We start from the raw sequence: 72,089 nt of genomic DNA, 5'->3' as shown, positions 1-72,089 counted from the left end.
GCCAGCTGCCAGTCCCAAGTGATCATTCCTATCCCATGACTCGCCATTGACCTCAGTGAGATACCATCAGATGCAGGCCTAATACTGACTTACTTCTGGCTTTGGGATGTGCAGTGGATACCAAAGGCTTAGTAAGTTGAGAGGGGCCACCCAGGCATTAATTAGACCAGTAGGCAAAATGTAGAATCAAGTAACATACATCCGAATTAAAGCGAGGACTTCAGTAATGTTTGAGGATACAAAATCAATGTACAGAAATCAGTGGCATTTCTACACACCAACAACATTCAAGCTGAGGGACAAATCAGGAATGCAGTCCCAATTATAACAGCCACAAATAATGAAATACTAACGAATATATCTAACCAAGGCAATGGAACATCTCTAAAAACAGAACTACGAAACACTGTTAAATGAAATCATAGATGACACAGACAAATACAAAAACATTCAATGCTCATGGATTGAAAGAATCAATATCTTTAAAACGGCCATACTGCCCAAAGAAATCTATAGATTCAAGACTGTTCCTATCAAATTACCAATGTTGTTTTTCACAGAATTAGAAAAAATGACTCTAAATTTCATATAGAACAAAAAAAAAAAAAAAGAAAAAAGAGCCCAAATAGCTAAAGGAATCCTAAGCAAAAAGAACAAACCTGGAGATACCATGTTACCCTACTTCAAACTATATTATAAGGATATAGTAACCAAAACAGCATGATACTGGTACAAAAACAGACACATAAACCAATGGAACAGAATAGAGAACACAGTAATAAAGCTGCACACCTACAGCCATCTGATCATCAGCATGTCTACAAAAAAAAACAATGGAGAAAGGACTCCCTATTCAACAAATGGTGCTGGGGATACCAGGCTTGTTACATGCACAAGGATGAAACAGGACCCCTACTTTCACCATACATAAAAAATCAACATGGATGAAAGACTTAAATGTGAGACCTCAAATTATAAGAATCCTAGAAGAAAACCTTGGAAACATCATTCTGGACATCTGCCTTGGAAAAGAATTTGTGACTAAGTCCTCAAAAGCAATTGCAACAAAAACAAAAATTGGCAAGTGGGACCTAATTAAACTCAAGAGCTCTGCACAGTAAAAGAAACTATCAACAAAGTAAACAGACAACCTATAGAATTGGAGAAAGTACTTGCAAACTATGCATCTGACAAAGGTCTAATATTCAGAATCTATAAGGAGCTTAAACAACCGAATAAGCAAAAAAGAAATAACCCCATTAAAAATAGGCAAAAGACATGATCATACACTTCTCAAAACAAGACATATACACAGCCAAACATGAAAAAAATGCTCAATATCATGGATCATCAGAGAAACATAAATCAAAGCCACAATGAGGTATCATCTTATAACAGTCAGAGTGACTATTATCAAAAAGTCAAAAAACAACAGATATTGGTGAGGCTGCAGAGAAAAGGGAACACATACACTGTTGGTGGGAATGTAAATTAGTTCAACCACTGTGGTAAGCAGTTTGGAGATTGCTCAAACAACTTAAAACATAACTACCATTTGACTCAGTAATCCTATTACTGGGTATATATCCAAAAGAAAATAAATCTACAAAAATGACATGTCCTCACATGTTCATCACAGCACTATTCACAATAGCAAAGATGGAATCAATCTAGATTCTGATTAGTAGTGGACTGGATAAAGAGAATGTGGTACAGATACACCACGGAATACTATGCAACCATTAAAAAGAATGAAATCATGTCCTTTGTGCAACACAGATACAGCTGGAGGCCATTATCCTGAGAATGCAGGAATATAAAACCAAATATCACATGTTTTCATTTATAAATGGGAACTAAACATTGGGTATTCATGGACATAAAGACGGCAACAATAAAAATTGGGGACTATTTGGAGAGAAGAGGGGAGCCAGGACTGAATAACTAACCATTGGATACTATCCTCAGTACCTGGATGATGGGATTCTCTGTACCCCCAACCTCAACATCATGCAATATACTCAGGTAACAAACCTGCACATGTATGTCCTGAATCTAAAAATAAAGATTGACAAAAAATAATTAAAGCCAAAAGATCCAATGAAAACTAGTCTGGAAACAAACAAACGAAAAAACCACTCTGGTTCTGCAATATTAAATCTGACTCAATTAAAGGAGATTATAACTGATGATCCCCAGTGATGGTGTGAAAGCAGAGCAAACTGTCTCTGATATTCAGCATTCAGCATATTTTCTTCTAAGCATACAATAAATCTCTGGAGGATAAATTGAAGAATGAATGTGAATGTTCAAAGTGCAGTTCAGTGTTACATTCTCTAGTTGCCTCTTTTTTTCAGCATGTTTACTTCCATCTTCTCTCATTCTGGTGTTCTCTGTGTGTCTCTCTCTCTCCTCCCTCACTCTCCTGATATTTTCTCCTCTTTCATCCATGTGACAGAAAACATGGCCACAGCTTGTTGTGACTTCTAAGTTAACAACATCTCCATTCTAAGGACCAATCCAAATGTCAAATGGAGTCAAATTTTATTAATATGAATTCCAAATAATGTATTCATGTATGCCCCACCTTCTCACAAAAGTACTGGGGCCATATTAAAGTAAAAATGCATAGATATGTCAACCCAGGCTAGTTAAAGGGAATTGAAATTGTGGTGAGGAATCATATAATGAAAGTGAGGTTATAACAGGAATAAAATAAAGAAATGACATGAAATTATCATCATACTGACAAATAAATTTAGCTGGGAGTTTCCTGGCAAACAAGATAATTAAAGAAACATTGTAGATTATACAATATCACAAACAGAAGAAATAATCAGTTTTTTAAAGAACCAGGGCTTATTATAATGCTTTGCATATAGTAGGTTCTCAATTTGAACATTTGTCAGATGACTACAAGAAAGTAAACATTTTGGTAGATAAAATGTAACATTGTATGTACACAGAAACACACCCACACACATAGGATATAAGGCTGCATAATATTTTTCATCTAACTAGCACTACAATGAATTGGGCTACTTCAACCCTATCTCTATATAAAATCAGATATCTTTTTGTGAGGATTCAGATAGAAGTTGAAAGATAGCTTGTATAGACAGTCATTCTACTTAGGACTCTATTGGCTGCACGAAACAGAAATGGACTCAAGTGGACCTAAATTAGTACGAGCAAAAAGCTACCATTTATTATTAAGACATAATGACATGGATCCCAAGGGCCTTGGGAATGGATTAGGACAAGTGCTTAGGGGATCTCTCAGCAGAAACCCTACAAGCGAGAAGAGACTGGGGGCCAATATTTAACATTCTTAAAGAAAAGAATTTTCAGCCAAGAATGTCATATTCAGCCAAACTAAAATTCATAAGTGAAGAAGAAATAAAATCTTTTACAGACAAGCAAATGCTGAGAGATTTTGTCACCACCAGGCCTGCCTTACAAGAACTCCTGAAGGGAGCACTAAACATGGAAAGAACAACCAGTACCAGCCACTGCAAAAACATACCAAATTGTAAAGACCATCTAGGCTATGAAGAAACCCATCAATTAATGAGCAAAATAACGAGATAGCATCATAATGGCAGGATCAAATTCACACATAACAATATTAACCTTAAATGTAAATGGGCTAAATGCCCCAATTAAAAGACACAAACAGGCAAATTGGATAAAGAGTCAAGACCCATCAGTGTGCTGTATTCGGGAGACCCATCTCATGTGCAAAGACACACACAGGCTCAAAATAAAGGGATGGAGGAAGATTAACCAAGCAAACGGAAAGAAAAAAAAAAGCAGGGATTGCAATCCAAGTCTCTGATAAAACAGAACTTAAATCAACAAAGATCAAAAGTGACAAAGAGGGCATTACATAATGGTAAAGGGATCAATGCAACAAGAAGAGCTAACTATCCTAAATATTATGCACCCAATGCAGGAGTACCCAGATTCATAAAGCAAGTTCTTAGACCTACAGAGACTTAAACACTCACACAATAGTGGGAGACTTTAACACTCTACTGTCAATATTAGACTGAGTAACGAGATAGAAAATTAACAAGGATATCTAGGACTTGAACTCAGCTCTGGACCAAGTGGACCTTGTAAACATCTACAGAACTCTACACCCCAAATCCACAGAATATACATTCTTCTCAGTACCACATAGCACCTATTCTAAAATTGACCACATTATTGGAAGTAAAACACTCCTCAGCAAATGCAAAAGAATGGAAATCATAACAAACAGTCTCTCAGATCACAGTGCAATCAAAGAGAACTCAGGATTAAGAAACTCACTCAAAACTGCACAGCTACATGGAAATTGAACAACCTGCTCCTGAATGACTACTGGATAAATAATGAAATGTAGGCAGAAATAAAGATGTTCTTTGAAACAAATGAGAAGGAAGACACAATGTACCAGGATCTTTGGGACACATTTAAAGCAGTGTGTAGAGGGAAATTTATAACACTAAATTCCCCCAAGAGAAAGCAGGAAAGATCTAAAATTAACATCCTAACATCACAATTAAAAGAACTAGAGAAGCAAGAGCAAACAAATTCAAAAGCTAACTGAAGAGAAGAAATAACTAAGATCAGAGCAGAACAGAAGGAGACAGAGATACAAAAAATGCTTCGAAAAAATCAATGAATCCAGGAGCTGGCTTTTTGAAAAGATCAACAAAATAGATAGAGTGCTAGCCAGACTAATAAAGAAGAAAAAAGAGAAGAATCAAACAGATGCAATAAAAATGATAAAGGGGATATCACTACAGATCCCACAGAAATACAAACTACCATCAGAGAATACTATAAACACTCTACACAAATAAACCAGAAAATCTAGAAGAAATAGATAAATTCTGGACACTTACACCCTCCCAAGACTAAACCAGGAAGAAGTCGAATCCCTGAATAGACCAATAATAAGTTTTGAAATTGAGGCAGCAATTAATAGCCTACCAACCAAAAAAAGTCCAGGACCAGATGGTTTCACAGCCAAATTATACCAGAGGTACAAAGAGGAGCAAATACCATTTCTAATGAAACTATTCAAACAATAGAAAAAGAGGGACTCCTCCCTAACACATTTTACGAGGCCAACATCCTCCTGATACAACAACCTGGCAGAGACACAACAAAAAAAGAAAACTTCAGGCCAATATCTTTGATGAACATCGATGCAAAAATCCTCAATAAAATACTGGCAAACCAAATCCAGTAGCACATCAAAAAAGCTTATCCACCACGATCAAGTCAGCTTCATCCCTGGGATACAAGTCTGGTTCAACATATGCAAATCAATAAACGTAATCCATCACATTAACAGAACCAAAGACAAAAACTACATGATCATCTCAATAGATGCAGAGGCCTTCAACAAAATTCAACATCCCTTTTTGCTAAAAACTCTCAATAAACTAAGTATCAATGGAACATATCTCAAAATAATAATAGCCCATTTATGACAAACCCACAGCCAACATCATCGTGAATGGGTAAAAACTGGAAGCATTCCCTTTGAAAACTAACACAAGACAAGAGGCCCTCTCTGACCACTCCTGATCAACACAGTACTGGAAGTTCTAGCTAGGGAAATCAGGTAAGAGACTGAAATAAAAAAGGTATTCAATTAGGAAAAGAGGAAATCAAACTGTTTCTATTTGCAGATGACATGACTGTTTATTTAGAAGACCCCATTGCCTCAGCCCCAAATCTCCTTAAGCTGATAAGCAACTTCAGCAAAGTCTCAGGATACAAAATCAATGTGCAAAAATCACAAGCATTCCTATACACCAATAACAGATGAACGGAGAGCCAAATCATGAGCAAACTCCCATTCACAATTCACAATCCACAGGGTGAAGGATGCAGCAAACCACCATGGCACGTGTATATCTATGTAATAAACCTGTACATACTGCACATGTACCCCAGAACTTAAAGTATATAAAAAAGAACAAGCACATAGGACACCATCTACACTGCCTCTATTTTTTTCATCTCTGCATCCATCTATAAGTCTTCATTATTTCCTTCTCTTTCTTTGTATCTAAGTTTCCATATCTCTCTTCTTCTTCTGGGTTTCTCTGCTCTCCAATCCACATGGGGAAAAAACAGGATATCACCACTCATGGATGTATGTGTGTGTGTGTGTGTGTGTGTGTATGTATGTATATGTATATGTATATGTATATATTTTTTTCTCTTTTTAAGTTACTAGTCCTAGTAGAAGTTGGAATTGTAATTCCAATTTCAAATTTTCAAGGAAGTTTTTTTTTGTCCAGTTTGGGCCACAACTTCAAGTCTGGGTGATCAACTTGTGCATGGGAAGCCAAGAACACATCACAGAAAGTGGTTGCCAGGAGGATGCCTCTTACCATTGGGGTGGGAGTGGGGTGATACACCAAAGAAGGATTCTACTGCAGCCAAGATAACATTATCTGAATGCATTGCTTTCAGGAGATCTAAGACTTAACACAAAGCTACTTTAAATGGAAGCCACTGCATTTTGTGGTGTTTGGGTAGTTAGTGATAATAAATAAAGCCAGTGAATTCTGGTTAGACTTCATTCCTACTCAAGTCCCATAAGCCTAGAAGGACACAAGTTGTACCATTATACAGGACAGCTGGAGGTGTAAAGTATCCCAGATCAGACTAAACTGTAGCAGCTACAAGGTAACCAACAATAAATCTCTGTTGGGGAGAGTGGTTAGATTTTTATTATCTGACCACACATGATATCCTAGAATTATTAGTGGATATTCTAGACTGTCTCTTGCAAGTATAATACTTCTCGACCATAATTTTAGTCAAAGCTGCGTCTCAATTCAAAAATAAACTCTCTGATGAATATCTGACATGTATATATTTTGTGGTGAATTAAATGACTCATATGATTTTGCTTCCTGATGACTATGTGGAAAGGTTAAACCTTTTTTTTTGGAAAATAAAGAACCTTGGGAAATTTTAAAGGAAGGTATTAGTATCAACTGCCATGACCATCGCAGTACCATTCTGGCCCTAGGAATCTTCTGGCCACAAGTGTGGGAGAGAAAGAGAAAATATGTGATTACATAAGATTTTCAAATTCTCTCTCCCTGAGAAGCACTCAAGGGGCTAATTAGCTTATTATGACCAAGAGAGGATGTTGGCCTACCATTCCTCCAGAATGCAGAGTCCTGAATATAGGGTGAGTCCCCGATCCCTTGCATTAAAATATTTAAAACTGGTTTGTTCTAAACAAGAGTAACAAGGAGGTCTATATGTAACTCTGTTTCTCCTCCTGCTTCTTTACAGCCAAGACAAACTATGAGGTTGGTACAAAAGTAATTGCAATTTTTCCCATTACTTTAAGTGGCAAAAACCATAATTACTTTTGCACCAACCTAATAGAATGGCTAGAAGAAAAGTCACATTTATGTATTGGGAGGAAAGAACCTAATGTAGTAACTTGCTACATTGTCCAATTCTCACCATACATATGATATTTCCAAGAACATTTTACTCTCTGCTCATAGTAAACTTCCAAATAGCATAAGGCACAATACACATTTCTCTTCCCCAAGCCAGTAGAGTCAGGTTGAGACCTAGCAGACCTTTGGAGGAAGAAATAATTAATAGTATCAGAATGACATCCTTTAGGGACTGATCTGCTGTCTCTGAGATGGCAATAATCTAACTTTACAGAACAAACAGCACTGCTAAGCTGGGACTTGAGCTACCTTACTGCATTCTGAAGAAACAGAGGAACCAAAAGAGCAGCGTTAGCATCATAGTCAGGAAACATGCCAATAAGACAATGGTTGGAGTACACTTGGCAGGCTTTAGGGAAACACCAGCTGAATCCAATATGTTCATTACACAATGCAAGCTAAGTCTGAGTGAGTAGAAAGCTAGCTGAAGCAAATGTAGCTGAAAAGCAGTAATAAAACAATCAGGAAATGGAGTAAATGTGGTTAGAAATCAGCAATAAAATCAGTCTGGAAACTTGAGGATTTCCTTGGGTTTGTGAATCAAATAAAGGAGACTGAAATATACAGAGCTGTCTTACCGTAACTGTAAGGAGCAGCAGCATCAGTCCAGGAACTTGTTAGAAATGCAAATGTTTGGCCTTACCCCACTGTAACTGAATCAGAAACTCTAGGAATGGGGTACAGAACCTTGTGATTTAACAGGTGTGCCAGGTGATTCTGAGAGCCACTGATACTGGCTACTGGATATTAAGAGGCATTTATTATACATTAGGGGAGAGGCATTATGTGTATTAGCCATGTATCCACAGAAGAAACAAAACTGTTTAAATGTACTATAAGCAAATTCCCCAAAGCTGTGTTTTTCAAAATCCAAATCATAACACACTGGGTTATGAAATATATCTGAGCCACTTATCAGCATTAAAAAATTAGATTAGAAAATATATATTATACTTAGGATATCTTCTTATCAAAATCATTTTTAAGTCATCTGCCTGTGTCTGTGTGAGTGTGAGATAGGGAGGTAAAAATTATTTATTACCTTGGATAGAGGCAGAAAAGTTGCAAAAGCCACTTCTTTAAGGCAGTGGTTCTTAAGTTTTAATGTAAATAAGAAGTACATGGGTATGTAAAAGATAAATTTCCAGGCCCCAAGCAGAGAATTTTGTACACTAGAACTGAGGACCTCATTTTCACAATCTGCATTTTAACCACACTCCAGGTGATTCTGATTCAGGTTTTTTTGTAGATCCACATGTTTCTAGGGTTGAGATCATAACTTATATTAATAACAAAAATTTAACAAGTTAAATATTTTTGAGCCCAAATTATATGTCATGCTAAAGGTTGTAGGGTTTATAATGCTGAATTACACATGAATCTTTCCTCAAGGAACATTAAAAATGTAAAGAAGCAGTCTTTATTGTTGAGCCTGCCTGATTTAGAAATTCTGCAAAAAAGATCAAGGATAAAATATCCTTGGGGATTTTATTTGCTGCTTACAATCTATTTAGTAAAATAAAACATATATTGGGGTAATCAGTCTCTGTTAGCACATATGTTGCCTCTTTGAGTGGTAGAAAGAGGTATCTACTTTGGGCAAAAGAATTAAGAAAATACACACATAATGGGTGAGCCATCTAGAAAAAGGTGTCCAATCCTCCACACTTATGTAGCTTCAGGGCAGTGCCATGGTTTTGTGTGGTAGATTGCAATAAGGGCTACATATGTTTGTTTCCTATTCATAGTGTTTAGCACTGCCTTCCCACACTAATTCTGGACTGTCCTTCAGATCGGATTTGGCCAGTAGGACCTTCACAAACATAATGTAAGCAGAGACTTAAAGAACTGTTACACAGTGGGGCTTTCCTTCTTGTTGCTCTCAATAACCCTTGTTACTATGCAAGGTAGACAGACGGATGATGAGAAAGTATAAGGGGAGAGGCCCCAGTCATCCTAAACCAGCCACCTCAGGCCCACTCACCAGCGGCCTATAGATACTAAAGCCAGCCAAGTTCAGCTAAGCCAACCAAGCCCAGAAGAATCACCCATTTGAGCCCAACTCAGATTGCCAATCTATAAAAATCATGAGAAACAATGGTCATTGCTTGAAGACACTACATTTTGAGGTGTTTGGATAGCTAGTGATAATAAGATACAGTCAGTGAATTCTGGTTAGAATTCAGCCCCTACTCAGACTCCCTAAACCCAAAAGGACACAAGCTGCATCATTACACAAAGCAGCTGGAGGCATAAAGTATCCCAAGCCATACTAAACTGTAGCAGCTGCAGGGTAACCAACAATAAATCTCTGCTGGGTAGAGTGGATAGATTTTGATTATCTGACCATACATGAGAGATTGAAATAATTTGTGAAGAGCCTGGTGAGTTAGGAAACTGGATGGTCTAATGATAAGATCAGACCTAGTCAATATATAATGGATTGCACATCATGACAAAAATTCCAGATTGGCTGTTGTTATCAAGGTAGTTGATAACAACACACACAGCCTCTTAGGCCTAAGGATTGCTATGGGCTATTTTTATTAAGAAAAGCATGTACATGAAGACAGGAATACCCTACTGTATCGCTTCAATATCTCATTATCAATCTGGATTCCTGTACAAAACCATGCCGAAAATGTCTTCTTATGTAGTAGAGAAGCAGGAAACAGCCAAGTTCATGTCAGTTTCTCCCCACTCTTTCCACTTCTTACCCTTCCATCCAATACAAAGGGAAAAATCGTTCATATTTTCTTCAATTTGGAAAGATTTTATTTTTCCTTCTAAAATATTAAAGTTCCCTTTCATATAAACAAATCGATCACAGAAAAAGGAAGATCATATCCCTTCATAGTAACCTGTGTACAGAAATGAAGCCTGAGCAGGCTGGCTTATTATTCTAAAGTGGGAGCCATTTCATTTCAAATACTGAATGAAAGATGAGATGGGTGCATAGAAGATGAAAAGACATATGGATGCCCACAGCAGAAAGGCAGCATCTTACACATTTATAGGGGAAAGGAGGAAGCCTGGAGTAACACAGTGAGCAATCAGCAATGCTGGTGTCCTTTATCAGGATTTATGGATGGGCCATAAATAGCATGCAAAACCACCAGAATGAAGTGCAATAGTTCATGTGCATGAATATATGTATTTTACCTGTGGAGAAGCTTTGATTTTTTTTATTGTACTTTAGGTTCTTGGATACATGTGCAGATCATGCAGGATTGTTGCATAGGTACATACATGGCAAGGTGGTTTGCTGCCTCCATCACCCCGTCAGCTATATCTGGCATTTCTCCCCATGTTATCTCTCCCCAACCTCCCCACCCCTCATTGTCCCTCCCCTAGCACCCTACAGCAGATTGCAATGTGTGATGCTCCCCTACCTGTGTCCATGTGTTCTCATTGTTCAACACCCGCCTATGAGTGAAAACATGCGGCGTTTGATTTTCTGTTGTGTCAGTTTGCTGAGAATGATGGTTTCCAGATTCATCAATGTCTCTATGAAGGACACGACTCATCATTTTTTATGGCTATTCCATGGTGTATATGTGCCACATTTGCCTTGTCCAGTCTATCATCGATGGACATTTGGGTTGGTTCCAAGTCTGCTATTGTAAACAGTGCCACAATGAACACACATGTGCATGTGTCTTTATAACAAAATGATTTATAATCCTTTGGGTATATCCCCTGTAATGGGATTGCTGGGTCAAATGGAATTTCTATTTCTAGATCCTTGAGGAATCGCCACACTGTCTTCCACAGTGGTTGAACTAATTTACACTCCCACCAACAGTGTAAAAGTGTTCCTATTTCTCCACATCCTCTCCAGCATCTAGTGTCTCCATATTTTTTAATGATCACCATTCTAACTGGTGTGAGATGGTATCTCAACGTGGTTTTGATTTGCACATCTCTAATGACCAGTGACCATGAGCATTTTTTCATGTTTGTTGGCCTCATATATGTCTTCTGTTGAAAAGTGTTCTTTCATCCACTATTAAATGGGTTTTTTTTCTTGAAAATTTGTTTTAGTTCTTTGTAGATTCTGTATATTATTCGCCTTTTGTCAGATGGGTAGATTGCAAAAATTTTTTCCCATTTTGCTGGTTGCTAGTTCACTCTAATGATTGCTCTACAGAGGCTCTGGAGTTTAATTAGATCCTGTTTGTCTATTTTGGCTTTTGATGCCGTTGCTTTTGGTGTTTTAGTCATGAAGTCCTTCCCTATGCCTATGTCCTGATTGGCTTTGCCTAGGTTTTCTTCTAGGGTTTTTATGGTGTTAGGTCTTATGTTTAAGTCTTTAGTCCATCTGGAGTTAATTTTAGTGTAAGATGTAAGGAAGGGGTCCACTTTCTGCTTTCTGCACGTGGCTAGCCAGTTTTCCCAACGCCACTTATTAAATAAGGAATCCTTTCCCCATTGCTTGTTTTTGTCAGGTTTGTCAGAGATGAGATGGTTGTAGATCTGTGGCATTACCTCCGAGTCCTCTGTTCTGTTCCATTGGTCTATATCTCTGTTTTGGTACCAGTATCATACTCTTGATTACCGTAGACTTGTAGTATAGTTTGAAATCAGGTAGAGTGATGCCTCCAACTTTGTTCTTTTTGCTTAGGATTTTCTTGGCTACGTGGGCTCTCTTATGGTTCCATATGAAGTTTAAGGTGTTTTTTTTTCATTTCTGTGAAGAAAGTCGACAATAGCTTGATGGGGATAGCATTGAATCTCTAAATTACTTTGGGAAATATGGCCATTTTCACAATATTGATTATTCCTAACCATTACCATGGAATGTTCTTCCGTTTGTGTCCTCTCATTTCATTAAGCAGTGGTTTGTACTTCTCCTTGAAGAGGTCCTTTACATCCTTTGTTAGTTGTATTCCTAGGTATTTTATTCTCTTTGTAGCAATTGTGAATGAGAGTTCACTTTTGATTTTCCTCTCGGTTTGTCTGTTACTGGTGTATAGAAATGCTTGTGATTTCTGCACATTGATTTTGTATCCTGAGACTTTGCTGAAGTTGCTTATCAGTTTCAGGAGATTTTGGGCTGAGACAATGGGGTCTTCTAAATATACAATCATGTTGTCTGCAAACAGAGACAATTTGACTTCCTCCGTTCCTAACTGAATACCCTTTATTTCTTTTTCTTGCCTGTTTGCTCTGGCTAGAACTTCTAGTACTATATTGAATAGGAGTGGTGAGAGAGGGCATCCTTGTCTAGTGCCAGATTTCAAAGGAATGCTTCCAGTTTTTGCCCATTCAGTATGATATTGGCTGTGGGTTTGTCATAAATGGCTTTTATTATTTTGAGATATGTTCCTTTGATACCTAGTTCACTGAGGGTTTTTAGCATAAAGGGCTGTTGAATTTTGTCAGAAGCCTTCTCTGTATCAATTGAGATAATCATGTGGTTTTGTCTTTGTTTCTGATTATGTGATGAATTACGTTTATAGACTTGCATATGTTGAACCAGCCTTTCATCCCCTTCATGAAGCCTACTTGATCGTGATGGATAAGCTTTTTGATGTGCTGTTGCAATCAGTTTGCCAGTGTTTCACTGAAGATTTTTGCATGTATGTTCATCATGGATACTGGCCTGAATTTTTCTTTTTTTTTGTTGTGTCTCTGCTGTGTTTTCATATCAGGATGATGTTGGTCTCATAAAATGATTTGGGAAGGATCCCTCTTTTTGTATTGTTTGGAATAGTTTCAGAAGGAGTGGTACCAGCTCCTCTTTGTATGTCTGGTAGAATTTGGCTGTGAACCCATCTGGAGCTGGGCTTTTTTGGTTGGTAGTCTATTCATTGCTGCCTCAACACCAGCCCACTTTCTGGTCTATTCAGGGTTTCAACTTCTTCCTGGTTTAAGCTTGGGAGGGTGCAAGTGTCCAGGAATTTATCCTTTTCTTCCAGGTTTACTGGTTTATGTGCATAGAGTTGTTTGTAGTAACCTCTAATGGTAGTTTTTATTTCTCTGGAATCTGTGGTGATATCCCCTTCATCAATTTTTACTGCATCTATTTGATTTTTCTCTCTTTTCTTCTTTATTACTCTGGCTAGCAGTCTGTCTATTTTGTTGATCTTTTAAAAAAACCAACTCCTGGATTCATTGATTTCTTGAAGGGTTTTTTGTCTCTCTCCTTCAGTTCTGCTCTGATCTTAGTTATTTCTTGTCTTCCACTAGCTTTTCAGTTTTTTTGATCTTGCTCCTCTAGCTCTTTCGATTTTGATGATAGGGTGTCGATTTTAGATGTTTCCTCACTTCTCCTGTGGGCATTTACTGCTATAAATTTCCCTCTAGACACTGCTTTAAATGTGTCCCAGAGATTCTGGTATGTTGTGTCTTCGTTCTTAGTGGTTTTGAAGAACATCTTTATTTCTGCCTTCATTTAATTGTTTATCCAGCCAACATTTAGGAGCCAGTTGTTCAGTTCCATGAAGTTATGTGGTTCTGAGTTAGTTTCTTAATTCTGAGTTCTAATTTGATTGCACTGTGGTCTGAGAGACTGTTTGTTATGATTTTCATTCTTTTTCATTTGCTGAGGAGTGACTTACTTCCAATTATGTGGTCACTTTTAGAGTAGGTGTGATGTGGTGCTGAGAAGAATGCATATTCTGAGGATTTGGGATGGAGATTTCTGTAGACGTCTATTAGGTCTGCTTGGTCCAGATCTGAGTTCAAGTCCTAGATATTCTTATTAATTTTGTCTTGTTGATCTAATATTGACAGTGGAGTGTTAAAGTCTCCCACTATTATTATGTGGGAGTCTAAGTCTCTTTGCAGGTCATTAAGAACTTGCTTTATATATCTTGGTGCTCCTGTATTGGGTGCATATATATTTAGGATCATTAGCTCTTCTTGTTGCATTCATCCTTTTACCATTATGTAATGTCCTTGTCTCTTTTGATTTTTGTTGGTTAAAGTCTACATTATCAGAGACTAGGATTGCAACTCCTTCTTTTTTTCTGTTCTCCATTTACTTGGTAAATTATTCTGAATCCCTATATTTGGAGCCTATGCATGTCCTTGCATGTGAGTTGGGTTTCTTGAATACAGCACACCAATGGGTCTTGACTTTTTATCCAATTTGTCAGTCTGTGTCTTTTGATTAGGGCATTTAGCCCACTTACATTTAAGGCTAATATTGTTATGTGTGAATTTGATCCTGCCATTTTGATGCCAGCTGGTTGTTTTGCACGTTAGTTGATGCAGTTTCTTCATTGTGTCAATGGTCTTTACCATTTGGTACATTTTTGGAGTGGCTGGTACTGGTTGTTGCTTTTCATGTTTAGTGCTTCTTTCAGGAGCTCTTATAAGGCAGGCCTGGTAGTGATGAAATCTCTCAGAAATTGCTTGTCCATAAAGGATTTTATTTCTCCTTTGCTTATGAAGCTTAGTTCGGCTGGATATGAAATTCTAGGTTGAAAGTTCTTTTCTTTAAGGATGGTGAATATTAGCCCCCACTCTTCTGGTGTCTAGGGTTTCTGATGAGAGATCTGCTGAGAGTCTGATGGGCTTCCCTTTGTGAGCAACCTGACCTTTCTCTCTGACTGCTCTTAGCATTTTTTCCTTCATTTCAGCCCTGGTGAATCTGATGATTATGTGTCTTGGGGTTGCTCGTCTTGAGGAATATCTTTGTGATGGTCTCTGTATTTCCTAGACTTGAATATTGGCCTGCTTTCCTCAGTTGGGGAAGTTCTCCTGGATAACACCCTAAAGAGTGTTTTCCAGCTTGAATTCATTCTCTCTGTCACATTCAGGTACACCTATCAAACATACATTAGGTCTTTTCACATAATCCCATATTTCTTAGAGGATTTGTTCATTTCTTTTCACTCTTTTCTCTCTAATTCTGCCTTCTCATTTTATTTCATTGCATTGATCTTCAATCTCTGACATCCTTTCTTCTGCTTGGTCGATTCAGCTATAGAAACTTGTGTATGCTTCACAAAGTTCTTGTGCTGTGTTTTTCAGTTTCACCAGGTCATTTATATTTTATAAGCTGTTTATTCTCATTAGCATTTCATCTAACCTTTTTTTCAAGGTTCTTAGTTTCTTTGCATTGGGTTAGAACATGTTCTTTTAGCTCAGAGAAGTTTGTTATTACTCACCCTCTGAAGTCTGTTTTTGTCAATTTGTCAGACTCATTCTCCATCCAGCTTTGTTCCCTTGCTGGTGAGGAGTTGTGATCCCTTGGAGGAGGAGAAGCATTCTGGTTTTGGTGTTTTCATCCTTTTGCACTGTTTTCTTCCCATGTTCATAGCTTTATCTACCTGTGGTCTTTGTAGTTGGTGACTTTCAGATGGGGTCTCTGAGTGGACATCCTTTTTGTTGATGTTGAAGTTATTTCTTTCTGTTTTTCAGTTTTCCTTCTAACAGGCCCCTCTGCTGCAGGACCACTGGAGGTCCACCCCAGATCCTGCTTGCCTGGGGATCACCTGTGGGGGCTACAGAACAGTAAGGCTTGCTGCGGGTTTCTTCTTCTGTTATCTTCATTCCAGAAAGGTACCCCCCAGATGTCAGTTTGAGCTCTCCTTTATGAGGTGTCTCTTTGGATATACAGGGGTCAGGGAGCTGCTTGAGGAGATAATCTGTCCCTTATAGGAGCTCAAGTGCTGTGCTGGGAGTGCCGTTGTTCTGTACAGAGCTGCTGGGCAGGTACGTTTAAGTCTGCTACAGTGGAACTCATAACTGCCTCTTTCCCCAGGTGCTCTGTCCTGGGAAGGTGGGGTGTTATTTGTAAGTTCCTGTTGTGTTGCTGCCTTTTTTCAGAGATGCACTGCTCAGCAATGAGGTAGTCTAGTCCCGGTCTGCCAGCAGAGGCGTTGCTGAGCTACCACGAATTCTGCCCAGCTGCTGTGTAAACTTTCTTGTGGTTTTGTTTACAGAGGTACAGTTAGAACTGCCTTGGTAATTGCAGTCTGCCTCAATAATGGCGGACTGCCTTGGTAATGGCAGACTGCCTAGGTAATGGCAGACTATTTTGGTAATGGTGGATGCCCTTCCCCCTGCTAAGCTGGACCATCCTGGGTCCAGCTGTGCTTGCTGCAAAACTCTCAATCCAGAGTGTTTCAGATTGCTGGTCTTTCTGAGGGTGGGACCCACTAAGCTAGATAAACTGGCTCCGTTTCAGCCCCCTCTTTTTCAGTTGAATGGGCAGCTCTGTCTCCTAGGTGTTCCAGGCAGCAGTTGAAATGGCCACCCAGATTTGTGTGAGTTTTTGTATGGAAACTTATGGCACCAACTGAAACAGCCATGCTGGAAACTCATGGCACTTTTCTGCTTGGGAATTTCCTGGTCTGTGGGCAGTAAAAACTCATTTGGAAATGTGGTGATCATTCACCCTCTGCATTATTCTCTCTGGGAACTGCACTCCAGAGCTGTTCCTATTTGGCCATCTTGGATCCTCCTTCTGAGTTTGATTGTTTTCATCAGATTCCTAAAAGGATCTTTGCCCTCACCACCTTATCCCAAAGGCTAAGAACCAGTACACTATGGTATCTAAATTTATAAGCATCTCAATTTGTTAGAGGATGACTTTTCTTTTTAACCACATCCTGAGTGTCCTTTACACACAAGTACTTTGCACTACATATGTAATATGAATTTTTTTTCTCTTGATATTAGGAGGTTAAACATGTGTTCCTATAGGAGGAAAAAGTCTTCCAATTGTTAATAAATGAAAGAGCCAAACTAGTAAAGGCAACTTCCCCCCCCCTCTAGTTTTTCTTACAGCCTCCTTTCTTATTTCTTCATGGGTCCTTTAACCTCTTAGAACATTTTTTTGTCTGATTCTAAGACACATATGAAGCTTCTTACCTCTCTCCATTATCCACGGGAATTTCTCTGGGTCATGAGCATCTTTAGGATCTCCCAGTTCACTTCACTTCAGCTGCCGGAACTCGACTCTCTCCCCTCTTGTATATGAGTATTTATCAGAGCTGAGATACTTATATTAGCATTCCCATCAACATTCCCTAACATACACAGAATGCACCTGGTCTAAACGTTCTAAAGTTTGAGATTTGATGGTATGGATCCAATGAATCAGTTCCCTTCTTCATCAGAATCTTTGTGAGTCCAGAGCAATGCCTACTTTTATTTGACCAAACATACCTAGCAACCCTTCATAAAAAAAGATGCCACAGATGATGGAAGCCATTATCCTCAGCAAACTAAGGCAGGAACAGAAAACCAAATACCTCCTGTTTTCACTTATTAGTGGGAGCTGAATGATGAGAACACATGAACACAATAGGAGTAGGGGAACAACACACACTGGGGCCTGAAAGAGGTTGGGGAAGGAGGTGGGAGGAAGGAGAGCATCAGGAAGAATAGCTAAGTGTGGGCTTAATACCTAGGTGATGGGATGATCTGTGCAGCCAACCACCATGGCACACATTTACCTATGTAACAAACCTACACATCCTGCATATGTACCCCTGAACATAAAATAAAAGTTGGGGAAAAAAGGAGATGCCATATGAGATTGTCAAAGGTTTCTCCATTCTGCTATCCCCAATGCTCTTGAAAAAAATCTAGAAGCAGGGAATAATAAAAGTCTTCATGCATGTCTGTTAGCTATAGATTGACCAGCCAGGTATCCCTCACTGAAGAGAGGCAGTGTTCAGCCATCAGTAAACTTGATTACAGAGGCCACAACTGATTTAAAAGCCTAGGCAACCTATTTTAACAGTGAAGTTGATCTGGTTACCTATTCTCGGAAAAACTACATTAGGTAAGGCAGGACCTGTCCACACTTGAGTGGGGTAGATTGAGGAGAGATTTATTAGTTGGTTTATATTCTCACTTTAAAAGCAGAAAGACCACATCACAAAAAAATTGGAACATGAGATAAAGAGGCAAAAAAGAACCCCAACCTCCACTCCCAGCCTACCATTCTAATACAACCAAAATTAAGATGTACCTATGTTTTAATCACGCTGTGAAATCTACTCCAGTTACATCAACCCTTGCTGGTTCTCAGGTTATCCGATTCTGGGGATTTCTATAGTGGTTCATGATTCTCACACAGAATTTTATATTAGCTGAAATGTGAAAAAACGTCTTTCAGTGAATTAAACTACACTATGGGATAAAACTGGACTATCTCACTTATTTGCTGTGCAAATTGGACCATTTATATGTATCAGTTTTTCCTCTCTGAAATGATGATAGTAATGATCACTAGCTACACGCATCGGTGAAGAGTTAAATAAGACAATCTTTTAAAACACATAGCAGAGTACCTGCTCAATAAGTACTGGCTATTAGTAGTAATAGTCTACCACAGCATTTGTTGATTTGTTTCCCACATACTGTTTACATTCTCTAAACTGGGAGCACAGATCCTTTGAGTCAAAGAGATAAAAAGAGGACTATAATCACATCATGATCTGTAGTTGTCACAACTGGTTCTTAAATGAGAATGGAGTTCCTCTATTGTGCTCTCGGCGTTATGTTTGTTTAAGGTATCAGTTGAAGGTGCCCTTGTGAGCCTACTCAGTACTGCTATGGTTTTCTATCACCTTCAATAAGGGAAACACATGTTAATTAAGTGCTTTACTGTTTTGCACATGATTTATTAGGTCTCTTCTCATTAATGTGTTTAATCAAAAAGAAAAGTAATTAAGTGGGGAATAGTGGCAGAAACACATACTTGGCATCAATTATGGAAAATAAAAGTTCTTAGAATGAGAGTCTGATCATTTGTCCTTAAGCCATTTGGGGGTCTCAGCTGATGGCAAAACATCTGAACTATTACTACCTCTAAATCTTATATTTGCTGGGGTTTTTATTTAAAGAACACTAAAGGGAAATATAATTTGATATTTACAATCAAAATACCAGCAGCTGGCAAAGGAAGACTGGAATTGCACACTCTTCTTCTTATCCCTTAATCACAGAAAGTCAATAAAATGCATTTCCAGTCAAAAACCTGTGATTTGTCCTTTAAATATCATAGGACTTTGCAAGGTAGGCTTCTCAGGAAATAATGATTGCAAAATATGAAGGGGGAAAACAACCCATTTTAAAAGAAAAATATTATTTTTTCCTTGAATAAGTTGTTTTTCTAATGGAATAGTTCATAACAATTTGAAAGGCAATGCCAGAGGTCATTTTGTGTATCCCTCATGTTTCTAGGCAGGGTTATAAACAAAACCTCCTAGAATTTGTTCTAGCCTTTTTAATAAAAGCGCCCAACATAAAGACTATTATTCATATATTAGAATTAATTCTGCCATTCTGATTAATCTATAAAATGAAGGTTTTCTTCTCCTCTCTCAGAGATATTAAGATGCTTTGGTTTTCAATCTCTGAAAGCCAATGAGTTTTAGGTCCTGGATTCAAATTAAAGATACATAATCATCATAAATTATGTTTGAACAAGGTAAGGAGCAAATATACAAATAAATTGGATACTACTGTCAGGAAATATTCAAGTATAACAAGAATTCAGCCTTATAATATTATTCTAAGAAATATGTATCTCATCATTACTATGAATCTAATTTTTCTACCTTGCATCTATTACTATTTCATTTTGAAGATGTTTTATCAATATTTCACCTTGTATTAGAAAAAATTTTTATTTGAAAGTTCTTGTAAGAATAAGACAGGCCAAATGTGAAAGTGACATTGCCATATACAAAGTAGGACATGAAACTTGCTAAATGGAAGATAAAAATTTGATTTAAGGGTGAAAATGCAAGTTAATTCAGAAAAAAAACATTAATTTCTGGGAAAAATGTCTATTATGATATTAATGGTTGTGACTCTTAATTATTGTAAATTTTTGTGCTCATCTGTATTCTTCAAATCAAATTCTACATTAAGGTGCATTGACTTTGAAATCACATCAAAAAGTTGCCTTTTAAAACGAATTTCATCAAGTTAAAACAGCAATAAACTAAAAATAATATTATTTTAATTTTTAAAAGTTTATTTATGGAGGTAGGTTTCTATATATTCCTGATTTAATTTTAGTAGTATAACATTATGCTAAAACTGGAAGTAGCCTTAAAAATCATCTACATTTCCCAATATAAGTTCCAGAAAACATTAATCTTGTGAGGTAGTCCTTGTAAACAAGGATTCTACATCAAATAACTGGGAAGCCCTGCTCTCCACATTCAGAGGCTCCATCCAAAGGATCTAAGAATCTTGCCACTAATGAAACCTGTTGAAGTCTATTTAATCCCGTATCTGCCTACCTGATTTGACCATGGACAACATTTTTCCACATAGCTCTAACTAACATCCCGTCACACTGGAAAATGTTAATCTAGAGCAGTCCTGTAAAGAATGAAACTTATAGGTATTGCCCAAGATCCAACAGCTAGATAATAGCAGCTTCGGCATTGAAACTCAAATATTCTAACTCCCTTCCTGGTGCTTGTTATTATGCCCAAATATTCAACATTTTTTACTCAAGGATGAAGAGATGCCAAATTTTCCTTTTAGATTCATCCAAGACTTCTCACCTCAAAGAAACAGAGCAGGGAAGATTTCTCTTGATGCCTCATTCTAATATTCAAGTCAATGCTGATGCACCCTCATGCCTTAGAACATTTGGATAACTATGAGCAGACTTGAATAGTTCATCAACCGACCTACTTAAGAAACAAAATTCTGTCTCACCATTTGCTATTCCCATTTCTGCTAATATGAAATGCTCCTTCCTGCAATAACCTTGAGGTAAAGGATTTTTTTTTTTGGTTCTTACACACTAATGCCTCTTGAAGTCCATTTATGCCACACTTAAGAATTTTTTTTTCTCATTACCTGAGGAACAACGAGAGAGTGAAAAATCACTACTCATCTGGGAACTGAAATGGAATGTATGTTTAGAACCTTTACAGCTATTCACACTAGTTTTATTCTCTTGTATGAAGTTTAGATAATCAAACATGCAGGACTGTAACATCATCCTACCTTCAACTTGAAATGCTTTTCCTGGTGGTAATAAAGTTATTTGTTGTTTACCAACACTTAGATGTTGTCTGAAAATCCAGACATTTACATATTTCCTTTATAGTCTTGTTACTTTCTTTTTCCCATTTATTTTCTCTCCATTTAAAAATATTCTAAGACATTTAAAGAATAGTTAGCATTTTGGTGTGACAATATGGCTCTCCCCCTCATGTTGAGGTCTGTGGACATTACTTTGGGAGTGGTTTAGAAATGCAGAACCTCAGCTCCCATGCAGTACTACTCAGTCAGACTTCAGTATAACACGAACCCCATGGGATTTGTGTGCACTTTCAGGTTAGGAAAACACTGACTTGGGATATGTTACAAAGCAAGGCTTTAATTTGTGAAGCAAAAGTTCGAAAGAATTACATTTATTTGATAATCCCTTCTGAACACAAACTTTTTTTTGTTCTAAAATATACACCAAAGCTAATATATTAGGTGTCTGAGCTTTTAAATTTTGTGAAATAGAAACAAACCTGAAAACTTTCTGAAATGTTTCAAAGGGAACATCAAAATATAGCACATATAACTAAGGTAGTCAATTTGACTCTGATAGCAAATAAGATAACAGGAAGCCTTCTTTCCCTCCAGGAACTGACAACTGATTGGGCAGCACAGTTCAGCCTCAACCAGAGCTATAGAGGGGTGTGGATGGAATAAATGCAACCCTTTCATTTCCCCATGTGGAACCATCCTGGGTGAGGCATAAGCATGCACATCAGAGATATAATCAGTCCACGGCTTTAGTCTGTCCAGGCATTTCTATGTTTTGATTTCCTTGCAGCTATCTTCTTGGGACAAATGGGAAAAAGGGAATCAAGTCTTTAAAGCTCCCTTGATTTAAACAGGAGAAAAAGTGTAATTTTCCTCAGGATACTAAGAGGTGCTATTTGTGACTCTGTACTAATCTTATTTGATAAGGCCATTATTGATTTCTTTTTCCATGCATTTAGAAATGCTGTATCTTAGCAGTAGCATTCTCTAAGGAGCTTTATACAAGCAGCTCATTATACCACAAAAAATCCCCGTGAGGTAAAGGGATCAATATTTATTATGCTCAACCTTAGAGCCAATGGAGACAATATATGAAGAGAGCTAAACATGGTGAGTTAAATTTCTCACTACTACCTCTACTCTAAATACCCTATGTTGTGATATCTCTAAACGCCAATTTATAGAATTAGGAAAAATAAACTTATTAGTTTTATTAGGTTTACTGTTAAGTAGTCCTAACCATCCTCTAGATTTATAATAAGGAGGTAGATGGATGCCAAGAATCCAGGGAGTTGTATCTTAGTCAATACAAATTTCAAGAATAAGGAACAACTAAGTTTCCAAGCTTTTGGAATGCATGCTGACTGTGCTGTTATTACTTGCTAATTAATTGTTCACCTGCTCATTTGTGGTTAGTAGATATCAATGCATACTCAAGTCTGCCCTTACCTGGGGATTCTGCCTTAGTTAACCAAAGGTTACAATCAAGGATGAAACACCACAAATCAAAAGGGAAGCAAATATGAAGGAGCAATTAGGTGTAGGTTGTCTGGCATAGAATAAAATATAGAATATAAAATCTGAAATCAAACAATCAGAACTGATACATTTCTCAAGAACCAGTAAGTCAGTCCATTTTTTTTTAAACCTATGGTTATACATCTAACTGGAAGTGTTCACGGGTTTGTTAGGGCTGAAGAAAATTATAGTAAGTTAAAATGGAGAATGTGACATCTCTCCCATACAGCATATTTGTGCTTTACCCGGGGTTTCCAAAGTCTTAATCTATGAACATAGATGCAAAATTCTTCAAAAATACTGGCAAACCAAAAGAAACAGCACATCAAAAAGCTTATCTATCACGATCAAGTAAACTTCATCCCAGGAATGCAAGTCTGGTTCCACATACGCAAATCTATAAACGTAATCCATCACATAGACAGAACCAAAGACAAAAACCACATGAGTATCTTAATAGATGCAGAAAAGGCCTTTGACAAAATTCAACAGTACTTTATGCTAAAAACTCTCAATAAACTAGGTATCAATGGAACATATCTCAAAATAATAAAAGCCATGTATGACAAATGCACAGCCAATATCATACTGAATGGGCAAAAACTAGAAGTATTCCCTTTAAAAACTGGCACTAGACAAGGGTGCCCTCTCTCACCCTTCCTATTCAACATAATATTGGAAGTTCTAGCCAGAGCCACTAGGTAAGAAAAACAAATAAAGGTTATTCAGTTAGGAAAAGGGGAAGTGAAATTGTCTCTTCACAGACAACATAATTGTATATTTAGAAGTCCCCATTGTCTCAGCCCAAAATCTCCCTAAGATGATAAGCAACTTCAGCAGTCTTAGGATAGAAAAATCAATGTGCAAAAATCACAAGCATTTCTATACACAAATAGCAGACAAACAGAAAGCCAAATCAGGAGCAAACTCCCATTCACAACTGCCACCAGGAGAAAAAAATATTTAGGAATACAACTAACAAAGGATGTGAAGGACCTCTTCAAGGAAAACTACAAAACACTGCTCCAGGAAATCAGGGAATAAACAAACAGATGGAAAGACATTTCATGCACTTGGTTAGAAAGAATCAGTATCGTGAAAATGGCCATACTGCCTAAAGTAATCTATAGATTCAATGCTATCGGCATCAAGCTACCAATGACCTTCTTCACAGAACTGGAAAAAACCACCTTAAACTTCATATGGAACCAAAAAAGAGCCCACATAACCAAGACAATCCTAAGCAAAAAGAACAAAGCTGGATGTATTATACTACCTGACTTCAAACTATACTACAAGGCTACAGTAATCAAAAGAGTATGATACTGGTTCCAAAACAGAGATATAAACCAATGGAACAGAACAGAGGCCTTGGAAGTAATGCCACACATCTACAATCATCTGATCTTTGATAAACCTGACAAAAACAAGCAATGGGGAAAGGATTCCCTGTTTAATAAATGGTGCTGGGAAAACTGGCTAGCCATGTGCAGAAAGCTGAACTGGACCCCCTCCTTACTACACCTTATACAAAAATTAACTCCAGATGGATTCAAGACTTAAACATAAGACCTAAAACCATAAAAACCCTAGAAGAAAACCTAGGCAAAACCATTCAGGCCATAGGCATAGGCAAGGACTTCATAACTAAAACACCAAAAGCAATGGCAACAAAAGCCAAAATAGACAAATGGATCTAATTAAACTCCACAGCTTCTGCACAGCAAAAGAAACAATCATTAGAATGAACAGGCAACCAACAGAATGGGAAAAAATTTTTGCAATCTACCCATCTGACAAAGGGCTAATATCCAGAATCTACAAAGAACTAAAACAAATTTCCAAGAATAAAACAACCCCATCAAAATGTGGTGAAGGATACGAAGAGACACTTTTCAAAAGATGACATTTATGTGGCCAAGAAACACTTGAAAAAGTGCTCATCATCACTGGTCATTAAAGAAATGTAAATCAAAACCAGATTGAGATACCATCTTATGCCAGTTAGAATGGCAATCATTAAAAAATCTGGAGACAACAGATGCTGGAGAGGATGTGGAGAAATAGGAATGCTTTCACACTGTTGGTGGGAGTGTAAATTAGTTCAACCATTGTGGAAGACAGGGTGGTGATTCCTCAAGGATCTAGAAATAGAAATACCATTTGACCCCACAATTCCATTACTGGGTATATACCGAAGGATTATAAATCATTCTATTATAAAGACACATGCACAAGTATGTTCATTGTGGCACTGTTTACAATAGCAAAGATCTGGAACCAACCCAAATGCCCATCAACAATAGACTGGATAAAAAAAATGTGGCACATATACACCATGGAATACTATGCAGCCACAAAAAAGGATGAGTTCATGTCATTTGCAGGGATATGCATGAAGCTGGAAACCATTCTCAGCAAATTGACACAAGAACAGAAAACCATACACCACATGTTTTCACTCATAGGCAGGTGTTGAACAATGAGAACACATGGACATGGGGAGGGGAACATGACACACTGGGGTTTTTTGGGGGTGGGTAGCTAGGGGAGGGATAGTGGGGGTTGGAGAGATTGGGGAGGGATAACATTGGGAGAAATACCTAATGTAGGTGACAGGGGGATGGAGGCAGCAAACCGCCATGGCATGTGTATACGTATGTGACAATCCTGCAAGATCTGTACATGTACGTCAGAACTTAAAGTATAATACAAATATACTTTTAAAAAGAGAAGTGGTAGTATTCCTAATATTGTGATAAAGAGAAGATAAGGAATTTGGGGCAAAAAAGCTTTTGGATTTCTTTGATGCATACTATCCAGGAAACTTCCAATTCTGACTGTGTTTAGAGCAAGAATTTCTAAAAGTAGAGGACACTTAAGAAACTGAGACCCAATTTTTCTCACACCTAGGCCAGAATATTCATCTCCCTAAATCCAGGTATTTTTTTACAATAGCTGATAGAGAAAAGTTAAGGATTTTCAAAGTATTCTTCACCCAAGGCATTAAGAAACATGCAAGAGTGTAATATAATTATGTGCCAATAGTTTCATCATAATACTGGAAGTCCTAACCAGTGGAATTAGAAAAGAGATATAAATAAAGGGCATCCAAATTACAAAGAAGGAAGTCAAATTTTCTCTGCAGGTGATATAATCTTATATGTAAAAAAAAGCCTAAAGACTCTAGTCAAAAACTCTTAGAACTGATAATAAATTCAGTAAAGTTGCAGGATACAAAATCTGCACATGAAAACCAGCAGCATTTCTCTACAAGACCAATAAATTAAATGAGAAAGAAATCGAGGAGCCAATCCCAATTACAATAGCTACAAAAATACTTCTGAAAGGAAAACTACAAAACACTGATAAAAGAAATTGAAGAGGCCAAAAATAGACATTCATGCTCATGGATCAGAACTAACATTGTTAAAATGATCATACTGCCCAAAGCAATCTACACATTCAATGTAATTCCTGTCAGTTCTTCATAATTAATGGCATTCTTCACAGAAACAGAAAAAAAAGTCCTAAAACTTATATGGAACCACAAAAGACCTCAAATAGCCAAAGCAATTCTGGGAAAAAAGAACAAAGCTGGAGGTATAACACTACCATATTTCAAAACATACCACAAATAGCAACCAAAAACAACATGGTGCTGGCATAAAAACTGACACATAGACCCATGAAACAGAATAGAGAACCCTGAAGTTTTTCCATCTATCTACAGCCAACTCATTTTCAGCAAAGGCACCAAGAATATTCACTGGGGAAAGGACAATCTCTTCAATAATCGGTGCTGGGAAAACTGGATATCCATATGCAGAAGAATAAAACTAGACCTCCCTCCCCACCTCTCATCTTATAGAAAAATCTACTCAAAATACATTGAAGACTTAAATGTAAGACCCAAAACTACAAAACTCCTATGAAAACATAGAAGAGATGCTCCAGGATATTGGTCTCAGAAAAGATTTTGTGAATAAGACCTCAAAAGCACAGGCAATAAAATCAAAAATAAATTATATTAAACTAAAAAGCTAAACACATCAAAGGAAACAATCAGAGCGAGAGGAAAAGCTACAGAACTGGAGAAAATACTTGCAAAGCATCCATTCAATGGGGAATTAATATCTAGAATATACAAGGAATTCAAGCATCTCAAAGCAAAACAATCTGATTAAATGTGAGCAGATAATGTGAACAGACATTTTTCAAAAGAAGACACACAAATGGCCAAGAAACATTTAAAAAGAAAAGAAAGCTCAACATCACTAATCATCAGGGAACTGCAAATCAAAACCACTGTGAGGTAGTTTTGAATTTTTTTGATATCATGTCATCCCAGTTAGGTTGGCTAATATCAAAAATACAAAAAAATAGCAAATGTTGGTGAGGATGTGGAGAAAAGGGAACACATTTACACAGTTGGTAGGAATGTTAAACCAGTACAGCCATTACAGGGAACAGTATGGAAGTTCCTCAAACAACTACAAATAAAACTTCCACGATTCAGCAATCTCACTACTGGGTACACATCCATATGAAAGGAAATTAGTATACTGAAGAGACATCTTCCCTCCCATGTTTATTGCAACACTATTCACAATAGCCATGACATAGAATTAATCCATGTGCCCAACAACAGATGAATGGATAAAGAAAATATGGCATATATGCAAGATTTACTATTACACGATGGACTATTATTCAGCCATAAAAAGAATGAAATCTTTTCATTCATGATAACATGGATGGAACTGGAAGACACTGTGTTAAGTGAAATAAGTCAGGAAAAGAAAGTTAAACACCACATGCCCTCACTCACATGCAGAAGCTCAAAACAGTTGATCTCATTTTAATAATAAGTAGACCAGAGGACACCAAAGGCTGGGAAGGTAGGAGGGAGGAATGGGTTCTAGTGTTCTATAGCACTGTAGAGCTACTGTAGCTAACAATAATACATTTTATAGTTTCATATAGCTAGAAGGAGGATATTGGATGTTCCTAACACAAAGAAATGATAAATGTTGGAGATAATGGATATGCTAACTATGCTGATATGATCACCATACATGATATGCATCCAAACATCACTATGTACTCGTTAACATGTATAATTGTTATATTATTAAGGGGTACATAGTGATGTTTGGATGCATATCATGTATGGTGATCATATCAACTAGAAAATAAAATATAAAAAAGAAAAGAAAAATTATTAAACATGACCAAGTAGGGTTAAAAAACTGAAAAGACCATAGAAAAAAATTTAAAAATTCTCAAGATTCTTTCTTCCCCCACAAAAGCTATTATGATCAGATAGTTCTTTGGATTAGGGCTATCATATCTATTAGGGAAAAAATGTGTACTCTATTTAAACCATTCCAAAGGTAAGGAAAAGATAAAAGTCCAGATTTATGTCTGAGAGACTAATCTAACTCTGGTGTGTAAATCAGGTAAGAACAACTCTCTCCCAAAGAAAACTGTTGACCAATTTCATTTATGAATATAACTCAAACATCAGCAAATTGAACATTAAAATGAATTTTAAATGAATGTACACTGTACACAAGGAATAAAAGGATAATTCAACATCAGAAAACAATTTACATAATTAAGAAGTTAAAGCCATATCATCTTAATAGATTCATCTGCTAAAATTAAGCACAAATTCATAAAATTATTCCTAAGTGCTGAATAGGAAAGTATGCCTTTAATTGGAGCAAACACATTTATCAGAAACTAAGAGCAAACTTCTTACCAAAGAGCAAAATATAGACATGTCCCTTAAACCCAGGAACAAGACAATGATTCCTTCCATGAAACTATTTTTCAACATATTTTGGGGCAATAAGAAATGCTTATTTATCTAAATCATTATTTAAAACGAGTATCACATTTAGTCAAATAAGTTGATTTTTCGTCTTAATACAAGTTTTTCCTCAAAAATATGTCAGATAATTTCTTAAGTTACCATATTTTTCACTGAATAAAGAGAAATTCTCTTTCACCTTTTATAGGTACACAATACCATTGTCCTATGTGATTTTCCAGATGTTTTCTCAAATCATGCTGACACTCATTCCATCTTGGCTTGACATGTGTACTATAATTATCTTCTATGTGTCAAATAAATCAAACTGAAGAGAGTTGAAAAACCTAACCTTATCTTCTTCTGTTGCTTTCTACCTTCCATGGTTTCAGAAATAGCATGCTTCATTTTACAAAACAAGTTAAGTTTTGTATCTTTGGTAAACCACTCTCTGAATTCTCATTAGTAGTAGAGGTGTGATAGTGGCTGATTTTGAGGTAAAGCTGCTAGCACCAATGCAACAGGGATGGCAAATCACTGCTCATCCTAAACAGAGGTAATATATTCCTAATTTAGCAAATTAACTGAAGAACAAACACATTAGGCTCAACATTTACATGGGTGATGTTCATCAAGTTCTAATTAGAAACATATTAATTAGAAATGTTGAATAAATAAAACTTGGAATGGCATAGCTGTTTTTAAAAATTCAATTTTGTTTAAATGTCACTCATTTATAGTCTCTGGTGAGGTTAATTTTTGTATCATTCTTCTTTGTTTCTAAGAATCATAGTATATTGGAGACAAGTTACAGTCTAGCAAAGGATGAACTTAACTCAAGTGCTATATTTGTATTGATGGCAACAGAGAAAGTTTACTTAGCCTAGTGAAGCATGTGTAGGTAGGAGGGACAAACAGTGGTATTTGCAAACAAAAATAGTACAGTGGGAGGGGATCACTATAATTTGTATAACTAGTGACATTTGGAAATTATCATTAAGGTTGAACATACTTTGTTTACCTTGATGACTTACACTTTAAGAAGACAAAAATCACAATGAACTTAAGCATAAAAAAGATATAATTTACTGAACAGTTGTGCAACCCAAACACTATTATTTCAAATTATGTGGATCTGAATTCTTTTTTTAACTTTTTAGTTTGAAATAATTGTAGATTCCCATGCAGTTGTAAGAAATAACACAGAAAGAGATCCTGTTTACTTTTACCCAGTTTTACTCCATAATAACATCTTTCAAACTATGACACAGTATCTCTACCAGACCACTGACATAGCTACAATCCACTGAATTTATTCTTTTACTTTTTTTTTTGAGCAGGGTCGGACTCCATCTCCCAGGCTGGAGTGCAGCAGCACGATCTCGGCTCAATAATTCACTGAATTTATTCAGATTTCTCTTGGTTTACTTGTACATGTATGTGTGTGTATATGTGTATGTGTGTGTTTAATTCTATACAAGTTTATCAGAAGTGTAGGCTTTTGTATCTGTCACTACAGTCATGATCCTGAACAGTTCCATCACCAGTGTTGCCCTCTTCAAACCAACCCACCTTTCTACTATCCTCCCTCCCCTCTTAACTGTTGGCAACCACTAATCTGTTCTTTACTATGATTTTATGTCAAGAATGTTATACAAATAGAATTACATAATATATAATTTTTTAAGATTGGCTTTTTTTCACTCAGCATAATTCTCAGGAGATTCATCCAAGTTGTGCATATCAATTGTCTATTATTTTTATCACTGAGTAATATTCTGTGATATGGATATTCCATAATTTACTTAACCATTCACCCATTGAAAGACATCTATGTTGCTTCCAGTTTGGGGTTATTAAGAATAAAGGTGCTTTGAATATTTGCATACAGGCTTTAGAGAAAACATACATTTCCATTTCCCTTAGATAAATAAATACCCAAGAGTATAACTGCTGTGTGATATGGCAGTTGCAGGTTTTGTTGTATAAAAAGCTGCCAAACTGTTTTCCTGAGTGGCTATTATCATTTGATAACACCACCAGCAGTGCATGAGTGATTGGATCCAGTTTCTCCACATCCTTGCCAACATTTGATGGGTCACTATTTTTAATAGCCCATCTATTATAATAGATGTTGAATATACTCTTAATCCAGGATTCTCAACCTCAGCCTATTGACGTTTTGGACTGAATAATTATTTGGTGTTGTGAGGAGGGCTATTCTGTGATTGCAGGATGTTTAGCCATAACCCTGACCTCTACCTGCCAGATGACAGTAGCATGCCCCATCCTCTAGTCTCCACCCCCTCTTGCCTTTATTGCAACCAAATATGTCTTCAGACATTGCTAAATGTCCCCAAGAGACAAAATCTTTCCTGCTTGAGAATCACTATAATCTATCATGACATTCTAAATCTAAAACAAGATCACTAGTGCTCATTTATCTTCTCTGGGCTCTTTCCCTTTTTTAAGAAATATGAAACTTTTCTTTTTATTTAAACAATTTTTATCTAAAATGTTGGTGTTTATAAATTATTTTTTATTTTGCCTTCCAATTTTAATGGATATTATAAATATTTTAAAATAATAATTTTCAAAGTAATTATGATTTTTAAATTTACAATTACTTTAACTTACTTTTTTTTTATTTTTTATTTTTTTTTATTTTTTATTAGGCAAAACCATCCAGGACATAGGAGTAGGCAAGGACGTCATGAACGAAACACCAAAAGCATTGGCAACAAAAGCCAAAATAGACAAATGGGACCTAATGAAACTCCACAGCTTCTGCACGGCAAAAGAAACAGTCACTAGAGTGAATCGGAAACTTTTCTTAACACCCCACTTTCTCTTTTCCAACCAATCCTCTTAACTCATCACCCAGATCCGTAAGATTATAAACCTGCTATGATGACTTATTGGACTAGAACCAAAGTGAAATTGCTTTCATATAATCTTGTTCAGGCTACTAACTCTCAAATTATCTCCATCAGCTAGGAATATGTCTATTCCCATTTGTTTGTAAGGTGCTAGTCTCAGGCAGAAGCAAATTCAGAATATCTGGTAGACAAGAAAGGAGAGGAAAACCTGAAAAATAGGCATTTTAAAAGGGGGCTGGTGCAGATTAGAAAGAATCCAAGTTAAAACAGAATACGCTGCAAGTTGGGAAAAACTAAAATTCCAGCCACTGTACCTGCAGACTCTTACCACTAAGCACAAAACTCTGCACCTAACTTCAGGTATACGTCAAAACACTAATTCCCCCTCTTCTCAGTCTATTAAAATGTGTCTCATCTTTCAAAGCTCAGATCAGGTGCTATCTCTTCTGTGACACCTTCTCCAATTCTTCCAGCTGGAACAAAATTAGCCTTCCCTGGATTCTGCCCACATTTATCTCCACCTTAATCATTACTAGGACTCGTATCATTCTGTCCATGCTTTGATTATGTGTGCATCCGTGTCCATCCTGAGACGGCTAGCTTCTTAAATTTTATTTAGCAATAAAGACCAGAGCAAGAATGCCTGTTCAGGGGTACCATAGGGTACATAGAAAGCAGACTGAAAATGGATAGAGAAGAAACAGGCAGCATAAAGATAATCTAAGAAAGGGTCATTTTAAAGTCAGAACTTTCAGGGAAATTTGGGGCTAAGCCCACCTTGAAATTTGTATCCAAGAAACTTCTACAACTAGGAAAAAAGAAAAAAACCTGTTAACTGTGAAATCAGAGCAAGGGATTGTTTGAGTAAGTGGTTCTTAAATGGAATCACCTGGAAAGTTTCTTTTTAAAAAAATTCAGCTTTCATTTTTAGATTCAAGGGGTACATATGCAGGCTTGTTTCAGGAGTATATTGCGTGATGCTGAGTTTTGGGACATGAATGCTCCCTTCATCCAGGTAGTAACCATAGTACCCAACAGTTTTCCCTCTTTCCATCATGACATTCTAAATCTATGTAAAATGAAATTACTAGTGTTCACTTATCTCCTCTGGGCTCTTCCTCTTTTTTTAGAAAAAAAAATGTTGGGTGCAAATATATTTAGAATAGTTAAATCTTCTTGTTGAATTGAACTCTATCACTATATAATGACCTTCTTTGTTCTTTTTTGTCTCCCAAAGCACTGGGATTACAAATGTGAGCCACAGCATGAACCAGCGTGCCTGGCCCACTCTGTGCCTTTTAGGTGGGATCATCTAGACTATTTACATTGAAGGTTAATATTGATATGTGAAGTTTTGATCCTATCATGTTGTTGTTAGCTGGTTACTTTATAGTCTTGATTGTATAGCTGTTTTATAGGGTCTATGGGCTGTATGCTTTCATGTGTTTTGATGGCAGCAAGTGTTCTTTTGTTGCCATGTTTAGAACTCTCGTAAGGATCTCCTGTAAGGCTGGTAACAAATTCCCTTAGTGACTGCTTGTGCGGAAAACATTTTTTTCCTTAATTTATGAAGCTGAGTTTGGCAGGATATGAAATTTTTGGTTGGAATTTCTTTTTTTAAAGAATGCTAAAATAGGGCTGGGCATGGCGGCGCACACCTGTAATCCTAGCACTTTGGGTGGCCAAGGCAGGTGAATCACTTGAGGTCAGGAATTCAAGACTAGTCTGGACAACATGGCAAAACTTCGTCTCTACTAAAAATACAAAAATTATCTGGGTGTGGTGGTATGTACCTGTAATTCCAGCTACATGGGTGTCAGAGGTGAGGTTGAAGGATCACTTGAATTCAGGAGGTCCATGGAGGTTGCAGTGAGCCAAGACCACACCACTGCATTCCAGTCTGGGTGATGGAGTAAGACTGTCTAGCCTGATGGGGTTCCCTTTTTAAGTAATATGCCCCTTTTCTCTAGTGGCACTTAATAGTAAGGGCCATCTCTTTACATATAAAGCATATGGACTCTTATCCATTCATCTGTTTTATATTTCACTGCATATGGAATGGTGATCTAGGGAGGGCAAGAGATGATTCCCTCACCAAGTCTCTTACTGAGCCTAGGCGGAGCCGCCTACAATTACTGGCACCACACCTGCATTTCCAAGCCCTAAGTGGGGCTTTGGTGGGCTGCACTCCACTCTCCCTTAGGAGCAGTCTGAGCTGAAGGTCAGGTCACCAGGAGGCCTGCAACTCTCCGATAACCCACTAGTCCTCTGAGCTTGGCAGAGTCAGAGCAAGTTGTGGAGTATGTGTGAGGGTGGTCTTGTGATACACTGGGCCAAGAGTGGAGGATCCCCAAGCAGGGCCCTTATGCCATGGCTGTGCAACTTGTATGGTGCCTGTAGCTTTAGGTTTTTAGCCCAGCAAACAGCTGTGGGGCCCACACAGTTCATGCTCCCCCAGCTAGGGCTCTCTCTGGCATCTGCCCCAGGTGTAGTCCCAACAAGCTAGACTTGTCCCAAGCCTTCTGCTCCCTCCAGGGAGCACTGTGGCCTGGAACACCTGGGCTCCCTGAGGCAGAATCTGTTGCTGAACGACAGGCTGCACCCTTCCTGGGACTGGTCTTGAGCAGGGAGGGACACCTAGCTCCTTCACCAGTGCATGAGCCTCTACTACACTCTTCTCAGTGTTCTGAAACTGGGGTCTCCTCCCCTACTTGAGCTCAGGCCACAGATCTCAGCTGGATACCCCTGAACAGTGTGCTCAAATCCTGCAGTATTGTGATGGGGCCCACAGTTTTGTCTTCTGACCCTTTGGAACAAGCACTGGCTGTGCTGATAGGATGAGGGCTGGGATGCTGAACTGCTTCCAGGCTGCAGGCAAAACATTCAGGCAGGGAATTGGAGGTTGTGCTGTGGGCAACCTCCTGTGGGAAACCCAGGCAGTTGGTCTTGGGATAGGATGGCAGGCAAGTGGGCACATTGATCAGATGCACCCTAGTACAGAATTAGGGCATCAGCAGGGCTGGAGTTGCTCAGAGCAAGACGGAGAGCCTTGGGAGATAGGTGCCTAACGCTGCATTTTACTGAAGTTGCATCTGGCACCATGACGCCTTCTGGCGTCCACACAGGTTTAAGCTCTGCCTCCTCTGGGGAGCTCCCCCTGAAAACTCAAATGTCTATGTGAGTCATGGGATCTCCTGATGCTAGGATCTCAGAGGTCCACAGTGGGAGGGTGGTTCCCTGAAGTTCCTTCACTCACCTTTTCCTTAGGACGAGGAGACAGTCCTGGCACTTGGCAACTCTCTGCAAGCTTCCCGGCTTCCTCCCTCTTCAATTTTGGTGTCTGCATCTCCTATCGACTTTCAGTATTTTCTCTCAAAAGATCTGTTCGAAGTATGATAGTTTACTCCATATTCTGGTGTCAGGTTCACGAGTACACCAAATGTCTCACTTGGGGTCAGCTTCCAGCTCATACTGAAGTCTGAAGAGAGTGGGTGGATGAGAAGATAGTTGAAAGAGCACTCGGGGGTGGGGCATAGGCAGGTGAAATGTAGTTTTATTTAGTAGCTCTCTCATCAGCAGCTCACTCACACTTTCTACCTTGTCTCAGCTGCTTGATCCAATCAATGGCTCCCACACACAGCTGCATGGTTAGGGTCAGCAGCTTAACTCTTTCTCTCTCTGGGCATGAGCTAGCTGAGCTGTGTCCTGGCTCCCCTCGTCCATCTGCAAAGACAGACAGCTCTGGTTCTCTGTGTGTGTGTGTGTGTGTGTGTGTGTGTGTGTGTGTGTGTGTGCAAGCACACCTGTACAGTGTTAATGGGGTAATTATATCTTTTACAGACAATAGTGGTGTAGGTCCAAGGGATGACCTTTCCATGTTATGGGTACATGACTACATTAACAAGTGGAGTTGTATGCCTGTGCTACAAACTCGTTGAGTCATGCAGAATATAAACATCCTACCTCAGCCTATTCTTGACCAAAGCACAGCCATGTTCCTTACATTGGTTTCTCTTGGTAAGAGAGGCATTTCTCAGCTGCATCTCATGGGCCACCTTAGTTCAATTTCCACACCTGAAAGGTTTCTTACAACAGATTGCTGGGCTCTACCCCTAGAAATTTTTATTTGGTGAGTCTGGAGTAGAGCCTGAGAATATGCATTTTTAAAGAGTTTCCAGGTGATGCTTCTATTGGTGGTCGAGCACCACACTTTGATAATCACTGGTGTAGTAGAGGGCTAACCCTCAAGGTTCCTCCACCTGTGGAGGTCAGCCCAGCTGCACTGCTATGGAAAGTTATTGGGGAAAGGACTTATGGAGTGGAACCAAATTGGGAAGCACCTCCTCTTTGCTGAGCAACCTAGAATCTTCCCATGAGCTTGGGTTTTGGGCCTCTTTTAATGACTCTAAACAAATATTTAGTGAGAAATTTATGTTCATCTTTATATTTCTGAAATGCATTGCACACAATAGCTGGGGGATACACAATAAAGGCTCATTATGTGAAAACATGGATGGAATGAATCGAATATTCTTGCAGTTCTTGCATGTTCATTACATAGAGAAATTTGCTAATAAAAGTTTGTTGGTCTTGCTGTTGCTCCCATTGGTAATGATGCCATAGCATCCTTCTCAATGTGATGCTAAACATACAGAAGATAAGGACATGTTTAGAGAAATGAATAATAAGTTTTGGGAAGATAAAAGTCTAGAAAGCTAGTCTAGGCTGCAGATATTGCCCATAATCTGGCAGGACTGTGGGGAGATAGATTGCTAGATAGATGAGATAGATAGATATAGATAGATAGATGAGACAGAGATAGACACAGAGAGAGAGAGAGAGAGAGGGACCCACATACCTCATGGATTCTGTGGCAGATAGACTTCTAAGATTACCCCTTGGATCTTCATTCCTGGTATTCATGACCATGTATAACCCACTCATCTTGAGTGTCCTGGCTCGCTATGGTGATTTGTTTTAAAAAATTGAATACAGCAAAAGTGATGGACATTACTTCCTTGATTAGGTTACAAAACATTGTAACTGCTTTTCATTTTATTTGTACTCTCTCTCTTTTGCCTTTCCAGGTGCTCCATGTGACAAAGCCAGCTTTGATGGAGAGGCCACATGGCAATGACCTCAGAGCAGCCTCTGACCAAAAGTCAATGGAGAGCTAAGTCATCAGCTCAACATGGGCCCAACAACCTTATGAGTAAGCTAGGAAGGAAATCCTTCTGTGTTAAGCCTTAAAATCGCACTGGCTTTGTTAGACATCTGGAGACAGGGGGCCTAGTTAACCCACATGTGCATTCCTGATCCACAGAAACTGTGAGATAATGTGTTTTAAGGTGCTAAGTTTTGGGGTTATTTGTTATGCAGTAATAGTGACACAGATTATTTTCTAAAAATGCCAGATAAGGTATTCTGCAGATCATCAAAGTAGTGTGTGTGCATGTACGTGTGTGTGTGTGTGTGTGTGTGTGTGTGAGAGAGAGAGAGAGAGAGAGAGAGAGAGAGAGAGATCAGACAAGGTTCCAAAAAGATTTCTGATCTTATTTTCCGTTGCACAGGACTTGTTGCTAATCTGATCCCCTAAAAAATTAAATACCAAAAGTTCCAGAATTAATTAGGGTTATCACTATTATCATTATTAATAAAACTTTCTAGAACTAATTGTGCCATCCCACTCACATTATTCACAACAATTGACAGAGCTGTGATATTTGTAATCATGATTGGCCTTAGCCTTTCTGACTCACATTTTAACTCTACGCAGATCTTCTTGCAGACTTCAGTGAGACTGAAAGAGAATGTAGCTGTGCTTTGGCCATGGCTAGAGTTTAAAGTACTATAACTGCACATAAACTTCTCTACACATCAAGAATCACAGACAACACGCATTCACTTATCCATCCAATTTTCAACAAATGTTTACTGAATGCCTAAATGGAGCAATGTACCGTGTTAGGAAGAGTAATGGAAAGATGGCCATGATCATAACGTGTTCACATTCCCTTTAAATTTAGAGTAACCATGACACCTCCCTCACCTCTATAGTGTCTTCTTTTTAGCAGTGTCTATATAGCAAGTAAGCACACTGCCATTTGTGAAATGCTGTCAGTGAAAAAGCTCATTCTTAAGAACAGACAAGAAGTCTGCCATTGGCAGGTATTTCAACCAGGCTTTTCAAAGATAAAACACCAACAACGGGCCATTTGCTATGGCTGCCACGACATTTGACTTGAGATTTGAAACTCTTGTCTGGCCATTTCCCAAGGGGCCACAGTGAATGTTCAAGGGGCCTCTCTGTAAAGGTGAATCACAGCAAGGCAGATACCAGTGTGTGTCTGACATGGATTCAGCTCTGCTTGCAGAATCAGCCTGTAGCACAATCACAGCTCATAAAATCACATGTCCCTCAGGGTTCCCAGAGATCATAAGAAGTAAACAAAAGACAGAATAAGCTCATGAGGTACACTGCTTATAACTAAAAAGCTACATAAAAGTATCAAAATAAATCCAGAAAAGGCAATTTGGCAATCCACATGCGAAGATTTGATTTGTATTTTGCGTATCTTTTGATCTAGCAAACCTACTTATAGGAATTTATCCTAAGGTGTGTGGGAGAGTGGGGAGATCATAGGGCTGTGAAAATCTATGGCTACAGGAACATTTGCTAAAATGATGTTTATGAGGAAAGAAATTAGAAACCACCTAAACATGTACCAAGAGAGGACTGGAAAAATTAACTATTATATAATCATACAATGGAATATAATTTAGCCATTAAATAATATTGTGGAAGAATAATTAAGAACTAGGGAAATATTAATGTTCAGTATATATTATTTTTATTTTTTATTCTTTCCATTTTATTTTATTTTTATTGCATTTTAGGTTTTGGGGTACATGTGAAGAACATACAAGATTGTTGCATAGGCACACACATGGCAGTGTGATTTGCTGCCTTTCTCCCCTTCACCTATATCTGGAATTTCTCCCCATGCTATCTCTCCCCAACTCCCTACCCCCGATTGTCCCTCCCCTATTTCCCCCCAACAGACCCCAGTGTGTGATGCTCCCCTCCCTGTGTCCATGTGTTCTCATGTTCAACATCTGCCTATGAGTGAGAACATGCGATGTTTGATTTTCTGTTTTTGTGTCAGTTTGCTGAGAATGATGGTTTCCAGGTTCATCCATGTTCCTACAAAGGACACGAACTCATCGTTTTTGATGGCTGCGTAATATTCCATGGTGTATATGTGCTACATTTTACCTGTCCAGTCTATATATTATTGAATGAAAAGGCAGGTTAAGAAACATGTACAATATTTTAATGTTTTTGTTAAAAATGCATGTGCATGCTATGTGTGTGTGTGTGTGTATGTAGAAAGAGAGAGAGAGAGGGAGAAGTGGGAATGTTAATAGTGGTTTTCTCTCAATATTGAGTTTTTGGATAATTTAAATTCTATTTTTACTTAACTATATGGTTTATATTTTTCATTATGAGCATATATTTTTGAGATTAGGGATACTTTCAGTTTTATTAGTTTTATTTCACTATTGTCTGTATTTTGTATAATGAACACACATTATTTAGAAAACATTAAATTATTATTTATAAAGGGATCAATTAACTAAAAATGTACATTAAATAAATTCTTAAACTAAATATTGAGGTTTTAAGTACATGAAAAGGGAATAATGAACCAAAAGGAACTTTTCTTTGGGCTGGAGTAGAAGGAGGAAATGGTCTTGCTGAGAAAGCACACCCTCATAAAAGGATAACACATATGTGTGGCCACTACTTAAAGAGGTTCTCAGAGGCAGTTCAAATGTGAACACATTTTCTATTCTGGGGCAGTGTAAGTTTTTCATTTTTAATATTAATCTCAATAGGCAACTTCAAGGAAACCAACGTGTAGAAGATATAAGTATTTAGGTATAAAAATATTTAGTCTCTAAAATTAAGCAAAACTTGATATTCTAGAAGGCAACTAATTTTTATTTAAATCAAAACAATGCTTCACATTTAAGTAATTTTTTCCTCTAATTTTTTTCATTTCTTTCATCTAAATAAAAAAGACAAGTTCTCAACCAGAGTTTGAGGCATACATAAAATATCAATAGACCAAAAATATATAATTTAACAAATACTGTGACTCAATTATGTTACTTATTTCTAGGAGACACAAACCACATTCTGAGAAAATGTACATTCACTACATGTGCAGGGGAATCATTCATTTACTCATTTAACATCAATTATCACCCACAAAGTGTTAAGTACCTGGAATAAAGAGGTAAAAATCAATCCTGTCCTTCAGACCCACTGTAAAAAAGAATAGGTGGTGCCCTTGAGACAGAAAATATGTTAAAGTCTTCTTTGTGTGGCAGACAAGTTATATTTTCAACACAATGTATTAAGTGCTTTAATAGATTAAGGCACAGTGTGATTTCTATCGGCACCAGAGGACAGACACTCAAAAAATACTCAGCAGGAAAAGACATTAGGGAGGCTTGCAAGAGGAAGAAAGACTTTTGTTGAATGTTGAAAGGATGGAGTGTTAACCCAGTAGATGAGTGAGGAATACATGTGGGGCACAGAGATGTGTCATTGATGAAATATAGGCTGGATACATCTAAAACAAAGGAATATTTAGGGCAACACAATACCTGCTAATTTCTGTTATTTCATTAAAACAGAATTTGATTATACATTGACAGTTAGCAAGCTCATAGGTTTAAGAACTTGTGAGACTGCTCACCTATGGCATATTAGGTTATCATCAAAAATTATTCACTCGCCCCTCTCTCACTTTGTGCATGGAACATACTTGCTCATCCCTTAATTCTGGGTTTGTCCACTTGCTTGCATTAGACAGTGGAATGTCAGGAGATACAAGGCATGAAAAGCACTTGAGACTGAACTTTCTCACTTTCACCTCTGCGTACCTGCAGAAAGCACTTGTTCTGAGTAGCTCACTGCTCTTGGGAGGAAAATAAGAGAAACAAAGAGCAGAGCCTCTCCCACAGAAGTCCTCCTAGATAGCCATCCCTTAGCTGATATTCAGACGTGTGAGCTTATTGTTCTATGTCTCTGAAATTTTGTGGTTGTTATGCAGTAGTATAGTAGTCATAGTTACTGAAAAACCAATCAAAAATATTTCCTGATACAGTGTGTACAATTCTAAACATAACTAACATTTCTTAAATGAGTAACTCATCACAATTTTGTATTGCATTACTGTGTGATGCATGAGTTTTGATTGGAGAGGTGTGATATGGAGTTTGGTTGAAATGAACATGCCCAGACACCCAAAAGAATTTGATGAAGTTCCTGGACTTCCAGTGGTACGAAAGTGAGAGGAGAAGATAAAAAGAATGCAGAGTGGTACTGAAGCCAATATTCACCTTCTTCACATATTTTTTTCTGAGACATATCTGACACTCAACTAAATGCTTAATTTGGGGGAAAGCAGGATTGATTCCAAATCTTTTTAAACTTTAATCCTGGTCCTCCAGTAGACTATATTCATACGTTCAAATAATCAATATTGTAAAGATCCAATTTTTCTCCTAACTACCCTATAGATTTGATGCAATCTCAATTGTTATGGAAATGCACAAACTACTACTAAAATTTATATGGAAATTCAAAGGCCAGGAAGAGCCATGGAAATCTTGAATAAGGCAAGAGCTAGGGGACATTGTCAGATATCAAGACTTATTATAAAGTTAAAGTAATTAAGTTTACATAATACTGGTGCAAGAATAGACAAATAGATCAATGGAGGAAAATAGAGTCTAGAAACAGACCACTCATATACTGTCACATGATTTCTGACAAAATTGATTATGCAGTGCCATGGGAGAGAAGGTAATCTTTTCAATAAATGGTCTTGGATTATTTAAATATCCAACTGAAAAAAACAGTGACTCTTGACTGCTACCCCCACACCAACCACAAAAATCAGTTTCAGATAGATAGTAGATATAAATGTAAAGGTAGAAAAAAGAAGAAAACATAGGATATAATTTTTATGACTTTTGAGAAAGCAAAACATTCTTAAACAGGTCCATAAAGAAAGTAAATAACAATTAGATGATAAAATTTTAATCTTCCCATTCTGATGTGATGCTACCAGTACCATTTCAGTGTGGGAAGGGAACATTTGACACGGACCAAAAGATAATATTTCATTTACTGAATAAACACTACAGTTTTTCTTTCTACCTTAATACTCATTTTATAAGACCCTCAATTTATGATAGAAAAGATCAAAGCTTTCCTTACTAGTGATATAAATAGTGAATATAGAATGAATGAGTTTCTTTTCTAATATAGACTAATAATTAATATTAGTGAGCAATTCTGAAGAGGTCATTTTTCCAAATAATTTTCTCCAATAGAGGCATCACAGAGCAAAGAGGTAATTTCTTCCTACTCCCCACTCCCCACCCCTTGCAATATTCCATTAAAGACCTTTGCAAATAGCAAGTATCACAATGGCACATTATGATATTCCACAGATTATTAATTATTTGACTGACTGATAGTACCAAATTTCATGTTAAGACCCTTGCTAAATGGAGATCACTTTGGAATGGAAATAAAACATCTCACAATATGATCTGAATCAAAAGGAAAGATTAATTCTATATAAGCAATTTTCAATAGCATCCATCACATGAAATGAGGTTAGCATATTCAGTTCTAGGCATTTCAAGAGTTGAGAAGGTCTGTGGAAAGATCTCAAAATATTAACTCCCAAAGAAGCACGGAAATGAGCCAAGCAAAGGGCAGCCCCAGCAGTAGCCTTGTGTTCTCTTTTTGTTGTGTGATGTTCACCAATACACAGGTGGCAGACGTCACCTGAAGTAACCTGGAGGCTGCCAGAAAAGGTTACTCCGGAGTAAATGAAACTGTGATCTATTTTTTTCTCTGCAGATGTGTGTCAGGATGAATTTGTGCCCCAAAGGGAGAAATCAGAGCATCAGCACTGAAGTCATTTCACAGAGAGACGTCAGCACACCCCACAGAGAACCCTTCCTCACTAAGACAGGCACAGTTGCTGACATCACACATCCTACCTTGCTGATTCCAAAGGGGCCTGGCAGAATCAGAAAATTCAGCTTGCAAAAGACACACACACACACACACACACACACGATAAGTGTTCTACAGCCTACTGCATGGAAGTATTCAAACTTGACAGTATTGAGCCACATGATTAAAAACTACATACAAGGATTGCTCTTTTGTCTCTTTGGAATGGAAGGAGGCATAACGCCTGAAAAAAGAATAAAACAATGTATATTATCAATACTAAAAAAAGCATTGTCAAAAGGCCATTTTCCTAATATAATTCCCCCCCAAATTTAGCTTCTATAGTGACAGATGTCATCAAATGACAGCTTCTATGTTATCCATCTGACTTCCTCAGATCTTGGATTAAGTTAACCCGTTCTGGGTTTCTTTATATGAAAAATTAACATGTAAAGTATTTGGTTTTTGTCTGATTCAAAGTCTCTAGAACATTTAAAACGTGGCTGATTACTTTCTGTTCTGCCTGCTCAGTGTATTATGCAATAGCATGCTAATACCCAATTGTACTTAACCTTGGTTAAGGACTAATTGATTGACTTTAAAATGACTTGAACTTTTATTTTAAAATTGCACAAGTACAAAATATGTGTGGCCATTACTGAGAGAGTTTTGATGGATTTATTTCCGTAGAGCAGAGCCAAAAATATTTTATTTAAAAATGAATGACTTATTAATCTAAAAATAATTTTTCCCTTTAATAAAGAAAAATCAGCCATTCATGGAGATTCATACATAATTGGCTATGTGTTAAATACTCTAAATAGGCTTATAAAATTAATAATTTATTTAGAGCTTTTAGCATAATTAGAAACACATGACACCTCCCTTTGCCTTTAAGCATCTTCCACAACTCAACTCCCAAATGAACTCACAGAAAGAGAGGAAGAAAATTTGTCAGTTCTGAAATATTTGATAATAAAGATACCGTTGGGAAACAAAGACTGTGTGAAGCTAATACGTCAATATGTATCTCTGGAAGATAACTCTGCAATGGATTTAGCAAAACACATTAAAATTCTGGCATTGCCAGTTTTAAGCAAATGTGAGTGGAAAGTAGCTCTTTTGTTTTGTCTGATCAGTGTACCTTGTAGTGGCCATCAGGCTTCCCATCTCTCCTTCCTGTTACTGTCTCCCTCTGCGCTTCTTTTATTGATTAAATGAAGTTGGCTACACTCTGATGGGCTGTGTGGATTAATTCCAGATATGTGTGGAATCCACCTGGCAAACCTGATAAAAGCAGCTTCCAAGAGTGGAAATGGAACAAAGGCATGAATAATAACATGGAGGATTTACAAAGGACAAAAATATGGGCTGCCATTTGACAGTGACAGTAATTACTTAAGTAAATGTCAAAACACTTGAAAGAAACAAGAGAAAGACAAGTCATGAATATTTAAAGCTGAAACATGCCATTCTATTGATGTGCCATTTGGAAAGAAATCTTTCTCATGTTCGCTCTGTTAGTATGTTTTGAAAACGGTGTACAGGCTATCTGTCTTTACACTAGGCAACTGAATTATAATTAATATAAAATCCACATGTATTTTCATCCAATCCCTTAGTGCCTCATTTCCCAAAGTACTATCTGTGACTAGCAGAGTCTCAGACCCAGATGACCTGTCCATTGTTGAAAGTGGGGTGTTGAAGTCCCCTATCATTATTTGATTGCAGTTAACATTCCCTCTAGGTCCGATAATATTTGATCTATACATCTGGGTCCCCCAGTCTGTTATCCTCTCTTTAAATTGATCGTTTTATCATTATATAATCACCTTCTTTATATCTTTTTACATTTTTTTGACATAAAATCTATTTTATCTGATATACAAATGGGTACCCCTGCTTGTTTTTGGTTTCCATTTGCATGGAATATCTTTCTCCATTCCTTCATTTTCAGTCTATATTTGTTTTTAACAGTGAGGTGGGTCTCTTGTAGGCAGCAGATAGTTCGGTCTTGTTTTTTTAATTCATTCAATCACTATATGTCTTTTGGATTGGAGAATTTAACCTGTTTACATTCAAGGTTATTCCTGATAGGAAGTAACTTACTCTTTCCATTTTGTTTATTGTTTTCTGGTTGTTTTGTAGACCCTTTGTTTCTTTGTTTCTCCTCTTACTTGTCTGTGGGTTTGGGGGTTTTCTGTGGTGCTAAGCTTTATTTTTCTCATTTGTGTATCTGCTGTAATTTCCTTCTTTGTGGCTACTATGGAGCTAACATAACCAAACACTATCATCATAGTTATAATAGACTATTTTAAGCTGATATCAACTTAACTTTGGTCATATAAAATTTATCTAGATGTTTTCCCTCTCCCTCAAAATTTATATTTTTGTTGCTTTAATTTACTTCTTGACCTATTGTGTGTTTCTTATACACTAATTGTAGCTGTTGTTGTTTTGACCATTTTGACTTCAAACCTTCATAATAGAGGATTGAGAGACTTACATAGCACTGGCACATCACTGGAGTATTCTGAGTTTCATTTATAAATTTACCTCTACTGGTCAGTCTTACACTTTCATGTGTTTTTATAATAGCAATTATTGTCTTTTTATTTCCAGGTGTAGCAGACCCATAAGGATTTCCTGTGAGGCTGGTTTAGTGATAAATAAAATCAAAGATGAGGAAGACATTACAACTGATATCACAGAAATACAAAGGATCACTAGAGACTTTGTGTGAACAGCAGTATCCCAACAAATTTGATACTATGCAAGAAATGGATTAATTCCTGGACACATGCAATCTGCCAAGATTAAATTATAATGAAATAGAAAATCTGAACAGAGTAAGAAACTTCAATCAGTAACAAAAAAAGTATCTCATTAAAGGAAAGTCCAGGACCTGATGGGTTCATTGCTGAATTCTATTAAACATTGAAAGAACTAACACCAATTTTCCTCAAACTATTCTAGAAAATTGAAGAGAAGGGAATACTTCCAAACTCATTTTATAAAGCCAGAATTACCCTGATTCCAAAACCAGACAAGGACAAAACAACAACAAACTACAAGCCAATATTTTCAGTGAACATAGATGTAAGAAATTTTCAACAAAATGTTAGCAAACTGAATCCAACAGCATGTTAAAAAGATCAATATGATCAAGTGGGACTTATTCTAGGGATGAAAGTATAGTTTGACATACATGAATCAATAAATGTGAGATACCACATTAACAGAAAGAAGGATAAGAATATGTCACAGTTTCAATAGATGCAGAAAAAAGCATCACTTCATGATTAACAACTCTCAACAAATTAAGTATGAAAGTTATGAACCTCAGAATGATAAAGGCTACATGTGACAAACACACCAGCTAACATCATACTGAATGGAGAAATACTGAAAGCTTTTCCTCTAAGATCAATAAAAAGACAAGGATGCCTATTGTCACCAATTCTATTCAACAGAGCATTGGAATTTCTAGAAGTAGTTAGGCAAGAGAAAGAAACACATGACATCCGAATGGTAAGAAGTCATATTGTTCATTTGCAAATGACATAATCTTATGTATAGTAAACTCTCAGGATTCCACCACAAACTGCTAGAACTAATAAATTCAGCAAAGTCACAAGATACAAAAGGAACATACAAAATCAGTAGTGTTTGCATATGTTAATAGTGAACTATCTGAAAAAAAAATCAAGAAAATAATTCCTTTCAGAGAAGGTACAAAAAATAATACCTAGGGATAAACTTAACCAAGGAGGTGAAATATCTCTACACTGAAACTATAAAACTTTGAAAAAAGAAATTGCAAAGGACACAAATAAATGAAAAACTATCTGATGCTCCTGGATTGGAAAAACTATTTTCATATTTATTTATTTATTTTACTTTATGTTCTGGGGTACATGTGCAGATCATGCAGGTTTGTTACATAGGTATACACGTGCCATGGTAGTGGTTTTCTGCATCCATCACCCCATCACCTACATTAGGTATTTCTCCTAATGCTATTCCTCCTCAGTCCCCTCACCCCCTGCTATTTCTCCCCTAGCCCCCCCATCCCCCAGGCCTCAGTGTGTTATGTTCCCCTCCCTGTGTCCATGTGTTCTCATTGTTCAACACCCACTTATGAGTGAGAACATGTGGTGTTCATACATGTTTATTTTGGCACTGTTCACAATAGCAAAGACTTGGAACCAACCCAAATGCCCATCAACGACACACTGGATAAAGAAAATGTAGGACAATCCAAGACAGCCGATCGATAACAGCTCGGGATTGCAGCTCTCAGTCAAAGCGCAGAGAACTAGAGGACGCCACACTTTCAGACAAATTCTGGCCACTCATGGAGCAGAAGATCCCCAGTGGATTAACCACACGGGTCGCCAGTGTGACTCTTGTGGCTGTCGCACCTCAGCGCGGCAGCTCTCAGAGCAGAGTAAACAGGGCTGGCTTTCCTTCTGACCGAGGCTTGGAGGACTCACACGGGCTGCCAGCGCAACTCTTGTGGCTGGCACAGTGGCTTTGCCAGCACCTCAGCGCGGCAGCTCTCGGAGCAGAGTAAACAGGGCCGGCTCCCCTTCTGACTGAGGTTTGGAGGACCCACATGGGTCCCCAGCATGACTCCTGAGACCGGCGCAGTGGCTGTGATGGCACCTCAGCATGGCAGCTCTCGGCACAGAGAAAACGAGACTGGTTCCCCTTCTGACTGAGGTTTGGAGCCTGAGGAAGGCAGAGTCGCCCATTACAGACACAAGAAGGAAAGGAGAATCCCGGGCAGAAAAGCACCATCAGTCTTAACGCCGCCGTGCTGGCCCTGGGAACTAACAACTTGGACGTCCACTCAAGAGACCTAATCTGAAAGTTGGTAATTTCAAAGACGACAGGAGGATAAATTTACAATGATGGGAAGAAACCAGCGTAAAAAGGCTGAGAATACTCAAAATCAGAATGCCTCTCCCTCTAAAGATGATCACAGTTCCACATCAACAATGGAACAAGGCTTGACAGAGAATGAGCGCATCCCAATGACAGAATCACTCTTCAAGGAATGGATAATAAGAAACTTCTGTGAGTTAAAAGAACATGTTGTAGCCCAACGTAAAGAAACTAGGAACTTTGAAAAAAGGTTTGACGAAATCCTATTGAGAATAGACAACTTAGAGAGGAATATAAGTGAATTAATGGAACTGAAGACTACAATACAGGAACTCCAAGAAGTATGCACAGGTTTAAACACTCGAATTGTTCAAGCAGAAGAAAGGATAACAGAGGTCAAAGTCCAACTTAATGAAATAAAATGTGAAGAAAAGATTAGAGATAAAATGATAAAAAGGAATGAGCAAAGTCTCCAAGAAATGTGGGACTATGTGAAAAGACCAAATTTACGTTTGATAGGAGTACCTGAATGTGACGGAGAGAATGAATCCAAGCTGGAAAATACCCTTCAGGATATTATTCAGGAAAATTTTCCTGAACTAGCAAAGCAGGTCAATATTCAACCCAGGTAATACAGAGAACACCACAAAGATATTCCTCAAGAAGAGCAACCCCAAGGCACATAATCGTTAGATTCACCAGGGTTGAAACGAAGGAGAAAATACTAAGGGCAGCCAGAGAGAAAGGTCAGGTTACCCACAAAGGCAAGCCTATCAGACTTACAGCAGATCTCTCAGCAGAAACTCTACAAGCCAGAAGAGAGTGGGGGCCAATATTCAACATCCTCAAAGAACAGAACCTTCAGCCCAGAATTTCATATCCAGCCAAACTAAGCCTCACAACTGAAGGAAAAATAAAATCTTTTATGAACAAGCAAGTACTCAGAGATTTTATTACCACCAGGCCTGCTTTACAAGAGCTTCTGAAAGAGGCATTACACACAGAAAGAAACAACAAGTATTAGCCTTACTAAAAATATACCAAAAAGTAAAGAGCACCAACATAAAGAAGAATTTTCATCAACAAATGGATCAAACAGCCAGTTAACATCAAATGGCAGTAACCCTAAATTTAAATCGACTAAATCCCCCAATCAAAAGACACAGCCAAAACCCAATGGCATGTTACATCCAGACCTGTTTCACATGCAAGGATACACAAAGACTCAAAACAAAGGAATGGAGAAAGATTTACCTCTCCAACGAAATGGAGAGGAAAAATAAATAAATAAATAAATAAAAACCAGGAGTTGCAATTCTTGTAGCGGATAAAATAGATTGTAAAGCAACAAAGATATAGTGGTAAAAGGATCAATACAACAACAAGAGCTAACGATCCTAACACCCAGATACATAGAGACTTAGATTCAATGAGACAGAAAATTAATAAGGATATCAAGGACTCGAACACAGATCCGAACAAGTAAACTTAATAAATATTTATAAAGCTCTCCACTTCAAATACATAAAATATACATTCTTGTCAATACCACATTACACCTACTCATAGGTTTAAGTGAAACATTGATTGGCCATTATGAATACCCATCTTTTTTTTCAGAATAAAGCAATATTTCCGTTCACCCTCCCACTCTCTCTCTGCCTCTTTCTTTCTCTCCTTTACTCATTTTTTTTCTTTCCTTCTCTCAAAAAAAGAAATCAACTTGTAAACCTCTAGATCCAGGTCGGCAATGTCTCTCTCATTGCTTGAATTCCTTCCTTCCCTTCCCTCCCTCCCTCCCTCCCCCTTTCCTCCCTTCCTTCTTTCATCCCTTCCTTCCTCCCTCCCTTCCTCCTTCCCTCCCTTCCTGCCTTCCTCCCTTCCTCCTTCCCTCCCAAAAAAAATAAAAAGAAAAAAGAAATTGTAGCACATATACACCATGGAATACTATGCAGCCATAAAAAATATGAGTTCATGTCCTTTGCAGGGACATGGTTGAAACTGAAAACTATCAATCTCAGCAAACTGACACAAGAACAGAAAAACTGTTTTTAAAATGTCCTATTATCCAGAGTAATCTACATAGCTAATGAAATCCCTATCAAAATACCAATGACATTCTTCATAGAAATAAAACAATTCTAAAATTCATATGGAACCATAAGAGATCTCAAATAGCCAAAACAATCCTGAGCAAAAAAAAACAAAGCTGGAGGCATCAGACTATCTGACTTTGAAACATACTACAAAGCTATAGTAACCAAAACATCATGGTACTGGCATAAAAACAGACACATAGTCTGATGGAAAAGAATAGACAACCCAGAAGAAAATGTACACACCTACAGCCAACTAATTTTTGATGAAGGTGCCAAGAACTCATGTTAGGGAAGACAGTTTCTTCAATAAATGATGCTGGAAAATTGGATATTCACATGCAGAAGAATAAAACTAGATCCCTACCTCTCACCATACACAAAATTTGACTCAAAATAGATTAAAGAATCTAATGGAAAACCCCAAACTATGAAACTGCTAGGGGAAAACATAGGGAAAATGCATTGTGACACTGGGCTAGGCAAACATTTTTGAAATAAGACCTTAAAAGCACAGGCAACAAAGCCAAAAATAGACAAATGGGATTACCTCAAAGTAAAAAGCACCTGCGTAGCAAAGAAAAATATTAACAGAGAGAAAAGACAATGAATGAAATGAGAGAAAATATTTGCAAATTACATATTTGACAAGGGTTAATATGCATAATATATAAGGAACTTAAACAACTCAAGAGCAAAACAACAACAAGAAGTAACCTGATTTTTTAAATGGGCAAAAAAACATAATAGACATTTCTTAAAAGAAGACTATACAAATGTCCAACAGGTGGCATACAAAAAAAATACTCAACATTGCTAATTATCAGGGAAATGCAAATTGAAAACACAATGAGATACCACCTCACTTCAGTTAGAATGCTTATTATCAAAAAGACAAAAAGAAAAGAAGTGTTGGCAAAAATATAGAGAAAGGGAAATCTTTGCTCACTTTTGGTGGGAGTCTAGACTAGCACAGCCACTATGAAAAACAGTATGGAGTTTCTTCAAAAAATTAAAAATAAAACTGTCATATCCAGGAATCCTGCTACTGGGTACATATCCAAATGAAATGAAATCAATATGTCAGAGAGATATCTGCATTCCTATGTTTATTGCGGCACTACTCACAATAGCCAAGATATGGAATCAATCTAAGTCTCCAACGACAGATGATAGGATAAAGAAAATGTAGTATGTATACAAAATGGAACACCATTCAACCATAAGAATAAAATTCTACCAATTGCAACAACATGGATAAACCTGGAGGCCAGGCACGAAAAGACAAATACTGCCTGGTATCGGTCATGTGGAATTGTTTTAAGTTGATATTATAAAAGCAGAATAGAACAGTGGTTACTAGAGAATGGGGACGGGAGGGAGGATGGGAGGATGGGGAGAGGTTGGTCAATTGGTACAAAGTTACAATTAGATAACAGGAATAAATTCTGGTGTTCTGTTGCACAGTAGGGTGACTATTGTTAGTGGTAAAATACTGTATATAACAAAATAGCTAGAAGAGAGTCTTTTGCATGTTCTCACCACAAAGTCGTGAGATAAATTATAAATGTATAAGGTGGTATATTCACGAAATACCTTGATTGGGTCATTATACAGCATAGATATGCATCAAAATATCAAATTGTACCCCATAAATATACAGTGATAGTTGTCAATTTAAAAACAATAAATTTTTAAAAATGGAATCTCAGACCCAAACCCTGATGTACTGAATCAGAGCCTGCATTTTAACAAGATCCCCAGGTGGTCTGTGTTAAATTTGGGATGCCGTGTCTCAGAACATTTTTAAACTATTTTTTCAGTGACTAGATGTTTCAATATGCTGCACTTAGAATACTTTACTGGATAGTAAATGGGTTGCTGTTGCCTCAGAGAATACAACGATTTTCTAACCTACCTAGTCTGTTCATGAATCAATGTGTAGTATCCTGAACTATTCAATCATGATAACTTATGAGAAAGTTCCTGGAGAACACATAATCCCACAGAGGTTCACAGATTAGGTTTCAAGAAGAAAATACTACAAATTATTAGTGCATTAGGCATAAAATTCCTGTTACAAAGAACAGCCACAATCCCTTTATTTCCTTAACACATTGTGTAGTATTTTCTTTTGTGTGTATGCAGAGTTTTCTTTAAAAAGTTTAGACCTGAGGTACTGATGGAGAATGTTATCAAAATATCTGTCACCTCAAATAGGAGGCTGAATCAAATAAGTACCAAGAAAAGTGCAATGTGATTAGAATTTTTGACCATTAGAGCTGACAATCACTTTAGAAATAAACTAGCACACAACCACTCTATTTTTACCACGCAGAAAATAAAACCCTACATGGTGAAATGACATGCTCAAGGCTTCACAAATAATTGACGATGGAATTACAGGCCCAGTCTTATGAATCAAATCAGTGTTATTTCTCTGCTCAACAGGCATGGATGTGATATGTGTGGTGACTGAGTCATGCAAATGCAAAAAGCCTTTAGCTTTTCCTGTCTCCAATGGCATCAGCCAGTGCATTCAGTAATGGCTTTACCTGCTCGTTTGGAAACAGTTACTTTTAAATGTTTTCAAAAGCAGTGTCCAAAAATAAAAAGTGGGTGTAGCCTTTAAAAATAGAACTGTTTCAAAAAGACCCAGGTGCCTGTTCGAGTGGTTAATGTATAATCTTAAGCATCTGATTGAAGTTAGCATTTATAATAATTATGTGTAACAATGGAAGCTTTTTTGGAAGAAAAGAAGAGGTGGTTTGAGTAAATTACTTTCTCAACTTAAGACCTGCAAAGTCGCAATGAGGCCTGTTATTCTTTTCCCCTGCCACGTGGAAAAGAGAATGTAAGGAAGTTAGAAAGGCAGGCAAGTCCTCTCCCTTGAGCATACACAAGAGTCTATATGCTGAATACTCAGCTAGCAGAGTGAGATGAGAAAGCCAATGTGCTGCTCCAAAACCTCAGAGGAAATCCTAACTGTACGAAAAGGCTCATAGTGAATTGCTTTACTCAACTTCAGATGAGAAACTGGAATTGAAATGAGCAAGATTATAGTTAAGTTTAGTGTTAAATTTGGTATTGCTTTCCCCTAATCACCAATGAGTATTTCTTTCTTTTCTTGCTTTCTTTTTTTCTTTTCTTTTTTCTTTTTTTTTTTGAGACAGGGTCTGACTCTGTTGCCTAGGCTGGAGTGCAGTGGCATGCCTCCAGGGTTGAAGCAATTCTTGTGCCTCAGCCTCCTGAGTAGCTGGGATTGCAAGTGTGTGCCACTATGCCTGGCTAATTTTTATATTTTTAGTAGCGACAGGGTTTTGCCATGTTGGCTGATCTCAAACTCCTGACTTCAGGTGATCCACCAGCCTCAGTGTCCCAAAGTGCTAGAATTATAGGCATGAGCCACTGCGCCTGGCCACCAATGAGTATTTCATTAGTGTGTTTTATCCCCTTAAAATATTCTATGTTTTAAATAAATACATTAAATAAGTTATGTGCTAATCTATTATGTCAGTTGTCCTCAACAACTGTAAGTCCTAACCATGTCAATGAGGAACTGTTTTTATGCACCTAGTGGTACTCACCTAAAATACAAAGGAATAATTAACCCTTATATTAGGTGTACAAGTTTTTGTAATGATATATTAAAATAAAATTCTATTTACTTCAGTTTGCATTGAGAGACTGAAGAACAAAACAATCCTTGGCAAAACTTCCCACATTCCAGACTTAAGAGCTAAGCTACTTTTGTAGGACGTAAAAAGGAGGAATCTGAAATTCTCAGTGAGTTTTATTCTCTCAGAGATCTTGACCATCAGGTATTGGTGTTACACTTATGATTTGGTCTTTCACACATTATCATTCCCGGAAATGTAATATGTAACTCAGTTAGTTTTAATCAGCTGTGTGCATCGGAATCAACTATGGAGTGATTTGGTTTGGCTGCTCTGCATAGAGAGCCAGGCATCTATTTGTCTTTTGAGAAAATACCATATTAGCTCTGAAATAAAATCCAGTAGAGAACCACCACCTTAATCCAATGGAATGAAACTCTAATTGCAATTTTTCTGCGAATATATGAAAGAGGATGTCTTCATAGCATTCCTCAAATTACACAGTGTCATCTTTTACCTTTATCAAATGGACAAGAGGTTGTGGTGGATGGTTAAATAATGGCCCCCAATGAATCACATCTCCCAGAAGTTTTGCCCTATGTAACACTCTTCCAAATAGACTCTAGACTTGCCCATGTGCCTTGATTTGGCCAATATAACACTAGCATGTATGATTCAAGCAGATGTTTGATATGTGCTTGTGCAATGGGGTTTGCCCTCCTGGAACCCTGATACCCTGCTATGGAGAAGCTGACATGAAAGACTATGTGAAGAAAGAGGCCCACCTATCCACGCAGGTCCACCAGTTGACTGCTGTCAGCTCAAGTGAGAGCAACAGCTAACCCACAGAATTCTGAGGAGTAATAAGTCATTGCTGTTCAAAGCTACTTTATTTCAGGATGGGTTGTTACACAGCAATGGATAACTGAAAACCAAGGTAGGGAAATTTTTCACTACATCCTTTCCAAGAAGCAACTAACCAGCAAATAAAGAACTATGTAAGTTTTAATATTGATGTTAGAGAAGAAACATAAGATATCTGAACTTTGAGTAAATTTATAACTCTGCATAATAGATTCTCAAAGAATTAATAAAGAAAAGACACAGACACACACACGCAACTCTCATTTAGGGATTTTCCTTAGTTTCAACTCTTTAGTGCCTATACAAGTCTCCAACTTCCAGCCTTTTATAAGATTATACAAAATTTCCATTTGAACATTTTTAGTATAAAAAGCCTCCCAAATCTAATTTAACACGTGTATGGGTATGTGTGCAAATATCCACAGAGGTCAAATTATTTACTAAAGCCACTTAACTAATTAACAGCAGAACTGTTTATATCTCAACTCTGATAATTTTAAATTAAACCTTCCCTCTGACAGTCATGCTTCTTAAACAGCTCTATATGTATTCTCAAAGATACTCAGGCAGAGTACAAAGGGGTGTGGAAAACTACAGGAAAACCATGGTATATTTTTCTAACATGTTAATTTGGCTTCATGGAATTTAATTTATAATATTATTTTTAATTAAGCAAATATAAATACATTGTGTGAATGTAGTGTTCACAAAAGTTTTAATTAAAAAAAAATAAGTGTACTAGCTTGCTGAGAATAGAATTTTTTTTTGGCCACAGTTGGTATTTGGTAGAATATTTTGGAAGCACTACAATAAGCCATTATTCCTCTGCTTCTGGTGATGTCATTTCATCAATGAAAAGAAAAAAATGCCATGAGGAGAGACACTGGAGAACTGTGAGCTTTTCCTTTACAAGTCACTTCTCTACCAGGCATGCATGGAGGGGAGAGAAGTGAAGATGTGAAACAGTTGGATAATCTATGAACAACACCTTGTATCAGAAATAATAAGTAACCTATTAAATATCCAAATTTGTACAAAGCACCTAAAAGAGATCAGTGGTTTCATACCTAGAGATGCCGATGTAATTAGACTTGGGTGGGACATAGCATCAGTAATTTTTTTTTTTAGATAAAATTTCACTCTTGTTACCCAGCCTGGAGTGCAATGGCATGATCTCAGCTCACTGCAAATTCTGCCTCCTGGGTTCAGGCAATTCCCCTGCCTCAGCCTCCCGAGTAGCTTGGATCATAGGCACGCACCACCATGCCCACCTAATTTTTTGTATTTTTAGTAGACACAGGATTTCACCATGTTGACCAGGATGGTCTCGATCTCTTGACCTCGTGATCCACCTGCCTCGGCCTCCCAATGTGCTGGGATTACAGGCGTGAGCCACCGCACCTGGCCCAGTAATTTTTTTTTTTTATGTTTAAGTCTTTAATCCATCTGGAGGTAATTTTAGTGTCAGGTGTCAGGAAGGGGTCCAGTTTCTGCTTTCTGCACATGGCTAGCCTGTTTTCCCAACACCATTTGTTAAACAGGGAATCCTTTCCCCATTGCTTATTTTTGTCAGGTTTGTCAAAGATCAGATGGTTGTAGATATGTTGTGTTGCCTCCGAGGCCTCTGTTCTGTTCCATTTGTCTATATCTCTGTTTTGGTACCAGTACCATGCTGCTTTGATTATTGTAGCCTTGTAGTATAGTTTGAAGTCCGTTAGTGTGATGCCTCCCACTTTGTTCTTTTTGCTTAGAATTGACTTGGCTATGCGGGCTCTTTTTTGGTTTTATATGAAGTTTAAGGTGTTTTTTTCCAGTTCTGTGAAGAAGGTCATTGGCAGCTTGATGGGGATAGCGTTGAATCTGTAAATTACTCAGGAAGTATGGCCATTTTCACGATGTTGATTCTTCCTAACCATGAAAATGGAATGTTTCTCCATCTGTTTGTGTCCTCTCTGATTTCATTGAGCAGTGGCTTGTAGTTCTCCTTGAAGAGGTCCTTTACATCCTTTGTGAGTTGTATTCCTAGGTATTTTATCCTCTTTTTAGCAATTGTGAATGACAGTTCGTTCTTGATTTGGCTCCCTTTAAGTCTGATATTGGTGTATAGGAATGCTTGTGATTCTTGCACATTGATTTTGTATCCTGAGACTTTGCTGAAGTTGCTTATCAGTTTCAGGAGTTTTTGGGCTGACACAATGGGGTCTTCTAGATATACAATCATGTCATCTGCAAATAGAGACAATTTGACTTCCTCCTTTCCTATTTGAATACTCTTTATTTCTTTTTCTTGCCTGATTGCTCTGGCTAGAACTTCCAGTACTATATTGAATACGAGTGGTGAGAGAGGGCATCCTTGTCTAGTGCAAGATTTCAAAGGGAATGCTTCCAGTTTTTGCCCATTCAGTATGATATTGGCTGTTGGTTTGTCATAAATAGCTTTTATTATTTTGAGATGCGTTCCATCAATACCGAGTTTATTGAGGGTTTTTTGCATAAAGGGCTGTTGAATTTTGTCAAAGGCCTTCTCTGCATCAATTGAGATAATCATGTGGTTTTTGTCTTTGGTTCTGTTTATGTGGTGAATTACATTTATAGACTTGTATATGTTGAACCAGGCTTGCATCCCTGGGATGAATCCTACTTGATCATTGTGGATAAGCTTTTTGAAGTGCTGTTGCAATCGGCTTGCTGGTATTTTATTGAAGATTTTTGCATCTATGTTCATCATGGATATTGGCCTGAAGTTTTCTTTTCTTGTTGAGTCTCTGCGGGGTTTTGGTATCAGGATGATGTTGGTCTCATAAAATGATTTGGGAAGGATTCCCTCTTTTTGGATTATTTGGAATAGTTTCAGAAGGAATGGTACCAGCTCCTCTTTGTATGTCTGGTAGAATTTGGCTGTGAACCCATCTGGACCTGGGCTTTTTTGGTGGTAGACTCTTAATTGCTGCCTCAACTTCAGACCTTGTTATTAGTCTATTCAGGGTTTCGACTTCTTTCTGGTTTAGGCTTGGGAGGATTCAAGTGTCCAGGAATTTATCCATTTCTTCCAGGTTTACTAGTTTATGTGCATAGAGTTGTTTGTAATACTCTCTGATGATGGTTTGAATTTCCATGGAATCTGTGGTGATATCCTCTTTATCATTTTTATTGCATCTATTTGATTATTCTCTTTTTTTATTAATCTGGCTAGTGGTCTATTTTGTTGATCTTTTCAAAAAAGCAGCTCCTGGATTTATTGATTTCTTGAAGGGTTTTTTGTGTCTCTATCTCCTTCAGTTCTGCTCTGATCTTAGTTATTTCTTGTCTTCTGCTAGGTTTTGAGGTTTTTTGATCTTGCTCCTCTAGCTCTTTCAATTTTGATGATAGGGTGTCAAATTTAGATCTCTCCTTGCTTCTCATGTTGGCATTTATTGCTATATATTTTTCTCTAGAGAGTGCTTTAAAAGTGTCCCAGAGATTCTGGTATGTTGTGTCTTCGTTCTTGTTGGTTTCTAAGAACATCTTTATTTCTGCCTTTATTTCATTGTTCATTCAGTCAATATTCAAGAGCCAGTTGTTCAGTTTCCATGAAGCTGTGCAGTTCTGAATTAGTTTCTGAATTCTGAGTTCTAACTTAATTGCACTGTGGTCTGAGAGACTTTGTTATGATTTCCATTCTTTTACATTTGCTGAGGAGTGATTTACTTCCAATTATGTGGTCAGTTTTAGAGTAGGTGTGATGTGCTGGGAAGAATGTATATTCTGTGGATTTGGGGTGGAGAGTTCTGTAAATGTCTATTAGATTTGCTTGGTCCAGGTCTGAGTTCAAGTTCTGGATATTTTTGTTAATTTTCTGTCTCATTGATCTGTGTAATATTGACAATGGGGTGTTAAGATCTCCCACTATTATTGTGTGGGAGTCTAAGTCTCTTTGCAAGTCATTAAGAACTTGCCTTATATATCTTGGTGCTCCTGTATTGGGTGCATATATATTTAGGATCGTTAGCTCTTCTTGTTGCATTGATCCTTTTACCATTATGTAATGTTCTTCTTTGTCACTTTTGATCTTTGTTGGTTTAAAGTCTATTTTATCAGAGACAAGAATTGCAACTCCTGCTTTTTTTTTTTTTTTTTTTTTTTTTTTTTGCTCTCCATTTGCTTGGTAAATCTTCCTCCATCCCTTTATTTTTAGCCTTGGTGTATCCTTGCATGTGAATTGGGTTTCCTGGATACAGCACATCAACGGGTTTTGGCTTTTTATCCAATTTTCCAGTCTGTGTCTTTGGATTGGGGCATTTAGTTCATTTACGTTTAGGGTTAATATTGTTATGTGTGAATTTGATCCTGCCATTTTGATGCTAGCTGGCTGTTTTACCCATTAGTTGATCAACATTCTTTATTGTGTTGATGCTTTTTACCATTTGGTATGTTTTTGGAGTGACTGGTGCTGCTTGTTCCTTTCTATTTTTAGTGCCTCTTTCAGGAGGTCTTTTAAAGCAGGCCTGGTGGTGATGAAACCTCTGAGTACTTGCTTGTTCGCAAAGGATTTTATTTTTCCTTCACTTATGAAGCTTAGTTTGGCTGGATATGAAGTTCTGGGTTGAAAGTTCTTTTCTTTAAGGATGTTGAATATTGGCTCCCATTCTCTTCTGGCTTGTAGAGTTTCTGCTGAGAGATCTGCTGTGAGTCTGATGAGCTTCCCTTTGTGGGTAACCCGACCTTTCTCTCTGGCTGCCCTTAGCATTTTCTCCTTCATTTCAACCCTGGTGAATCTGAAGATTATGTGCCTTGGGGTTGCTCTTCTTGAGGAATGTATTTGTGGGGTTCTCTGTATTTCTTGGACTTGAATATTAGCCTGCCTTGCTAGGTTGGGGAATCTTTCCTGGATGATATCCTGAAGCATATTTTCCAGCTTGGATTCATTCTCTCTATCACATTCAGGTACACCTACCAAATGTAGATTAGGTCTTTAAACATAGTCCCATATTTCTTGGAGACTTTGTTCATTCCTTTTTACCCTTTTTTCTCTAATCTTGCCTTCTTGTTTTATTTCATTGAGTTGATCTTCAACCTCTGATATCCTTTCTTCTGCTTGGTCAATTCGGCTGTTGAAACTTGTGCATGCTTCGCGAAGTTCTCGTGTTGTGTTTTAGCTACATCAGTTCACTCATATTCCTCTCTAAGTTGTCTATTCTTGTTAGCATTTCATCAAATCTTTTTTCATAGTTCTTAGTTTCTTTGCATTGGGTTAGAACATGTTCTTTTAGCTCACAGAAGTTTCTTATTACCCACCTTCTGAAGCCTGATTCTGTCAATTCATCAGACTCATTCTTCATCCAGCCTTCTTCCCTTGCTGTTGTGTTGTGATCCCTTGCAGGAGGAGAGGCCTTCTGGTTTTGGGTGTTTTCATCCTTTTGTGCTGGTTTCTTCCCATCTTTGTGTATTTATCCACCTGTCATCTTTGTAGTTGTTGACTTTCAGATTAGGTCTCTGAGTGGACGTCCAGTTTGTTGATGATGAAGTTATATCCTTCTGTTTCTTAGTTTTCCTTCTAACAGTCTGGACCCTCTGCTATAGGATTGCTGAGGTCCACTCCAGGCCCTGCTTGCCTGGGGATCACCTGCAGCAGCTGTAGAGCAGTAAGGGTTGCTGCCAGTTTCTTCTTCTGCTATCTTTGTCCCAGAAGGATACCCACCAAATGTCATTCCGTGCTGTCCTTTATAAGGTGACCCTGATATATCGGGGTCAGGGAGCTGCTTGAGGAGACAGTCTGTCCTTTATAGGAACTCAAGTGCTGAGCTGTGATCTCTGTTGTTCCTTTAGAGCTGCTGGGCATGTACATATAAGTCTGCTGCACCAGAATTCATAAACCCCCTTTTTTTTCCCCAGGTGCTCTGTCCCGGGTATTTATGAGTTTCCATTGTGCTATTCCTTTTTTTTTTTCAGGGCTGCCCTGCCCAGCAAAGAGTCAGCCTAGTCACTGTCTGCCTGCAGAGGCTTTGCTGAGCTGCTGTGGTCTCCACCCAGCTGCCATGTTAACTTCCCTGCAGTCCTGTTTATGTGGGTGTGGTTAGAACTGCCTCGGCAATGGTGGCCCACCTCTGTAATGGTGGACTGTCTCTGTAATGTGGGTTGCCTCAGCAATGGCAGACTACCTTCGTAGTGGTGGAGGGCCTTGGTAATGGCGGACGCCCCTCCCCCATAGAGCTGGACCTTCCCAGGTTCAGCTGTGCTTGCTGTGAAACTCTCAATCCAGAGCATTTCCAATTGCTCTTTCTTTATGGGGGTGGGACCAGCCGAGCCTGATCACCTGGCTCCCTGCCTCAGAGTCTTTTTTTAGTTGAACTCTCGACTCTCTCCCAGGTGTTCCAGTCACCTGTTGAAAGGGCGTTGGGATCTGTTTGATTTCCCGTGTGGCAACCCACTGTGCCAGCTGAAACAGCGACACTGAGATTCCTGGCGTTTTTTTTCCTGGGATTGTCCTGGCCTGGCTCCCTGTTTCTGTCCCCTTTATAATCAGATGAATGGAAGACTCTGCCTTCCCAGAGCTCCAATCTCCAGCTAAAATGTTGCCTGGACCCATGTATTTTGTATGGAGAACCACCACCCTGAGGCACCAGCAAAGTAGCCACACAGGCCAAACCAGCTGTGCTGGCAACCCATGGGGCTCCTCCATCTGGGAATCTCTTGGTCTTTGGGCAATGAAAATCCATCTGGAAATGCAGTGTCCAGTCACCCTCTGCGCTTTCACTGGGAGCTGCAATCCTGAGCTGCTCCTAATAGGCCATCTTTTTTTTTAATGTAGAAAAGCAATTTATTCCATTTTAAAATGGCATCAGTAATTTTTTAAAGTCCCCCACATCCTCCCCCTGGCAGGCTTTTTCTTACCAGAGGGTACCATTTCTATGATTATGCTAAATACTGAAATTAAGAGACTTTCAATTCATTGGTTGTGTTAGCTAGGGTTGGCAATACTATCGAGATTTATTTTACTTTTTTTTTCAAGTCTTGAGAATACACAACGTAATAGGTGATAGGAGAAGACATAGTCTCTTTTTTGTTAAGAATGTCTTTGTACTGAGATCAGATTTGAAAGTCACTAAGTTTGTTTTTTTATAACCTTTCTTAAATACCAGCTATATTTTGAAACTGCCCAGACTGTCAGCTTCTCAATTTTGTTTTGTGTAATGCCTTCAATGTTATCTCTCTAATAAACACACATTGTATAATGACTGCCCTTCTCACAAATGAGAAATGGCTGTCCATTTATTCAGAATTTCCAAACTTTTTAGCCCAGAGTTCATAAGGGTCAAACTATTCTTCAAATCAAATTCCAGTGGCCCAACATACCAGTCTTCTGCTGTTAGTTCTAAACTATGTACCTCACTTCCACTATCCATAGCTTTGCCCAAATTTTCCTTCTTTCCCCTCTCTTCCTTCTCATGCTTTGAATACCTAGACAAATGCCACCATCTCCATGAAAACATCTACAACATCTATGACACTAATGAGAATGAATGGTTCTCCTACCTTCCCAGTATTGATTTGCACCAGAATTAGCATTTACTGCATGATGATTTTCATTACAGGTATCTGAGTCTGCCTTCCCCACTAGAAGATAACAAGAGCAAGAAAAATAAAAAGACAATGAAGAAGAATGTTTATTGGCCATGTAGTTTTTGCCAATTACTAAGATAATTGCTTTCCATATTTTATACTTTCAATTCTCACAACAACCCTACAATAGAGGTTTTATCATTAACTCCATTTTACAGAGGTAGAACTGAAGGCTTAGAGAGTTTAAACAACTCACTTAAAGTCAAACAAACAAGGATATTGCAACTCTAATTCAGATCTGTCTTAGATTAGGATCCAAACTTTTAGCCACTGTGTTAGCCTACTTGTAGTCAGAGACAATATGTAATCATTTGTGTATCCCATCACCATCTCACAAAGTCTAATTCTTTAGTATAGGAACTCCAAAAAGTTTATTATACTGTAGATTTTGAAAGAGGTAAAATTTACCTCTTTTCACATAAAACACACTTTTTCTTACAGACAAATTTATCATATGTGTTTTGTGCTTCAAAATACAGTGTGTTATTCTGGTTGGCAGTAAAGGTATATAATTGGCATGATGAAGCCTGGTGTGGAGGGGTATTGGGTCTTCAGAGAGATTATTAGATGGTTTTGTATAAGTTCTTCCTTCCCATAGGCCATATTTATATAGGAGTTTAGTTAAATAGGCTGATGGACCATGTATATTTATGAAGAACAGTGGGGTCATCCTCTGTTTGGAAAACTTAATGTTACTCCCATGAGTACAACAAACTGACCCAAATTGGAATTGCTAAGATTTCTGCATTGGTGTTCAAAACATACTGGGCATATTTAACATTTACCATCACTCTGAGGGAATCAGACTCAGAAGAGAAAATTTACAAGATACTGGACATATGGTAGTCACTTTTGCATGGGGAGTTTGAAAAGTCCATCTGTCACTTATAGTCATGACAATGAATCATGACACCTATAAGTGCCAGATGTGCTAATTTAGGATGAGAGGTGAAATTACTACTGAATACTGCCATAAGAAGGAACAAAGGACTTCAGAATAAGTTTTAGGAGGTAAAAATTATCTGAAATCAAGCTATTTAATCTATGTTTCTGATCACAAATGAATCACCTGAACAGGAGCAGACTTTACTTTTATGGCTCTTTAGTACCCTACAGCTAAATTCCCCACAGAAGTCAACTCTTTAGGTTAGTGCTGCCCAATACAATGGCCACTAGCCACATGAGACTTGGACATTTGGAATGTGGTTAGTCTAAGTGAAGATACACTGCAAGTGTAACATAACAGATTTCAAAAACCTTGTATGAAAAACTAATGTGAAATATCTCATTGTGTTTTATATTGATTATAAAATGAAATAATATTTTGACTGCATTGTGTTAAACTGTTAAAATTACTTTAGCTTGTTTCTTTGCTACTTTTTTTTCATGTTAGTACTAGAATATTCAAACTTTCTATGTGGTTCACATTATATTTCTATTGAACAGCTGAGGTGTAGCTAAAAGGATCTGACTCCAGCATCATATTGCTTGGGTTTTAATCCTGGCTTCCTCACGTACTAGCTGTGTATCCTTGGGAAAATTACTGATCTTCTTTGTGCCTCAAGTTTCCTCATCTTAAGTGACAATAACAATAACAATAACAATACCTTTTAAGGTTTGTAGGAGGATGAAATAAAATTGTGCATATGAAATGCTCCAGTTTTGGCTCGGGGTGAAAGCTAAATAAAGGTTAGGAAATTTTATGTTTTCAGGAGTACCTTAGACACTGATTTTCCTTCTGTTCAGAACCCTTTAGTAGTGTCCCTTTTCCCCAAGACTCTAAGCACTTTAGTACAGCTAGAAAAAGATACTACAGAATCTGACCCCAGCCCAGCTCTCCAGCCTTGCATTTTACTACGCTGCACCTCAAAATTAAGCTTCTGCATTCCACCATAGCATCCTCAACACAGCATGTTCTCAGTTGCTTATGCAGTTTTGATCCTGTTAGTTCTTCCTCACAGATCTTTTCTTGATCTCTTTCTCTGCCTGCAAAACTCCTAACATCTGGGGAGTAGTCACTTCCTTTGCAAAGCTTCTCCTGGTTCACACTCTCACATAGCAGTCTTGAAGAGGTACACATTATTCAAATGTAATTTATATATACGTCTACTACTGTAAATGTCAAACTGCATCACAGATGTTCACCAGTCAATCTCCCTCACTCAAGTGTGATTTTCTTGAGGGTAATAACTACATTTTTCTTTTGTGTGTGCCCAGCAGCTAGCACAGTTCTTGGCGCACAATAAATATACAGTAAAGATTTGCTGAACTCATAACACAATCTTGAGCTTATCTTTTGGTGCAGAGGGTAATTCTCCAATGGTATGATTTATGGATTCCTGAATTTCCCTCTGTATCTCTAATATATCTCATTTTGCTCACCACATTTCCCAGCTATCATGCGCTTTGTGACTAATCCTAACCAATGCAACTTGAATAGGAGTGTTGTTCACCTCTAGTCCCAGGAAGTTATGAATAGGTTACCTGTTCAATCCTCTTTCACTCTTAGGTCCACACATTTAGAAGCAAAGAACTTCAAGATGCCAGATTGCAAAATAAAAGTCACTAATTTCTGGGTCAGCAATTGGGAGAAAGGTAGACAGGAGAAGCCTCCTAACCCACATTAGATTGTGCCCTGCATGAGGTGTTTGCCTTTGCAATGCCAGACCACTGACATTTGGAAGTTTGTTACTACAGCAGAGCTTCACATATTCTCACTAATAAACCCACTATGGTAAATATAATTAGAAAACATTTCCCCCGTGACAGTCTTTTAATTGCAAATACTCCTGAGAAGAGGAATAACACGTGAAATGAATCCATTCTGATCACAGATTTTTCTCCTTCCCAGATAAATCCAATTAACAGAAGATGTCTTAGAATTTAAGGGGGCAGAAAGAGCATCTCTGTGGGTAGAGGGCTGGGGGAAAAAAGCATGGGATGGAAGTTTTGGTATGTAGGACACCAGAAAACGTCCTCACCTAATTCAATGGCTTAAAATTCTACCAAAGAAAACAACTCATAACCCAAAAGGAATTACTATGCACACACCAGGCTTACTCAGATATGTGGTGCTGCCTCCTTCTGTTTTACTTTATGCTAGATAAAGTTGAACAGTTGTATAAATAGAAAGACTGGAGCCTTTACATCTAATAGCAGAACTCATTTTTTATTTCTTTTTTGGCCTCTTGATAAAATTAAAGGATAAAGTCTTTTTTAGAAAGCTTTTATTTCAGATCTGTTAGGCTGTTCTACTCCAAAATGTCATCAATATTCTTTAAGGTATCAAAACTAATTTTAGCAAAAAGCCCTAGGAGTTGACTGTTGCTGGTCTGATAATGGATATCAATTTTTCAAACTGAAAGCAACTAAGAGCGTCTAAAAAAACCCCCATAAACCAAGCAGACTTTCTTCCTTAAACAATGGGCTCTGTGCTTTTATCACTCTCACAGTTGTATCTCTTGTTATAAGCTACAAAGCTATATCTGAACCATGGCAATGATATAATCCCTTTCATCTGGGACTTCTCACACTCTCCAATTCATTTGATCCTCTGGCCAGAGGAGACTATAACAACAAAACCAAGTCAAGTTTCAAATTTTGAATCCAACAAGCCATATTGACCTATGTTTATGTACATGTGCATTTAACAGCTGTCTTTATTTTCTTTCTATTCTCTGCAAACTCTTATCCCAACATAGTTGTATAGTAACAAATTTGGCCTTGTCCAAAGACAAGGTCTGGTCTTTGTCTTGTTTCTGGGAGCTAATCTCTGAGCCCTTGTAATATTATACCTGATAGGAGTGTCTTTGTTTGCCTGTCACTTTGAATCATACTGCAACAACCTTGAATCAACCTGTGATGACTAACTTGTAGGATATTGCAAGTCACTGAACTTCTCTGTGCCTCAGTTTCATCATCTATTAGACTATCATACTGAATAGTTTAATAAAGTGATTTAGGGTGGGGTCTGGCACAACTGTATAGCGTTAAGGTGGCATCTAGCCACCACAGAAAGACCAACAATGTTAATTAAGTTGTGGGCTTTGCGTCATGTGGTATTAATTGGCCTGGAGACCAAGATCAACCATGTGGGCAATCACCCAATCAACCATGCCTGCAAAATAGATCCCCAGCAAAAACCCTGGACACTAAAGCTTGGGTGAGATTCCCTGGCTGGCAATACTTCATGCATATTGATACCTCAAGAGTAACATGTCCTAACTCCATGGGGAGAGGACAATGGAAGCTTTATCTTTGGAATACTCCTGAACTCCGCCCTCTGCACTTATTTGCTTGGCTGATTTTAATGTGAATTCTTTCCCTTTGGCAAACCATTACTTTGAGTATAATAGCTTTCAGTGAGTTCTTGAGTTCTGCTAGTGAATTATCAAAACTGGATAGTGGTCTTGGGGAACTTCCCAAACTTGTAGTTGGTGTCAGAAGAAACTTCAGGCCAGGCTTGGTGGCTCACACCTGTAATCCCAGCACTTTGGGAGGCTGAGGTGGGCAGATCACTTGAGCTCAGTTCAAAACCAGCCTGGCCAATGTGGTGAAACCTGGTTTCTACTAAAAATACAAAAATTAGCCAGGTTTAGTGGCACATGCTTGTAATCCCAGCTACTGGGAAGCCAAGGTGGGAGAATTGCTTCACCCTAGGAGTCAGATGTTGCAGTGAGCCAACATTGCACCACTGCACTCCAGCCTGGGCAACAGAGCAAGATTCCATCTCAAAAAAAAAAAAGAAATTTTACAGTTTGCCCCAAACACCTGACAGTGGTAAAGCATAATTAGCAAAGGATTTAGAGGCAGACAATACAGGTTTAAATGTAAGTTCTATGACTTACCAGTTGTGTAAATACACAAAATTTGTTTACTCTCTTTGTTCCTCAATGTCATCATTTATGAAATAATGACATCTATATACAAAAGGACTACTGCAAAAATGGAGATCATGCATATGAAATGTTTAAAAATTATAAAGTTTTATATAAATCTTAATTCTACAAATGTGTCCTTTCCACCTTTAAAATTCCTCCACGTGAAACCATGCTCTCTAGATTCTTAATTTGTCACTATATCAAAATTACTTTTTCCTAAACACAAATTGTTTTCAAATTATTAGTGTTACTGGCAATATCTTTAATCTCATCTCTTATTTTAAACTTGTAATACACTTGTAATAAAATAATACTAATCATATATTGCAATGATAGGACACAAAACTCCAGGTATGATGAAATGAATAATTCAGTAAAATTGGGTGTTCAGATTACAGACATGAGAGGGAAACCACAAAGTTTTTAATAATAACATCTTAAACTTGTGTAGTTCTCTCTAGATTTAATAATAACATCTTAAACTTGCATAGTTCTCTCTAGATTTAAATTTAAATATACATTTTTTTCTATCCCAACAATTTTCTGAAATTGCCAAAAATTTACTATTGCTTCATTTTGTAGCAATCTGAAACTGAAAATGAGTATATCGGCCAATGTTTCAGTTATTAATTAAACAAATATTTGTTTGGCAATAACTACCTGTTATGCAATGCACTATTGTAGGAGATAAGAAGACATAAATCTATGCTCTCATTAAGATTACATTTTAGGGATTCTGACTTTGTAAGTTTGCTATGGAGCTAAACATCATAGAAGTGTCTTAGACAGATTCGATGTGGCTTTTCTGAAAATTAGTTTTGTGCATTTTCCTTCCTATCATAAAGTTTTAACCTGTAGTTAAAACAGAGTTGATCTTCCACATGTTGGTCAGATAATACTTTTCATTTGTGGTTTAACTTAGAAAATGTAAGAATTTTTTAGGGTGATTTCTGACAAGAAACGAACAAGTACAAAAAAGATTGGATATATTCACAAATCCCATCATATAGGAAGTTTTTTAAAATATAAGTTTTGAAACTGAGGAAAACACCTATTGAATTGTTTTTGGTCCTAAATTAGCAGACACACACACACACACACACACACACACACACACAAGCTTCCAAAGTTACAAGTTTTTAGAAAAAAAGAAAAATAAATGTGGAGTTATTGCTCATTTGGAACTAAATTAGGAACTTGGGAATTTGTGGTAAAAAAAAAACCATTCATTTGTCACGTGGTGTCATGCACGGCTTTGTGGAGATATAAAACTAACTAAGAAAATTATGCATTCTGATGTTGATAACATTATGGTCTAGCCAAAGATGTATATTTTTCCAAATTATACATGCTTTTTAATATTCTAAAATACATTTAGTCTTCAGATCTTCAGCCAAAAGACATATATATCCAAGTAATTAAAGTATAAATTCACCCATTTAACAGTTATTTATGGAGCATCTATTATGTGCCAGGAATGGTGCTGGGTACTAGGAATACCACAGTGTGTGAATCAGGAGCAGCCTCTACCTTCTTGAGTTCCATAGTATAAAATACCAAGACAGAAAATGCCCTCCAAATGGAAGAAGAGTGCAGGAGTGAGCAGGTGAATGGGTTGAGGGTTGAGAGGAGATGGGTGTGGGGGTGTGGCTATGAGGAGAAAGCAGTAAGTGTGAGGGCATAGAGGCACTGGTGCATTCAAAACAGCTCAGACAGGCCAAGCATAAAAGGCAAAGGGGAAATGGGGAGCAGAACAGGAAGGCTGCAGCCAGATCATGGAAGGTTTCATGAGTTGAGTTAAGGCATCTGACCTTGGTCACAAGGGATTTAGGAACCATAAAAGGGTTTTAAAGAATGAGTGCTATGACCATATTTGTGGTTATGTAACTAGAGAATGGAGACTGTATTGAGGGAATCAAAATTTCAGGGAGGGGACCAGCTCATAGGCCATGACAGGCCCCATTCACAAAAAAAAAAAAAAAAGAAAAAGAAAAAATATCTTTGCCTGACCAGGATATTTGGGTGCATGGAGAGAAAATAAACTTGAGAGATATGTAAGCAGAAAAATACACAGAAGTTGAACATTAATTGAATGAAAAGATGAAAACCATGGCCATTTAATTTGGGTAGATGTGGTTCATTTACAGAAATATGAAACATTGGAAGAGAAATGTTTTTGTATGTGTGTGTGTCCAAATTTGATAACTTAATTGTGGACTTAAATTTGAGATATCCATGGAGAGAGAGATGATGAAATAACCAATAGGAATATGCTAACATATAGTTCACATGAGATGCATTAAATTGTTTTCAAACTACCCAAAGAAAGTGCTGTATCTAGTAAGCAAACTAAAGTGTTCAAACTAAAGTATTCCATATTCCTTCCTTCATCACTTGGATGATTTGTTCCGTTACCTTCTTCCTGTTCTGATAATTGATATGAATAATTAATCAAAATTAATAGGCAGTAGGAATATTCTCTTGGATGTGTATTTATTTTCCTTTCGTGAGTGTCAGTGTGGATATAATGTCTTCCACAAGCTTAACTGGTCCCAACTTAGTGTTGCCTACTTTTTGATGTTTAACTTATCACAACCCAGTTGAGAAGAAACACTTTAAGGGTCATCATCTCCAGAAATTTAAAACTATATCCTTGCTTTTCCACAAGAGGATATTCCAGTTTCATTCTGAGTTCTCTTTCCCCGTAAAAATCAACATCTGGGTACCAGGGAGAGTACATTGTTATTTCACAAGAGAAATCAAAGCAGAGCAAGGTAACATAGAAACTTCAAACCACTGACATGGGGCAGAAAAAATACTTTCCTCCAAAGTCCAAGTATTCAGGTTTTCTACTTTGCTGTAATATGTTTATTAACCTATTTTATGTATTCATTCCAGTACCTTCTGGTATATCATGCTATATTTTGATACAACAAACAATGCTCTCAATTTACATTATTGCTCCATTTTTAGAAGTCTTTATTTTTTCTTCCTTCTCTTTTGTTCAAGGATCATGGAATTGGCAGCAAAGTATTAAAGTCTAGATCAAGAGTAAGCAAACCAGTGCTTGTTAGCAAAATCCAGCCCATTTTCTGATTTTTACATACAATTTTATTGGAACACAAGCATGTGTATTTGTTTGTATACTGCCTATTGCTATTTTGGGCCTATAATGCCAGAGTGGTTGTAATAGAGGCTACATGGCCTACAAAGCCTAAAATGTTTACTTCTGGCCCTTTACAGAAAAAAAATTGCCATTCTTTGATCTGAATGATTTCCCTTGCCTGTACCTGTCAATAACCAGTTGCCTGAAAGAGAAAGGGAAATCCCAACGTTTTTCCAAGGAAACACCAAGGAACACAGAGACACAAGCTAGACAGTAGTTCAGCTAGATTCCCATAAATCTGCCAGCAATATCAAAGGAATGGGACAATATGGATAATTGTAAACCTTGAAGCATTTTTCCCAAAGCCCTTCTTCAACTTTTTATTGTTATGAGCCCTAGCATCATAACTAATTATGCATCACAGGCATCTTATTGTTGAACTCAACTTTTCAAAGGTATATATATATATATATATAATTATAAAATGTTATATATATACTATTAATATTAATAGAATCAATCATATATATATGATTGATATATATGATGTTTTATAGCATACAAATACACATCAATCATGTATATATATTACTCACATATATATGATTGATTGTATTAATAGTTCTAGTTCTTCATCTGCAACCCCCACCTTGTATCCATGCCTTTTACCATGTGACTTTGCAGTTTCTCTCATTAAAGACACTGTGTTTTCCCATCTCTTTTATCTGTGTTGACTGTGACATGCTACAGCCAGTAGAATGCAGCGAAGGTGATGGTGTGCTACTTCTGTGGTTCTCCAGAGGCCTTTTACTTTTCTGTTCTTTCCCTTGTATCACTTCCACTGCCATAAAATATACTCAGGAGGGTAAAAGACACATGTAACATACTGGAGTTGCCCCACTTACCCAAGCCACACTCAGCCAAGATCAACCAAGAGTGAGCAATATCCACACATGTTAATGAGCTCAGCCAAGAACAGGAGGGCCGCCTCAACCAACCACTCTAGGTGTGCGAACAATAAATGCTGGATGTTTTATGCTACTGAAGGGTTTGTTTGTCATAAAGCATTATTGTGGCAATGAATAGCTGACACAAAATATATTAGAATGATTTATCTTAGTCCTGTACCAGTCAATCTTTTCAAAAACTAATTAAGGGTGTTAGAAAATGTGACCAAATTGATATTAAGAAATCTGAGACCCTTATAACACTTAACCTCAAGAGCTCAAATATAATAATATCTATGAATTGTTTGACTTCCACATGGGTCAAATCAGAAGATACTAGCATATATAGATTATAACACATTTCATTTGCAATTCTGTAATCACATTATATTTGCATACCCTAGAATCCCTACACAAGTAATTCTCCAACATCTTTGGCCCTATCCCAGAAGTTTTAATCTCTACATAAAGCAAATATGATAATTTATTGATAGCAAGTTGTAGCTATATACTATTTTGATGCAGTTATCCAACATTTTACAGGGATTTAGCCTCTCTAATATTTAATTCTGTGTAGATGTACAACTACTACTACAGATAGGAAATAATGTCACTTTCTTCTTACATAACTTGGTAAATAGGACATAATAAGATTCTCAAATGTTAGATATAGCTTTGGCCAAATCTAAATGAGGCCTATTGCATGTTGGGATTCCACTCGGAATTAGAAAGGGCTAGGAGCAAGTTATTGATTGATTAACTGATTGAGACAGAGTCTCACTCTGTCACCCAGGCTGGAGTGCAGTGGTGTGATCTCGGCTCACTGCAACCTCCACCTCCCTGGTTCAAGCAATTCCCTTGCCTCAGTCTCCTGAGTAGCTGGGGTTACAGGCACACCACACGCCTGGCTAATTGTTTTGCATTTTTAGCAGAGACAGGGTTTCACCATGTCGGCCAGGCTGGTCTCGAACTCCGGACTTCGTGTTCCACCTGCCTCAGCCTCCTAAAGTGCTGGGATTACAGGCATGAGCCACCGCACCTGGCCAAGTAATTTATTTTTTAACAACTTGGTAGTCCTGGTGGTCCAGACCTTATACTCCCTAATAAATTACTGGTTTGGATTCTATTTGCTTGTAGTTCAGTTGAGATTCTCATCATATGTTTAGTTAACATCTGTATTCAAGTAGAGGCAACACCAATACTTGAGAGCCACATGGTTTCACTTATGGATGCTTTATGATATTATTTCTGCTACTGGCCACTGCTCTGCAAAAGGCAGGTGTCCCCATCTCCAATTTATCTTGCAGAATGGCTTAACCTATATTCTCTTTTTAGGATCCAATGTCATA

Source organism: Callithrix jacchus, chromosome X (genome assembly GCF_049354715.1).
Source record: "Callithrix jacchus isolate 240 chromosome X, calJac240_pri, whole genome shotgun sequence".
Taxonomy (NCBI): Eukaryota; Metazoa; Chordata; class Mammalia; order Primates; family Cebidae; genus Callithrix; species Callithrix jacchus.
Note: the sequence above shows the minus strand (reverse complement) of the source record.